Genomic DNA, 72,089 nt, shown 5'->3' with positions numbered 1-72,089 from the left:
ATAAGACAAGAGGGAGCCTTCACAATGGCTGCTTGGGAGAAGTCTCAGTAGTCGGCGGAATTTCAGCAGTCGGTGGAGCCACAGATGGAGGAGGTACCGGAGGTTGATCATTTGGAGCTTCACTACGCGGTACAGCCTCAGAAGACGATGGCAAATGCTGTTGGAACAAACCTACAAACCTCTGATGATCAAGTACAATCTGACCATCAGATTCATGCAGCTGGTCAATTTTCCTTTTCATATTTGTGGCATAATTGTGTGCAAGCTTGTGCAATTGTTTATTTTCATGCTTGAGTCCTCTAATCTCCTCTTTGAGACTCAGTATTTCAGCCGCCAACGATTCAACGTGACGGGTTCGAGCAAATAGGCGTTGGGCCATGTTGGACACAGAACCCACACACTGCACGCTAAGAGCCAGAGACTCCTTAACCGCCAATTCATCAGACCGTCTAGCGAGCAGTCTGTTATCTCTGGGGGTGACAAGGTTCCGGGCCACCACCGCAGCGGTCATGTCATTTTTCATCACCGAATCCCCAACGGTGAGAGGACCAGTAGGGGATATAAAGAACGGACGCCATATGTTGTTTGGAGAAGGAGGGGCTGCTCCTTCACCAAGGTTCAAGTCAAAACGACGATCGGAAGGGCCAGAAATTTTTCAGAAGTGTTAAAGAAAGAGGAGATCGGACAAGTCAAGATCGTAGAAGTGCAAAACGGGAGTTTTTACAGGCAGAAATTCAAGAGTGCTTTGAACGTCCTGCATACCTCTATAAAAATCAGCACGCGATGGGATTTCAGAGATCGAAGAGGTGAGCTCAGAAATCGAAGAAGCCATTCAGAGATCGAAGAGGCGCCAGCTTTCTCAAAAGTTAGGCTTGCTCACAGACCACTAATTCCAGATATCGAAGAGTGTCAGCTTTCTCAGCCTCGTCAGCACCCATCACACGCAACTCAGCTTTGCGAAAATCACGGGCAATCTGTCGAAGCGCCGATTCCAACCATCTGTCTCTCTCAGCCTCATCAGCACTTGTCACATGCAATCTCTGCCCTCAACGAAGCTCAGAACTCGAAGCGCAAATTCCGGATATTAAAGAGGCCTCTGCTTTATCGAGACGTATCAGCATCTGTCAAATTGCACATCTGCGTTGCATAAATCACGCACAATCTGTTGAAAATTTCTGGAGAAGCGGAATGCACGTGAAAACTACTGTTAAATTATCCCAGGCTGGACGACGCGAGTAATGGAACAATGCCTTCCTAGCCATTAAGAAAACTCTATAAATGTTGAACTTCAAAGTGAAGCAGCCTCACCCAACTTTCAGCCTCACTTAACCCTTCATCCTCTCTGAAATGGCTTTCCAACAAACCCTCTCGAGTCACTCTGTATTTCTCATCCTCTGGGATACCCCTGCAAACAACCCATCCAGAGCACAAGTATTTCATATCATAAAGGTTAAGAGCACGAGTATCTCATATCATGCTTTCTCCCTGTCCTTTCTCCAGCCAACACCTGCTCTCGAGTACTCATCATCTTGTGCTTTCTCTTCGTCTCTCACGTATAAGGGAAGTGAAGATGATACCTCAAAGCATGTGGAGACAACGTGCTGATTCATCCTCAACTAGGGACAAGGAGAAAGAAAGCAAGAGGTGGGCACTTGGAAAGATTGAAGAAAGAAATAGACCAACACCTTTACCTCATGCCTGCCCGTCGTGCAGAAGAAACAAGCAGAGAAGAATGCAGCTTGCACAATCAACCCAGCAGAAGGAATCTGAGATGAAGAACTAGAGAAGCTGCCACATCTGCTTGGAGAACAAATAAGGAATTGCAACATCACCAAAGAGAAAAGCTTCGCCGTACAATTCCAATCCAGTTCAAGATCAAAGCTGTGGAAAGTCAACAAGATCGACTATCTCCAAAACCAGATTTGCGTTCTTAAACTCTACTCTGTCTGGTTTTTACTTTGCCATATTTGTCATGTTTATTTGTCGTTTGTTGGTTGCTTGTTTTTGGTATGAGTATATGCTTGAAACATTGAGGACAATGTTCGATTTAAGTGTGGGGGAATTGGTAACTATTGTTTTGCATGAAAATTCGTAGAAAATTATCACCCATTACTTCTAGTGTTGTTCCTTGCTGTTTAAGTGTTTTTAAGCTGTTTTGGAGTGTTTCAGTATGTTTTGACATAAAAATCCGAAAATTTCATAAAAATTTGAAAAAATTGTTTTGAAAAACCCAAAAAGAGTTGTTTTTGTGTGCTTATTTGTGTCTTAGGGTACCTTCCAACACAATGATGAGGATTTGGTTTTTAATTACATGACTGTTAAAGAGAATTATAAACATGGATGAAAGTTTGATATGCTCTTTGGTTTATACTTGGTTGTAGTTATAATTTATGAATTCACATGCAATCATAAAGGAAAAATTAGTTTTTGTAACATGCTTGAAGAAAGGAACTCAAACAAATGCTACAACCTTGTGAGACTTGAGCCTAAACGTTATTTGGAGAGTTGATAATCTGTGCATTATTGTTTTCTAAAGTCGTTGCATGATCTCATTTTTCTTTGCTTGGTTACTACTTAGAAGGCGTTTCATCATTTAGTTCCAAATGCTAGAACTCATGCCCATTTCATTCAAAGCATGATATTGATTTGCATAACACATATTCAAGATGAAGTTGTGTAGTTACCACCACCAAAGCCAAATTGCCGTGTATCCTACTTCATTATTTGTTTAAGTTAACCCCATTGAGCTTTGTTAACCCACGTTATCCTCACCTAGCCTAGATTAGGACCATCCATACCCTTGTTCTTAAAGCATAGTAAAGCATGATTCAAATTGAATTCCTTGTAATTATGTATGGCAGAAAATAAGTGTGGAGGAAGTGTTTCTCATGTAAGTAGTGTGCCATAGGCACGGGTGGAAAGAAAAAAAAAAAAAAAAAAAAAAAAAAAGTTGAATTTGACCCTAAGAGTTGTTTAAATCCTTCCCTTACGTCTAAAAGTTGATTTCTGCAATCTAAGTGAATTCTAAGTTCAATTTCATTATTTTATCTGCTATTGCTTTAAGAACGTTTGTTTTCCCTTACCTTCATTTGTTAGCCAACACCCCAAGCCCCATTACAACCCTTGACTTCAATCTTGAGTGTTATGTGTTTCAATTTGTGGAGTTTGAATTTGGTATGAGCATATGGTATCACTAGTTCTCGCATCTAAGTAGTAGCATTCCATTCATGAGATCATATCTTAACATGCTTATTAACTCCAGAAATTGCGTTCTTTGTTATACATATATGTGAGCGTTCGTTTCCATATCTACATCAATCTTCTCACATATAACTAGTATAGGGTGTGTAGTTAGAAAATCTGAGTGAAAATTGAGTGCATATCTTGTAAGGAATTGAGTGATTTCTCTAAGGCATGTTACTACATCAAAAACATTGTTTTAATTGATTAACGTGAACAAGTAAGTAGTGACTATGATTAAGTATGTGCTAAGTGTAGAGATGACTCAAATCTGTGGGGATGATAATCTTTAATATGTCATGTGCATTGGAAATCCCTGAGGCAAATGTTGGAAGGTTTAGGTTGTGTTGTATTCGTTTCGTTTTGTTTTATTTCTTTGTTTGCTCGAGGACTAGCAAAAGCTAAGTGTGGGGGAATTTGATAGGAGCATATTTATGCGACTTAGTTGGCTTGTTCTTGTGCATTTATGTCGTGTTTCCTTAGTTATTTTAATGTTTAAAGTCATTTTCATGTGTTTTCAGATTTTAAGGACAAAGTAGGCAAGAAGATGCATTTTGGAGCATTTTGGAGCAAAATGGAGCTTGGAATGCATGTCACATATTTGGAACCAATGTTTGGACGAAATTGAAGACTTAAAGAGGCTAAGAATGTGAAGAATTAGTGTACAAAGGATCATGAATTCAGCCACAAAAGAACAAGAGCATCCTTGCCGTGCAATCCACATTGCATTCCCTTTGGATTCCCATGCATGCTTAATCATCCTTGTCCCCTAAAATATTTCTAATTTCATGCCCCAATACACTCAATTATCACACTCAATTGCTGCATACCTCTTGTTCCCTTCACCCATCTGATTTCACACAACTTTCACAACCATTCCATGCACCAATTGATGCTCCATCATCCACATTTGGGATCCAATGCCGTGTGCAACACATGTTGCTGCACCTTTGACTAATTTCTGAAACATTTCACCTCCCTTTTTCATTTCCATGCAATGAACACAATCATTCATGCTCCCTAGCTGAAATACCACTCCATTTTACCCTCCATACTTTGCATCATTGCACACCACAAATTCACCCTTCTTGCTGTGCATTTCCCCACTGCCTAATCTGATTCTCTAGGGTTTTTGGGGCCTATATATACATGTTTACAACTCTTGGCAAAGGGTTGAACCTCCCATATTCATCATTCATGCAGAAAATTCGTCCATACTCACCCTAGGCAGCAAAACACCCCAAAAACACCATTCTAGTGCCCAGAAAACATAACAGCCACTCCACCCTCTTCCACCCTTTTTGCCGAGTTCTCCACCACCCTCCAACCATCAAACACTCCTCCACACTCACCCAAAACCTTTCCATACCATTCCCCATCCATTCTACACCATAAAACTACCCAAAACCTGTCCATAACACAATCTGCCGCAAGCAAGGGAAAGGAGGAATCTTGGATGCACTTGCTGCCAAGTTGGAGCATTCTAGGTGTTTTCTTTCTTTGGATTTTAATGTCTAATTCATGTAATCTTTGTTTTGCTTTAAGTATGATTGGCTAATTTCGTTTTTGGCTAAGGATGTATTCAAAACCATGATTATATATGTGAAATGAGTTGATTACTTCCAGTTATTGTTACATAAGTCGTGAATACAATTTGCTTAACCATTTGATTTAGAACTTATTCTTGTATGTTGATTGAGAGTGCACGCTTAATTTGCATGCTTGAATTTGATGCTAGGATATAAATTTGTTTCACCTAATCGTTATGAATTTATATTCGTAAGTAGTGAACGTCGCTAGTCACGATCGTGTTAAGTAGATTCCTGGCAAGAGTATCATGTTTTTCATAGTTACAAATGCCTTGTCGATGCTTATGATTTCCAAAGAACGTAATGATTCTAACTTGTGTTTTTATCATGTTGTTCATATAAAGAATTTGTTAGGAATAATTTGTTTGCGATGCATATTCATCCAATTCAATGATCCTAGGGAAATCTGAAGGTTAATTTAAGCGGACCTAATTAACTTGGAGTGTTGAGGTTCATAACTTATTGAATTGATAACTGGAAATTGATTTACGTTGCATATATTTTATGTGTAGAGAAGAACCCCTTAGCCATTCCATCATCCATTGATTGTTTATAACTTTGTATTACAATCTGTTTCTCTTACAATCTGCCATTTAAGTTTATTTTTGTCCAAATCAAATCCCCAATTATTTTGAATTCCTAGATTAATTGGAAAGTGTGTTTGTTTATGTTTTTAGGTGTTTTAGGTCACTAGGAAACCAAAGTTCGTCCAAGTTGAGTTAGAGTCCCAAAACTGCCCAGAAAGTGGTTTTTAGGCAGTTTTGAGTGTTTGGTTGCTGTTTTGATTCTTTTGGTTCGTTTTAGTATTTTAACGTGAGTTTTGCATTCTTTGAGTCTAATCTAGTGCTTTAAACTTTGTTTTTACATTTCTAAATCAGTTTTCAAGTGTTTAGCAATCCCTCCTAATCCCCGGTCTAGAACGATCCCTATTTACATACTTTGCTACAATTGATAAAAAGAGGGTTTAATTTTGTGTGTTAACTTATTTCTCACATCAATATGTATGCAAATTGGAATAGTTGGGTCCAACGCCCAATAGGAAATAATGGTTTAATTAGATTAAACGCGTAACTAAAATCAACAACTATCTACCTTAAACCCAAGGTCCAACACAATGCTCGTGTTGGATCAAATCAAACGGTTCATAATCATCCTAAGACTTAATATGACTATATAGTCCATATGAGTATGCAATGCATTCGTTAGTAGTTCCATATAGTCTCGCTTGTTTCATCGAAATAGTGGGAGTATTATATACTACTAATTCATATTAACTTGGACCAATGGTTATGATAGGCCCAAGTTCTTTTAATAAGATTAAAATAAAATTGATGTAGCCCAACACAACTCCCTCAACAAAACGAATATTAAGTTGATAAGCGAGAGCTGCTTTGAACATCTCTTCGTAGGCCTTCCACCATGGTGGGCTCCAATCGTTTGTGACTCCTACACTGGCTTCACCCTATCATGGGGAAGTTCAATATATGTGCTTACATTCAGGAGGAGTCCATATGTACATACATGATGTGGTGAGGTAGGCAACGAGGATGGCCGACATCATATCATTGTGAGGCTATTCTTGAACCCCTACACGAACTAGCATGGTGGGAATAACTTAACTAAGTGCAATGGTGCCAACATCATATCATTATGAGGCATCATTCTCTAGAGGCCAAACTAGATGGGTAATTACAAGAGTTGTAAATGACTAAAGCGTTATTCTCTCATCATTATTTTTGCTAACCAACATCGTATCATCGTGAGGTGGGCTTGGTAATGGTGAGCCTCCCATACCCCGCTAAGAGTTCAACATAACTCTCAAATTCCATTAAGGGATATGGAATTTGCCAAAAATAGTGGGTGGTACTATTTGATTTAAGACCCAATCAAGTAGTTTTAAAATCAACAATCTAATACGATTTCTGTTATGTTATGTAGTTAACGACATGCCTAAAATTACACCCACCATTATACTTGGCAAAAGGGGCCTTAGGGGCCAACGTTTCCTTGCTTGGTATCGCCACATTGAGAATCTCTCAAAGGTGAAAGACATATTGTATGTGCTTAAGCAATCCCCTCCTCATATACCTCCTACAAAACTAGCTTCAAAGGAGGAGTGTCAAAATTATGCAAGACACTATGAAGATGACTTACAAGCCAAATGCTTAATCCTCACTTCACTTAGTGAGGAGCTTAAGAAGCTACATGAGCACATGGACACTTCTTGTGCCATGGTTGATAGTTTGCATAAGATGCATGACATTGAGACTAGTAACGTACAATTCTCAAATGTTTGTATTGAATGCCAAAATGACAAAGGGGGCATTGATGCGAGAATTACTTGACACACAAATTAAACCCTCTTTTTGACAATTGTAGCAAAGTATGTAAGTAGGGATCGTTCTAAACTGGGGATTAGGAGGGCTTGCTAAAGAGGATGGACATGTTTAATGCAAAAATCTGGTGGAATGAAGTAGGTAAGGCATGGCAAGGTGGAGAATTGTTGGTGAGGGTAGGTATTAAGTCATCCACTCACATGTCATGGTGAGTTAAGCATTGCATCATCCACTTAAATGTCATGGTGAGTTAAGCATTACATCATCCACTCAAATGTCATAGTGAGATAGGCATTGCATCATCACTAAAAAATCTGGTGGAAGTAAAACAAAGGGAAGGCCACGGCATTGATGAATTTTATGGGGTATGCATGGTTTTGAGTGAAGTTTTGGCCAATCTTTCTAGAAATTTATCCCTTCTTGCAACTTGTATTTGTTTCACCAGATTTTTAGCATGTTCCTAGCCTCTTTTGTCTTCAAATTCGTCCATCCATCTTGCTCATATCATATGTAATCCATTCCAAGCTCAAAACTGCTCCAAAATGCACCAAAATGCACTTTCTTGCTACCTTAGCCCTTTGGACCTACAAACACACGAAAATGGCTTAAAGTACTAAAATAACTAAGAACTAATAACGTAAATGCAAGAAAACTAGTTAACTAAGTCGCATAAATATGCGTCTATCAAATTCCCCCACACTTAGCTATTGCTAGTCCTCGAGCAAAATAAAACAAATAAAACATAAAAAAAAAAAAAAAAACAAAACGAAACCAAACAAACAAAAACAACCTAAACCTTCCAACGCTTGCCTTAGGGATTTCCAATGCACATGACATGTTAAAGATTATCATTCCCACAGAATTGAGTCAATTTAACACTTAAGCACATACTTAATCATAGTCACTACTTACAAATTCACAATTAACCAATTAAAACAATGTTTTGAATGTAGTAACATGCCTTAGAGAATTCCCTCAATCCTTACAAGATATGCACTCTATTTTCACTCAGATTTTCTAACTACACACCCTATACTAGTTATATGTGAGAGAATTGATGTAGATATAAAAACGAATGCTCACATATATGTATAACAAAGAACACAATTTCTAGAGTTAACAAGCATGCTGAGATATGATCTCATGAATGGAATGCTACTACTTAGATGCGAGAACCAGTGACCATATGCTCATACCAAGTTCAATCTCCACAAATTGAAACACATAACACTCAAGATAGAAGTCAAGGGTTGTAACGGGGCTTAGGGTATTGGCTAACAAAGAAAGGATAAGGAAAACAAACGTTCTTAAAGTGATAGTAAGCAAAGTAATGAAATTGAGACTTAGAATTTACTTAGATTGCAGAAATTAGCTTTAAAACACAAGGGGAAGATTTAAACAACTCCTTAGGGTCGAATTCATTGTTTTGGACCCCTTCTTCATCAAACAACACTTTAGAACTCTTTTTCACTTCTTTTCAACTCTTTTCGCATTCTTTTCACATTTTTCTTTTCTGTTTTCTTTCTTTTTACCCGTGCCTATGGCACATAATTCCTCATGAAAAACACTTCCCCCACACTTGTTTTCTGCCACAAAGGAATTCAATTTGAATCATGCTTTATTACGCTTTAAGAACAAGGTTAATGGATGGTCCTAATCTAAGCTAGGTGAGGGTAATGTGGGTTACAAAGAAAAGGCTCACAAAGCTCAACGGGGTTAAAACGTACAAAACATAATGACATAGGGGATTCAAGGCTTTTTGGTTATGGTGGTGGTCACTACACAACTTTATCTTGAATATGTGTTATGCAAATCAATGACATGCTTTGAATGAAATGGGTATGAGTTCTAGCATTTGGAACTAAATGATGAAATGCCTTCTAAGTAGTAACCAAGCAAAGAATAATGAGATCATGCAACGACTTAGAAAACAATAAATCACAGATTATTAACTCTCCAAATAAACGTTTAGGCTCAAGTCTCACAAGGTTGTAGCGTTAGTTTGAGTTCTTTCCTTCAAGCATGTTACAAAAACTGATTTTTCCTTTAAGATTGCATGTAAATTCATAAGTTATAACCACAACCAAGCATAAACAAAGAGTAAATCAAACTTTCATCCATGTTAATCACTCTCTTTAACAGCCATGAAATTACAAACCAAATCCTCATCATTGTGTTGGAAGGTACCCTAAGACACAAACAAACACACAAAAACAACTCTTTTTGGGTTTTGCAAAGCAATTTTTCAAATTTTTATGTGATTTTCGGAGTTATAAGTCAGCACACACTAAAACTCACCAAAACAACCTAAAAACAGCAAGAAACAACATTGGGAAGTATGAGTGAGAAAACCCTACGAATTTGCATCAAAACACTTTGGTTACCCCCCCACACTTAAACCAAACATTGTCCTCAATGTTTCAAAGCATAACTAACACAAAAACACATAAACAAACAAACAAACACTAACAAACTAAATATGGCAGAAACTAATTAAACAACAAAGAGAAGGGTTTAGGAACGCAAATCTGGAATTGGAGTGCTCTCTAGGCCTTCCTTTGTCGAATGCATGGGTTGCCTCCCACGAAGCGCTTTCTTTAACGTCTTCTAGCCGGACGGTACCTCCGTTTAAGCTTGACTAGGTGCCACGGCATGGAGGGGTACATCCTCCATGACATGCTCCTTGAAATACTCATGCATTGGGTCTATGTATGGCAGTGGATAATGATGGTCCCAGATTGTGGCATTGAGCAAGGTCAAAGTAAAAACTCCCATAATCATGGATTCGATTTGGTACCTGCACCACAGAAGGCAATAACCTATTAGTGGAAATGGGAATTGGAATTAGAGGAGGAGGCTTACCAATGCATGTAGATGAAGACTCAAAAGGGGCAGCAAAGGTGGTGCTCTCGGCCAGATTTGGTATTTTGGGTGTAATGACATGTTTTGTATGCTCCACTCCAATACCCTCTTCGATGATGCATCTAGGGACATCCTTCTTGATTGGTGCGCATGAATGTTCCTTCCCCACATGTTTAATCACATCTATTGCAAAACAAGAACGAACATCATGAGGATTCTTAACATATTCAGGAACTTTGAATTTAATCAATTCATCACCAAACTCCATTGTTAACTCTCCCTTAGCCACATCAATCTTGGTTTGGGCTGTCTTCATGAAGGGCCGCCCTAATAGTATCGGCAATGGGGTAGAATAGGGTGAATCCTCCATGTCAAGCACGTAAAAGTCCGCTGGAAAAATCAAATTGCCCACCTGCACCAACACATCTTCCAAAACACCCTTTGGATATGCATTAGAACGATCGGCTAATTGAATAATCACACCATCGTTTTTAAGCTCACCTAAGTTCATAGATGCATAAATAGAGTATGGCATAACATTAATCGAAGCCCCTAAGTCTAACATGCATTGTTCAAACTTAGTCTTGCCAATAACGCACGGAATTGTAAAACTACCCGGATCTTTGCATTTAGGGGGTAATTTCCTTTGTAACATGGCAGAAACATTCTCACTTACTTGGACCACCTCTTTGTTCGAAATCCTTCTCCTTGATGTACAAAGTTCTTTTAAAAACTGAGCATACCTCGGGACTTGCTTAATTGCATCAAGGAGCGGAATATTGACTTGAACTTTCCGAAAGGTCTCTAGAATGTCCTTCTCGGCTTCTTCCTTCTTTGATTGCCTAAACCTGCCAGGAAAGGGCACATTTAGTGGAATGGAACTAGAAAAAGTCGAATTTGGACTTACCTTGGTGGTTTGGGACGGCTTAGGAGGGCTAGATGGTGGTGGCAAGGATTGTTCATCCTTGGCAGTGAGTTTTGGTCCCTGTGCTTCCTCTTGTAGCAACTTTTCATCCTCATCGTGACTTGATTTGGATGATTTTGGTTTGGCTCCAACCTGTGTACCACTTCTCAACATGATTGCATTGACGGTTTCAAAGCCTCCTTTTGGATTTGCAATGGTTGAGCTAGGCAACTTGCCTTGCTCTCGAAACTGCCCCATGAACTCAGCAATTTGCCCTACTTGTTTCTCCAACTCGTCCACCTTTTTGTCCCTATTTTGCATTCCCTGCGCCATAGAAGTTAGTAAATTAAAAATTTGATCATTATCAATAGACGAACCTGATTTTTGGGCAGGTTGTGCTTGGGGTTGAGTTGGTGCAAACGGCTTTTGATAGAAACCCGGGGGTTGTTGCCTCAATCCGCTTTGTTGTTGGCCTTGTTGGGGTTCTCGCCATTTGAAATTTGGATGATCACGCCAACCGGGATTGTAAGTATTGGAAAAGGGGTCATTCCTTGGTTGGTATTGGTTGTCAAATCCCACGGCATTGAGGGTCTCCCACCCTCCATTTTCTATCAACTGTGGGCACTTGTCCGTAAGGTGGCCTTGCATGGAACACACGCCACAAGCTGCCACGTTTTGCACTTTTGGACCTTCCACTACCTGAGAAAGCAAAGTAGTAAGGTTAGCCATTTGATTTTGAAGTTCGGTTATGGCACTTACCTTATTGACTTGATGTGGTCGTGGGTTACTCCTTTGTCCAACGTCTTCGTATTGTTGAGCATTCAACGCACGGTTGGAAATTAAAGTCTTTGCTGCCGTGGGGGTCTTGTCCACCAAGGCTTGATCGGATCATATTTATATATATTTTTACTTCGAATTCACTCGTCTTTTCTTAGTTAGTTCCTTATATTTTTGAGCTATTTACGTTATTTTTGTGTTTATAGGATTTGTTATGCAAAGAAAATAAAAATAGCACAAATGAGTTTTAAATAATAAACAGAAAGAATATTGGTTTTGGATTTGTTACTTGAATCTGCTAATTATATTTGAATTGATATAATAATGGCTTTAGTTACTATGGTTGCATTTCTATTGGTCTATTGTTTCACATTTATATTTGAGTAGGTGTGTAAATGTGTGCATGTATTTGAAGTAGATGAAAATCATGGTATTGTTTGTGGCTTTTGTGTAGATAAAATCCCTTATATTGAATCTGGTGAGTATATGGCCTATAATAACGAAAAGGAGAAAACAAGTGGAGACTCACGGATTGGACATCAAGAGAACACGAGGAAAATATAGAATGGGGAGAGAAGTGGACTGACGGGTGGGATTGGAAGAAAGGAAAGAAAAGAATAGAATAAGTGAAAGGGATAGAAAGTGGGAAATAAAATAATAGAAGTAGGGAGAAGTGGAATGCAGCGTGAGAAACAGAGGTGGACAGAGGGGCTGCCCTTTGGGCAGCTCGCAGACACGGCAGGAGCGAGAAAGGCAGAGGCTGCCCTTTGGCAGCAGAAGAAACTTGAGAGACAGGAGAGTCCACAGAGACGGAAGAGGTGCTGCCATTTGGGCAGCTCGCAGAGAGCGCATGAGTCGCAGGAAAACGGGGGGAGCAAGTCAGGGGCTTGCGGAGTGTGAAAAGAGAAGGCAGCCTTGCTGCCAGAAAGAAAAAAAAAAGGAAATAAAAAATAGAAGAGAGAGGAGAGACAGCGTGAGGGATGGTGAGTACGGGACTGCAAGGAAATGTGAGGTCAGATGGGGGCGTGAAGGAAAAGAGGGAGCTGCCCTTTTGGGCAGCGTGAAAGTGAAGCTGAGGGGAGGACAGAAAGGGTGACGCGGGGATTGGTGGAAGGCAGAGAGCTGCCTTTGGCAGCCTGGCAGCGAGAGAAAGAACAAAGGCGTCAGCAGAAAGGAGGAGCTGCTTTGGCAGTTTGAAAGAGGAAGCGGCATCAAGCTGCCTTGCGGCAGGGAAAAACCAGAGTGCAGACAGAAAGACGCTGCCTCTTGGCAGCTAGAAGCCTCGGACAGAAAGCAAGTGGAGAAGGAATCCTGCGGTGCAAAAACGTGAAGAAACAAATCTGCCACTTGGCAGCACGTGGACAGAACAGAAAACTGCACTCTCCTCTCTCTCGGTTAAATCTTTCTAAATCTCTATTTTATTTTTGTTTTAATAATGTGTAATTAATTTTATTTTGGCTAGAGGTTAATTCAAAGCCATGAAATATATTTGTAATATGAATTGATTACCTTCGGTTGTGATTTCATAAGTTGTGATTTCAATTTACTTATCCGTTCGTATAAAAACTGATTTGTGTATGTTGGTTGAGAGTGCACGCTTAATTTACATGCATGAATTTGATGCTAGAATATAAGTGAATTTCACCTAATCGTTATGAACTTATTTTCACAAGTAGTAAAGGTTGCTAGTCACAATCACGTTAAGTAAATTCTTGGCAAGAGTATCATGCTTTTCATAGTTACGAATGCCTCGTCAATGCTTATAGTTTTCACAAAGTTTAATGATCTTTGATTGTATCGCTATTGTGCTTTTCACGTAGGGGACTTTTGAAGAATGTTTTGAATTGTTGTATGCGTTTTTCCGTCCAATTCAATAACTTAAGGAAAACTTGAAGATTAAAAAAGTGCTGTTCACGGTTAATCTGGAGTATTGAGATTCACAATTTATTGAAAGAACAACTGAAAATCAATTTAGGTTGCATATGTGTCATGTGTGGAGAAGAACCCTCTAGCTAGTCCGTCATTTATCCTTTCATTTTAATTTCATGTTTTTGTCAATTCTGTAATTTAATTAAGTTTAATTTACTTTTCATCAAAACCAAACACCCATCCATTATTAAATTATATTATTTATTTAGTTTTCTTTATTGTTAGTCTTTTAATTTAATTTCCATCCATTTCAGTTCCTAGTGTTTAATTTAATTGTTTTCATTATTTTGAGTCATTTTAAGTGTGTTTCGAGTTATTAGAGTTTTTAGCCTAGTTTTGTGTCCTTGAGTCTTGTTTAATATTTTTAAATTAATTTAGAATAGATTAGCAATCCCTCCTAATCCCCGGCCTAGAACGATACCCTACTTACATCTTTACTACAATTGTCAAAAAGAGGGTTTAATTTGTGTGTCAAGTAATTTACGCATCAAATTTTGGCGCCGTTGCCGGGGATTAGCAACTTTGCTAATCCTTTTATTTTTGTTTTTGTTTATGTTTATATTGGTGTTTGTGTATTTTACTTTTGATATTTGATTTATTTTTCTTTCTTTGATTTTAGGTTCAAATGGAGCCGAGGGAAATTTAAAGGAAAGATGCGTCCGGCTAAAGACGTTAAATCAAGCGCTTCTTGGGAGGCAACCCAAGCATTCAACGAAGGGAGACTTTGGAATCACTAACCCAATCAGCTTTGCATTCTTCCACCCTTATCTTTACTGCTTTCATTTTGTTTTGTTTAGTTAGTTGTGTTATTTGGTTGATTTCTGTGAGTTTGTGTTATTTAGTTTAAGTGTGGGGGAAGATTAACCAAAGTCTCTTTACATTAATTTACATTTAAAAAAAAAAAAAAAAAAAAAAAAAAAAAAAAAGATAAAATTTAAAATTAATGATAAAAAAAAATACATAAAAAAAAAAAAAAAAAAAAAAATTTAAAAAAAAAAAAAAAAAAAAAAAAGTACAAATATTTTACAATAATGTAAACTAATAGTATTCATTGGTCGGGTGGTGCTTCAGTAGTAGGCGGGGCTTCAGCAGTCGGCGGGGCCACAGAAGGAGGAGGCGGCAGAGGTTGATCAGTTGGAGCTTCACTACGCGGTGCCGCTCCAGAAGACGAAGGCAGATGCGGTTGGAACAAACCCACAAACCTCCGATGATCAAGTAAAATTTGACCATCGGTGTCCTGCATCTGGTCAATCTTTCTCTTCATGGTTGTGGCATAGTTGTGTGCAAGCTTGTGCAATTGTTTATTTTCATGCTTGAGTCCTCTAATCTCCTCTTTGAGACTCTGTATTTCAGCCACCAACGATTCAACGTGACGGGTTCGAGCAAATAGGCGTTGGGCCATGTTGGATACAGAACCGGCGCACTGCACGCTAAGTGCCAGAGACTCCTTAACCGCCAATTCATCAGACCGTCTAGCGAGCAGTCTGTTATCTCTGGGAGTGACAAGGTTCCGGGCCACCACCGCAGCAGTCATGTCATTTTTCATCACCGAATCCCCCACGGTAAGAGGACCGGTAGGGGATATGAAGGATGGGCGCCATATATTGTCTGGTGAAGGCGGAGCTGCCTCTTCACCAATGTTCAAGTCAAAACGACGATCGGAAGGGCCAGACATTTTTCAGAGGTGGTGAAGAAAGAAGAGAGTCGGAATGATCAAGATTAAACAAGTGCAAGAAGGGAGTGTTTACAGGAGGGTGCTCAAGTGTGTTGTGGAACAAAATTAACGCCTCTATAAAAAGAAGAAATCAAAGAGGCGCTCCTCAGAGAAGCGTCCTCTCGCAAATCGAAGAGTCGGGGCTCATTTCTCAAAAGCCGGATTCTTTTCTCAAAAGAGGCGTTTCATTTCTTAAAGGCTGGGCTTGCTCAGAAACCACGAGCCGAACCCCGGATTTCAAAAGATCAATTTGTCCAGACGTGTTGTCACTTGTCACACGCAAATTGCTTTGCGAAATTCTCGGGCAGTTTGTCGAAGCACCAATTCAGAAATCGAAGAGGGAAATTCAACAGTCAAAGACACGCTAGCTTTCTCAAAAGCTGGGCTTCAACCCACGGGCAAATCTTCTTTTCCAGATTTATCCGCACGTGTCACATGCTACCTCTACAATCGACGATGCTCAGAGCTCGAAGCGCCGATTCCAGATATCAATGAGGAATCTGCTTTGCGGAAATTACGGGCAGCTTTGTCAGAAAGCGCGTAATTTGTACTATTCATCCATCTACCGGCTGCCGACAATGAGTGAGAGAACAGTTCCGGTTGTGAAGACAAGTCCTATAAGTTTCTACCTTCGCCTTCCACAGCAAAAGCACACTCTCTCAGCACACCCTCTCAACACTTCTTCATCTCCGAAAATGCATTCCCAAAGAACCCTCTCGAGTCACTCTGTATTCCTCATTCCTTGGGATACTCCTGCGAACAACCCATTCAAAGCAAAAGTATTTCATATCATGAAGGTTGAAAGCAAGAGTATCTCATATCATGCTTTCTCCCTGTCCTTTCTCCAGCCAGCACCTGCTCTCGAGTACTCATCATCTTGTGCTTTCGCTTTGTTTCTCACTTATAAGGGAAGTGAAGATGATACCTCGAAGCATGTGGAGACAACGTGCTGATTCATCCTCAACTAAGGACAAGGAGAAAGAGAGCAAGAGGTGGGCACTTGGAAAGATTGAAGAAAGAAACAGACCAACACCTCTCCCTCGTGCCTGCCCGTTGTGCAGAAGAAACAAGCAGAGAAGAATGCAGCTTGCGCAATCATCCCAGCGGAAGGAGTCTGAGATGAAGAACAAGAGAAGCTGCCACATCTGCTTGGAGAACAAATAAGGAACTGCAACATTCCCAAAGAGCAAAGCCTTGCAGTACAATAGCATAAAATCATCACTTGCAAGTGAAAAGCTAAGTGTCACCCTGTTCAAGAGGAAAGCTGTGGAAAGTCAACAAGCACGACCAATGATTACTTATTAGTTTTATTCATTATCTTTTATCGTAATTTTCAATTTTTCGTTTGCAATTTTTTTTTAATTAATTTTCTTGCGTACTTAACTGAATTTTTCCTTTTCTTTGCAGGAACTTTTGGTTATTTCCACCCTTGAAGTTGATTGCAGAATTTTAGCTTGGGGGTCATCGCTTGATTTTACTGCAAATTAGGGAAGTTTTCAGTCCAATTGCGTTATTTTGTTTCTTATTATTTATTTATTTATCTTATTTTATTTGCGTTATAGTGTTTTCTGACATTGGGGACAATGTCAAGTTTAAGTGTGGGGGTAGAAATCTCTAGAATTTCATTTGTTTTTGTGTTGTTGCTTTTTGTTTTCTTTAAAAAAATAAAAAATAAAAAAAAAAAAATTCGGAAAATTTAAAAATCCAAAAATATTTTCTTGTTTCCCTTATTGTTTTGAATTAGATTTTTGTTAGTTTCCCGACCCAATGATATAATTGGATCAAATTTGAACCATGATCATCAAGAACTTAGTTAACATGTGTTTTGTGAAATTCCTAATTCTCTTGTTAGTTTTGTACATGTTTGATCATCTTTGAAAAACCAAATGCACATAGCCTTGTTAATGTGAAACTAAAGTATGACTTAAAGCTTCATATGTGAATTTAGTGACCATATACATCCTATGTGAGTTTTTGAGCCTATTGAAAGTGTGTGCATTTTTCATACACTCCTATTCTTTCATGTGTGATGAACTTATGTGAGATACATCTCTAGAACTTGCGTAACGATCTTTCGAAATGTTTGTCATTGATTGCATGAACTTGGAAATGATAGAGGCATTAGGTTTACCACCATGGCCCAAATAACCATGTTTCCCAAAGAAAAATGATATCATTAGATTGCCAATTTGAGCCGTATATGTTGAGCCTTTTATTTCTTATCACCAGATATGTCTACCCTTATACCTGAAGCATTTTTTCCTTACCCTTTCCAAGCAAGCTAGTGAGCAATGTGAGATTGTCTTATGAGAAATGTTTGTGAAGTACTTTGAAGGTGTTTGGCAAAAGAATAAGTGTGGGGGTATTTCATGTTTGTATTAAAAAAAAAATATATATATATAAAAAAAAAAAAAAAAAACAAAAGAAAAGAAAAAGAAGGATTGTATACAAAGAAAATAAAAAGTTTTTTTTTAGTTTCAGTTTAAGGGTGTGGTTGGAGGTTCTAGAAGAATTGTTGGAGAGCTTGAGTTCTTATAAATCTAAAGAAAAGAATTGCTTGCAATATAGCTTGGAATTTGTGTTTTCCTATTCTTTCATTTCAATAACCATATCCCTAAACCTCATTACATCCAATAAAAGTCCTCTTGATTTAAGTTTTGCAATTATGACTGTGGAGAAGTGATCTTTATGCAAGCTTATAGTAGAAATTTCACATTTGATTCTTTGAGCAAAACACATTAAAACTAAACACATATGTGATTGAGTGTATATCCCGTGAGAAGGTCGCTAGTTTGCATATGATGATTTTAAAAATAAAAACTTGAAATTGCATTAGCTTGGCTATCTCACACACTACACTTCAAGGATGATTTAAAGATTACTGCTAATATTTGAATAAGGAATATGAACTTGGATTAGTTCCTTGATGCTAGCTATGGTTCTTGATGATTTGTTTTCTTAAATAAAATTCTATGAGGGTCGCATAGGGTGAAACTAATGTTTTTCATGTTAGTACTTTTTCATGTTTTCTTTTTTTTGCTCGAGGACTAGCAAAAGTTAAGTGTGGGGGTATTTGATCGGATCATATTTATATATATTTTTACTTCGAATTCACTCGTCTTTTCTTAGTTAGTTCCTTATATTTTTGAGCTATTTACGTTATTTTTGTGTTTATAGGATTTGTTATGCAAAGAAAATAAAAATAGCACAAATGAGTTTTAAATAATAAACAGAAAGAATATTGGTTTTGGATTTGTTACTTGAATCTGCTAATTATATTTGAATTGATATAATAATGGCTTTAGTTACTATGGTTGCATTTCTATTGGTCTATTGTTTCACATTTATATTTGAGTAGGTGTGTAAATGTGTGCATGTATTTGAAGTAGATGAAAATCATGGTATTGTTTGTGGCTTTTGTGTAGATAAAATCCCTTATATTGAATCTGGTGAGTATATGGCCTATAATAACGAAAAGGAGAAAACAAGTGGAGACTCACGGATTGGACATCAAGAGAACACGAGGAAAATATAGAATGGGGAGAGAAGTGGACTGACGGGTGGGATTGGAAGAAAGGAAAGAAAAGAATAGAATAAGTGAAAGGGATAGAAAGTGGGAAATAAAATAATAGAAGTAGGGAGAAGTGGAATGCAGCGTGAGAAACAGAGGTGGACAGAGGGGCTGCCCTTTGGGCAGCTCGCAGACACGGCAGGAGCGAGAAAGGCAGAGGCTGCCCTTTGGCAGCAGAAGAAACTTGAGAGACAGGAGAGTCCACAGAGACGGAAGAGGTGCTGCCATTTGGGCAGCTCGCAGAGAGCGCATGAGTCGCAGGAAAACGGGGGGAGCAAGTCAGGGGCTTGCGGAGTGTGAAAAGAGAAGGCAGCCTTGCTGCCAGAAAGAAAAAAAAAAGGAAATAAAAAATAGAAGAGAGAGGAGAGACAGCGTGAGGGATGGTGAGTACGGGACTGCAAGGAAATGTGAGGTCAGATGGGGGCGTGAAGGAAAAGAGGGAGCTGCCCTTTTGGGCAGCGTGAAAGTGAAGCTGAGGGGAGGACAGAAAGGGTGACGCGGGGATTGGTGGAAGGCAGAGAGCTGCCTTTGGCAGCCTGGCAGCGAGAGAAAGAACAAAGGCGTCAGCAGAAAGGAGGAGCTGCTTTGGCAGTTTGAAAGAGGAAGCGGCATCAAGCTGCCTTGCGGCAGGGAAAAACCAGAGTGCAGACAGAAAGACGCTGCCTCTTGGCAGCTAGAAGCCTCGGACAGAAAGCAAGTGGAGAAGGAATCCTGCGGTGCAAAAACGTGAAGAAACAAATCTGCCACTTGGCAGCACGTGGACAGAACAGAAAACTGCACTCTCCTCTCTCTCGGTTAAATCTTTCTAAATCTCTATTTTATTTTTGTTTTAATAATGTGTAATTAATTTTATTTTGGCTAGAGGTTAATTCAAAGCCATGAAATATATTTGTAATATGAATTGATTACCTTCGGTTGTGATTTCATAAGTTGTGATTTCAATTTACTTATCCGTTCGTATAAAAACTGATTTGTGTATGTTGGTTGAGAGTGCACGCTTAATTTACATGCATGAATTTGATGCTAGAATATAAGTGAATTTCACCTAATCGTTATGAACTTATTTTCACAAGTAGTAAAGGTTGCTAGTCACAATCACGTTAAGTAAATTCTTGGCAAGAGTATCATGCTTTTCATAGTTACGAATGCCTCGTCAATGCTTATAGTTTTCACAAAGTTTAATGATCTTTGATTGTATCGCTATTGTGCTTTTCACGTAGGGGACTTTTGAAGAATGTTTTGAATTGTTGTATGCGTTTTTCCGTCCAATTCAATAACTTAAGGAAAACTTGAAGATTAAAAAAGTGATGTTCACGGTTAATCTGGAGTATTGAGATTCACAATTTATTGAAAGAACAACTGAAAATCAATTTAGGTTGCATATGTGTCATGTGTGGAGAAGAACCCTCTAGCTAGTCCGTCATTTATCCTTTCATTTTAATTTCATGTTTTTGTCAATTCTGTAATTTAATTAAGTTTAATTTACTTTTCATCAAAACCAAACACCCATCCATTATTAAATTATATTATTTATTTAGTTTTCTTTATTGTTAGTCTTTTAATTTAATTTCCATCCATTTCAGTTCCTAGTGTTTAATTTAATTGTTTTCATTATTTTGAGTCATTTTAAGTGTGTTTCGAGTTATTAGAGTTTTTAGCCTAGTTTTGTGTCCTTGAGTCTTGTTTAATATTTTTAAATTAATTTAGAATAGATTAGCAATCCCTCCTAATCCCCGGCCTAGAACGATACCCTACTTACATCTTTACTACAATTGTCAAAAAGAGGGTTTAATTTGTGTGTCAAGTAATTTACGCATCAAGGCTCCTCCCGCCGAGGCATCTAGCATTTGACGTTCGATAGGTAGTAGCCCTTCGTAGAAGTATTGCAAAAGAAGTTCCTCCTTCATCTGATGCTGTGGACAAGAAGCAACAAGAGATTTAAAACGTTCATAATAAGTAGGAAAAGCTCACCTTCCTCTTGTTGAATTCCACTTATCCTTTTCCGTAGGAGGATGACTCGAGAAGTTGGGAAAAACTTCTCCAAGAAGGCCCGTTTCATGCTTTCCCATGATGTGACGGTTCCGGGCGCCAATTCGTACAACCAATCCTTCGCCTTTTCCAAGAGAGAAAAAGGGAAGGCTTTCATCTTCAAAATACTCCCATCGACATTGACGGGGGTCATGCTCGAACACACTACCTCGAATTCTTTCAAGTGTTTGTTAGGATCTTCCATGGACAACCCATGGTACTTCGGAATGTGGTGTAACAAGCTTGACTTCAATTCAAATTCTTCTGTCTTTCCTCGGGTTGTTGCGGGGTATTGGATACATAGAGGCGTGGCATTTTCCAATCCCGAGGCTGAAAGTTCTTTGATTGTTCGATTGTCCACCTCCATGTCTTTTTCTGCCTCCTCCTTTTCTTCAAATTCGGATTCAGAACTAGAACTAGGTGGATTAGGTTCTGGTACTTTCCTTTTCCTTCTCAAAGTTCGTTCAAAATTGTCGTCAAACTCCGATATATGTGCACGAACTGGTTGAGAACTACGAGTCATAAACTAGTACCTGAAATAAACAAAATCAAATAAAATTAAAACTAAAATTAAAACACACAAAAAAAAGAAATAAAAAGAAACAATGGGGATTTAGCAAAGTTGCTAATTCCCGGCAACGGCGCCAAAATTTGATGCGAGAATTACTTGACACACAAATTAAACCCTCTTTTTGACAATTGTAGCAAAGTATGTAAGTAGGGATCGTTCTAAACCGGGGATTAGGAGGGCTTGCTAAAACCTCTAAACTGACTCAAAAACAAAAAGAAACAAAGTTAAAAATGTAAACAAAAGATTTTAAAACAAGAAAGTAAAAGGGGGATTTGAGTTTGGTGAAGTTGAAAGTAAAAACGAATAAACTAAAAACTTAAATAGATTTTAAACAAATTTGGGTTGAATGGATAATGGAAGGCTAGCTAAGGGGTTCTTCTCCACACATGTCTTGCTTGCATACAAAATGATTTCCAATTGCTCTTCGATAAGTTATGAATACTCAACGCCCCAAATTACCGTGAATTGCACTAATTAACTCTCAGTTTTTCAACAAGTTATTAGATTGGATGATTGCATACGACAACCCAAAACATTCCCTACAAGTTCCCTACATGAATTGCATAATAGAGATACAAGCAAGAATCATTAAGTTCTATGAAAAACATAAGCATTGACGAGGCACTCGTTACTATGATTTGCATGAAACTTATGCCAAGAATTTACTTAACGTGATTGTGACTAGCAACCTTCACTACTTGTGAATATAAGTTCATAACGATTAGGTGAAACTCCCTTATATTCTAGCGTCAAATTCATGCATGAAAATTAAGCGTGCACTCTCAACCAACATACACAAATTAGTTTTTATACGAACGGATAAGTAAATTGAATTCACAATTCAAGAAACGCAATTGGAAGTAATCAAATCATATAGCAAGCATAAACATGGTTTTGAATCCCCCCCTAGCCAAGGGGGGTTTAGTTCCTCATTATTACAAAACAAAGATAAACAAATTTAACCATTGAAAAACAAAGGGAAGAAAGCACCTAAACGTTCCAACGATCCATGTTGGATAGCAAGCGCGTCCAAGGACTTTTCTCCTTCTCCTTGCCGTCACAACAAGGTTGGAATGATGTTGAAGGGCTGGTTATTTGGAGGAATGGATGGGAAGGGGTTTAGATATGTAGGAGAGGCAAGGAAAGGCTTGGAGAATGGTTAATTTCTGGATGATTTGAATGAGGTTGCTACCATGGTATTTATAGGAAGAGGATGGACATGTTTAATGCAAAAATCTGGTGGAATGAAGTAGGTAAGGCATGGCAAGGTGGAGAATTGTTGGTGAGGGTAGGTATTGAGTCATCCACTCACATGTCATGGTGAGTTAAGCATTGCATCATCCACTCAAATGTCATGGTGAGTTAAGCATTACATCATCCACTCAAATGTCATAGTGAGATAGGCATTGCATCATCACTAAAAAATCTGGTGGAAGTAAAACAAAGGGAAGGCCACGGCATTGATGAATTTTATGGGGTATGCATGGTTTTGAGTGAAGTTTTGGCCAATCCTTCTAGAAAATTATCCCTTCTTGCAACTTGTATTTGTTTCACCAGATTTTTAGCATGTTCCTAGCCTCTTTTGTCTTCAAATTCGTCCATCCATCTTGCTCATATCATATGTAATCCATTCCAAGCTCAAAACTGCTCCAAAATGCACCAAAATGCACTTTCTTGCTACCTTAGCCCTTTGGACCTACAAACACACGAAAATGGCTTAAAGTACTAAAATAACTAAGAACTAATAACGTAAATGCAAGAAAACTAGTTAACTAAGTCGCATAAATATGCGTCTATCAGGCATCGGTCCAAAAACATGGACAAAAGATGGAAAGGATCTTTCAAGATCTTGAAAGTTTAGGAACTTCCATCGATGGGAGAATGGCCCAAGACTTTTTCCTTGCATCTCTCTCGGATGATTTCACTAAGTTTATTGTAAACTATAAAGTGAATATATTCAATCATACTTTTACTAAGATGATTGACATGTGTTGTAAGTTTGAATAAGGTTTCAAAAAGGACAATGGGAGTGAGACTGCAATCACAAGGAAAAGGTTACATAAGAAGAAGGCAATAAAATCCAAAAGAACATGCTTTCATTGTGGAAAGGATGAACGTTGGAAGAAGAAATACAGGGTGCGCATTGCAAGCCTTATGACACGAACCTTTGAAGGGACTATTTCTGTCATAGAAAGTGCTTTTACAATGAGCTCCAATTCCTGGATATTTGATTTAGGCACTAGTTAACATATCTGCAATTCGTTGCAGGGACTAACAGGGAGCAGAACATTGCGCAATGGGGAGATGATTGTGCGAGTTGGGAACGGCACTAAGATCTCTGCTAAAGCAATAGGCACCTACATGCTTAAACTGCCCTCTGGGGAAGTCTTGGAACTTAAAAATTGTTTATATTTTCCTTCATGTATAAAGAATTTGATTTCTATCTCTAAGCTTTTACGAGATGGGCACTCAATATTGTTTAACAAAATGAGTTGCACTTTATCTTGAACGGTCGTATTATCTCTCATGGTAATATGATAGATAGACTTTTTCACCTAGAGACAAGTAGTGGGATGCACTGTATTGAAAGCGGGAATACCTCAAAACCCAAAAGGGCTAGAGAAGAAGTTAATCGAGAAAACATGTAGCATCTTAAACTTGGACATGTGAACCTTGATAAGATTCGCAAGATGTCGAAAGACGGATATTTCCGCCCATTAGGTAATGACCTAATGGGTACTTGTGAATGTTGCTTAAAAGGGAAGATGACCAAATCTCCATTCACTGGGAAAAGAGAGTGTGCCACTGATATTCTAGGGTTAATCCACACTGACGTATGTGGACCTATGTCTACTACGTCGAGAGTAGACTTCTCTTACTATATCACATTCACCGACGATCATTCTCGGTTTAGCTATGTGTATCTTATGAAGTACAAGTCAGAATCCTTTGAAAGGTTCAAAGAATTCAATAATGAAGTTGAGAAGCAAACTGGGAAACAGATAAAGATCCTAAGATCAGATCGAGGGGGAGAGTATCTAAGTACTGAGTTCCTAGATTATCTCGAAGAGTGTGGAATAATATCACAGTGGACTCCACCGGGAACTCCACAACTTAATAGAGTTTCTGAAAGGAGAAATCGAACCTTGATGAACATGGTTCGTTCTATGATGAGTTTCGCAGATCTACCAGTAACATTCTAGGGATACGCTCTATATACAGTAGCTTACTTGCTTAATAGAGTACCTTCCAAGTCAGTTTCACAGACGCCCTATGAGATATGGCATGGAAGAAAGCCAAGTCTTAATCACATTAAGATTTGGGGTTGTGAAGCATATGTCAAGAAGCTTGAAGCTACTAAGCTTGAAGCGAGATCAGTTAGGTGCTATTTTGTGGGATATCCTAGAGAAACTATGGGATATGAGTTCTACCATCCTGACAACCAAAAGGTTTTTGTCGCCAGAACTGCTAAGTTTCTAGAGGACGAATTTGTTCTCAAAGGAACTATAAGTAAAACGATGGAAATTAATGAGATTAATGATGAGCCACAAACAAGCACTCGACAAGTTGACAACCCTGTTCCTGAACCCCTAGCTCCACGTAGATTTGAAAGGGTTAGCAAGCCACTTAAGAGGTATGGCTTAGATAATGACTTTGGGGAATTGCACCTTCTAGGTGACAATGACACAAAGGAAGACCCTAGAGACTACACTGAAGCAATGTCCGACATTGATTCAAAGAGATGGCAAGAGGTGATGTGAAAAATAAGTTAACACACAAAATTAAACCCTCTTTTTATCAAATGTAGTAAAGTATGTAAGTAGGGATCGTTCTAGGCCGGGGATTAGGAGGGATTGCTAAACACTTGAAAACTGACTTAAAAACATAAAAACAAAATTTAAAACACTAAACTAGACTTAAAGAATGCAAAACTATACTTTAAAATACTTAAACAAACATAAAACTCAAAACAGCAACCTAATGACTCAAAACTGCCTAAAAACCACTTTCTGGGCAGTTTTGAGAACCTAACAAGAACTTGGACGAAGTTGGATGAAAACTTGAATCAAAACACTTAGAAACACAAATCAAAACACTTTCTAACTAATCTAAGACTTCAAAATAAAGGGGGATTTGTTTTGGACGAAAATTGAAAACAAAACAGAAACTTTAAAACAAAACAGATTGTAAAACGTTTTTGGATGAAAAGGATGGATAAAAGGCTAGTTAGGAGGTTCTTCTCCACACATGACACACTTGCAAACAAAATGATTTTCAGTTGTTCTTTCAATAAATTATGAAACTCAACACCCCAAGTTAATTAGATACGCTTAAATTAACCTTCAAGTTCTCCTTAAGTTAATGAATTGGATGGAAAAGCGCATACAACAATTCAAAGCATTCCTCAAAGGTTCCTTACGTGATGAGCACAATAAAGATACAATCAAGAATCATGAAGCACAATGAGAACTATAAGTGTTGACGAGGCATTCGTTACTATGATGAGCATGAAACTAGTGCCAAGAATTCATTCAACGCGATCGTTTTCAAGCGACCTTCACTACTTGTGATTATAAGATTGTAACTATTAGGTGAAACTCCCTCATAATCTAGCATCATATTCATGCATGAAAACTAAGCGTGCACTCTCAATCAACATACACAAATAAGTTATCAATCAAGTAGATGAACGAATTGAATCCGCAACTTATGAAATAACAACTGAATGTAATCAAATCATATTGCAAGCATGTACATGGTTTCGAATCACCCCCCAACTAAGGGGGTTTAGTTCCTCATTCTTGCAATACAAAGATACATAAAATTAGACATTAAAATCAAAGGAAAGAAAACACCTAAAATGCTCCAACTTGGAAAGCAAGTGCATCAATGGATCTCCCTTCCTCCTTGTTGCGGCATGAAGCTTGTGGACAGATTTTTGGGTGGATTTATGGTGTAGAATGGATGGGGAATGATATGGAGGGGTTTAGGGTGAGTGTGGAAGAGTGTTTGATGGTTGGAAGGTGGTGGAGTGGCTATTATGTTTTCTAGGCACTAGAATGGTGTTTTTGAGGTGTTTTGCTTCCTAGGGTGTGTATGGACGAATTTTTGTGATAAAATGATGAATATGGGGGATTGTTTTTTTGGCCAAGGGGTGTAAACAGGTATTTATAGGCCCCAAAAACCTTAGAAAATCAGGTTAGGTTAAGGATGAAATGCATGGCAATTTGTGTGTGTGGTGTGCAATGGTCCAAGGGTGAAAATGAAGTAATGATGCAAAGTGTGAAGGGTAAAATGGAGTGGTGTTGTAGCTAGGGAGCATGAATGATTGTGTACATTGCATAGAGATGGAAAGGGAGGTGAAATGTGTCAACAAATGGGTCAAAGGTGCAACAACATGTGTTGCACATGGCATTGGATTCCAAATGTGAATGATGGAGCATCAATTGGTGCATGCAATGGATGTAAATGTTGTCTAAAATCTAATGAGTGAAGGGAACAAGAGGTATCAAGCAATTGAGTGTAATAATTAAATGAATTGAAGCATGAAATTTGAAATTATGTAGGGGACAAGAGTGATCAAGCATGGCATGGAATCCAAAGGGAATTCTATGTGTTTTGCATGGCAAGGAGTGTGCAACTTGGAGTGACATTTTTGGGCTGAATTCTTTATCTTTTGGACACTAATTCTTCACATTCTTGGCCTCTTTAGTTCTCAAATTCGTCCATCCACTTTGGCCCATGCATTTGCTATCCATTCCAAGCCCGAAACATGCTCCAAAGGCCTCCAAAATGCATCTTCTTGCATACTTTGTACTTAGAGTCTTTCACTTTGCATGTGGGCTTCTTTGCATGTGTATGAGTTGTCATTGTTTATCCTTGCAATTACACACACACACTTGCACACACATATGCCCAAAACGTCCATCCTCAAGCATGCAATCCATTTGAGCCCAATATTGATCCAACATGCACCAAAATGCACTTTTCTTGCCAAGGTTGTTATTAAGACCTATAAACAAATGAAAATGGCTTTAAACACTAAAATAACTAAAGAAACACAACGTAAACGCACAAGAACAAGCCAATTAAGTCGCATAAATATGCTCCTATCAAGAGGCCATGAAATCCGAGATGGATTCCATGTATCAAAATCAGGTCTGGACTCTTGTTGACCCTCCAGAAGGTATAGTACCTGTTGGAAACAAATGGGTCTTCAAGAGGAAGATAGGCGCTGAAGGGAACGTGGAGACTTATAAGGCTAGACTCGTAGCCAAGGGTTACAAGCAAAGAGAAAAGATTGACTATGAAGAAACCTTCTCTCATGTAGCCATGATTAAGTCCATTCGGATTTTACTTGCTATAGCTGGTACCATGATTATGAGATATGGCAAATGGACGTGAAGACGGCCTTTCTGAACGGCTACCTAGAGGAAGAGCTCTATATGACTCAACCCGAAGGTTTCATGTCCAAGTCTGAAAAGACTAAGGTATGCAAGCTTCAAAGGTCCATTTATGGACTTAAGCAAGCCTCCAGGAGCTGGAACATTCGTTTTGATACTGAAATCAAAATGTTTAGTTTTACTCAAAACAAAGACGACAATTGTGTTTATCAAAAGGTCGTTGGGGATGTAGTTGTATTCCTAGTGTTATATGTAGATGACATATTACTATTCGGGAATGACACTGCAGTACTTTCTTTTGTAAAAATGTGGTTGTCCAAAACCTTCCACATGAAAGATTTGGGAGATGCATCTTATGTACTTGCGATAAAGTACATAGATAAGGTGCTAAGTAGGTTCCAGATGGAACAATCTAAGAAAGGTCTTCTTCCTGTGAGACATGGAATTCACCTTTCTAAGTCCATGGGACCTAAGACTCCTGAAGAGATACGGCAGATGAGTGCTATTCCTTATGCTTCCGCCATAGGAAGTCTCATGTATGCCATGATATGCACAAGGCCTGATATCGCAAATATTGTGAGCATTACTAGTCAATATCAATCTAACCCAGGATCAGAACACTGGGCAGCTGTCAAGACGGTCCTTAAGTACTTAAGAAGAACTAAGCACATGTTCCTCGTTTATGGAGGAGCAACAGAGTTACAAGTGGAAGCAAATACAGACGCAAATTTCCAATCTGACATCGATGATAGAAGTTCCAACTCCGGATATGTATTCACTCTGAATGGTGGGGCTGTTAGCTGGAAAAGCAAGAAACAAGATGTAATTACTGATTCCACGACAGAGGCAGAATATATCGCTGCATCTAAAGCCAGCAAAGAAGCATTCTGGATGAAGAAGTTCATTACTGAACTTGGAGTGGTTCCAACAATTACATCACTAGTAACTTTGTACTGTGATAATAATGGGGCGATAGCTCAAGCCAAGGAACCCAGGGCTCATCAAAAGAATACATTTTGACAGACGCTTTAATATCATTAGAAGATATGTTGCCGATGGGAAAATCAACATCCTCAAGGTTGCCTCAGCCGATAACGTAGCAGATCCACTGACAAAGCCAATGTCTCAAATCCAACTTGACCGCCATATGGAAAAGATAGGTATTAGATACATGGGAAGGTGGCTTTGTGTGCAAGTGGGAGATTGTTGGAAGTATGCCCACAAAGCCACTCATTTGATGTAATAGCTTTTGGAATACTTATTGTATTAAACTATTATATGTTTAATGAAGGGCAAAGCTTATTGTTAATCATTATTTATTGTATCATGTGTTTAAGCAATAAGGGAATCCAAGGAATGTATTTGATCTAAGAGAGAAGTGATTTAAATAAGTTAGATTAACGAGACCTTTCTCTTATGTTCATTCCTAAAACGTTCCTAGCCAATTGGGCATTGACAATCCGCTAAGGTTAGTATGTGTTATGTCAACTCAAGCATGAGTATGACTAGTTTCTAGTCATTTAGTGTTGGACACTAAGACAAACACATAGGTGCTTGAAAGAGTAATTGAGTACACTGAACAACGATCAAAAGAAAGTTCGAACATACATGTCATGTAAGAACTCGTAAGTTGCAATATGCAAAGTAGTCCTTTGACCTGAGGCATCATAGATGTCTAATGGTTAGGTCCTTGATCTTTGATCATGTCAAAGGCATTCCATCGAGAGTGTCCACGGCATTGTTGGGGTCAAGCTATCTAGTCATGTAGGCATATGAATGCATAACAAGGAATCTCTAACCTTCCATGGTGGAATGAGAATACTCTAAGATATGATTCAGGAGTCTTTGCCCAAAGCATACGAATATGACTTAGGAAGTATGTTCCAAATCATATTCAATTGAATCATATAGAGAAGTATCACATTGGATAGTAGACATGATACAAACTATCACTCAAACAATGTGATTAAGAGTATTGTATTAGAGAATGACCGTATTGCATTGTAATTGTAACTGGATAGGTTCTCCAACCAATTCTATTTAGCTTGGGTAGCCATGACATGCTGCTAGGTGTCACTCATGGTTTGTGGAAGCCCTGAAGATTAGCAAACACTAATCTTAATCAAAGGGAGAATTGAAATGTAGTTTCAATTCACAATCGATCGTTAAGAATAACAATCGCCCACTGCCTCGCTAATTGGAACCTAATGGATCGTACACCGAGTAAGGATGAAAGTGAAGAAATATAAATGAAATGGATAAGCAATTAAATGGTTTAATTGAAATATGGTCAAGATTAATTAATTAGTTAATTAATTATACGAAAGGTTCCTATTGGGCTTTTAAGTTAGTTTTGGGCTTCGGGGTCCAAAAGGGTTTGGTCCACTAGGCCCATTATGTTTAAGTTGTATGACAACTAAAACAAATATGGGCAAATAGCCCAATCACTTAAAAAAGGCCGGGCATAGTGAGGGAGTGGTGAGTTTTGCTTAATTGCAAGTTTGCCACTCACCTAAGAAAAGAGATATAAAAGCATCTTTATAGCTTTTACCTCATTAGGGTTTTCTTGAGGCAAAGATGAGAAACATTTTCTCTCTTTTTCTCTAAAGGAGGCCGGCCACTTAGAGAAGATATGGCTAGAAATCTTTTCTTCTCTAAGTCATCCATTTCATCTTCACACCTCATCCTTGGTGTGGAGACTTAGAGACACCAAATCTTTGGTGTTTTTAGAGATCCTTTCCTCACATCCTCAAGGAGCAAAGGAGCATCAAAAGGAAGAAAATCACAAGGAAGATCCAAGGAGCTAGGAGGTGACTTGAAGGCCCTCCACTTAGGTGAATCCCTTGTGTAAACAAGGATGAGCTTCAAGGGTAATGAATCTCTAAAACTTCTTTCTCTTTAATGTTGTTAAAGAGTCTTGTGGTTCACCATTCACTAGGCTTTGAAAGTCATGGGTTTTAGAATTGTTTTTGAATGCATGCCTACTTTAATGTGTTAATAGTTTGCATATATGTTCAAATATTCTCACATGTTCTTAGCTAGGACAAAATTTTTCCTTCAAAGAGGTGACCCTCCGTGTTGGGGGGCACCCAGATGATGGTTGATGTCCACAGGGGCAACGAGCTCGCATGTTTTAGTACGCCTAGTTTCATGGAGCGTCTCAAAGAGCTTCTCATACTGCTCCTGGAGGACCTCATTCTTCATTGCTATCTTGTTGTTCTGAGCTTCTAGCTCATCGACTTTAGCTTGAAGAGCAACCCTCTTTCCTTCCTTCTTTCGTTGCTTCGCACTAGGTACAAGAGGGGTGTCATTCTGTGTGATGTGGCTTCCTTCGCTCCCCATGTTGGAGAGATATGCTTGGTCAAAAGAGAGTGTACGAATGGTGGAAACCAACTTGCCAAAGCTGAAAAGAATGGGAATAAGTGTCGTTCCCACAGATGGCGCCAAATGTTGATGCACAAAATCTGTGGGGACTTTGGTACAACAGAAAGTGTTAAGTTTGTGACCTTCACTAGATTGCTACGGTCACTAATGTGGATAAGTATGTAAATGGATAGAGACAAGGAAGTAAACACAAGATGTACATGGTTCACCCAAATTGGCTATGTCCACGGAGTAGAGGAGTTCTCATTAATTGTGAAGGGTTTACTCCAGTACATAGGTTCAAGCTCTCCTTTAGTGAGTACTAGTGAATGATTTAGTACCAATGACATTCGGAAATATTGTGAGAGAATGGTCTCTATTTATAAAAGAGAGTTTCTAGTTTCATTCTGACATTGACACGTGTGATTGGCTTCTGATGTTGACACGTGTCGCGCTATGATTGGCTTCTGATGTCGACACATGTGGTGCTGTGATTGGCTTCCTAGTTAGAGGGAAACTCTTTTGGGTCCTTGACGGTATAATGTTGACCGGTGCTCAGTAGTTTCGGGATTGGTCAAGTATGGTACAAACATATGCATTGGTAGTAAAACTCATAAAACCTCGTTATAGTAAAACCCAAGGTAGGAGAAAACCCATAGACTAACGAAAAAAGTGAGAAGTATATATAATGGCTAAAACAAACGTTAAACATGATGAAAGTAGTGAACTCAACGGAGTATGATCATCCCAGGATAGGTGCCTCGTTAAAACCTCGTCAAAAACCCAATGGGAAAAATGCTCCTAATCATAGGAAAAAAAGTACATTAAGATCAAGAGAGTATGCTTCTGGATACTCCCCTGAGTTAGACATAACTTCCAAATACAAGCGATTTAACTCTGATAATTTACGCATGCTGATTCCTTGGATGAGCTTCTAAAAAGTAGACTTAGGCAATGACTTGGTGAAAAGATCAGCCAGGTTATCCTGGGAACAGATTTGCTTGACCTTAATGTTATGATGTTGTTGTTGCTGATGAGAATAAAAGAACTTCGGCGCTATGTGCTTTTTGTTGTCTCCCTTGATGTATCCCTTCTTAATTGCTCGATACATGCTGCATTGTCTTCAAAGATCGTCGTAGAAAGGTCAATGATGGAAGTAAGAACACTAGTGCTTCGAATATGTTCCATAACTAATCTCAACCAAAAGTACTCACACGATGCTTCATGCAGGGCGAGAATCTCAGCATGGTTCGAAGAAGTCGTAGCTAGCATTTGCTTGGTAGACCTCTAAGATATAACAATGTCTCTAATGGTAAAGACATAACCCATTTGAGAACGTGCTCTATGTGGGTCAGACAGATATCCATCATATGCGTAACCAACAAGGCAGGAATCAACCCGATAACCGAGGGGGTCAGCAACTCTCGAAGATTCGTGGGTATAGAACAAGCCCAAATCTGTTGCACCCTTGAGATAGCGAAAAATGTCTTTAACACCATTCCAATGTCTACGTGTGGGAACATTACTATGTCCAACCAAAAGATGAATAGCAAAAGAGATGTTGGGTCTCGTGCATTGAGCCAAGTACAATAAAGCCCCAATTGCACTTAGGTATGGAACTTCAGGTTGCAAAATCTCTTCCTCATCCTCCTTTGGATGAAAGGGATCTCATTTAGCATCTAACGTCCAAACAATCATAGAAGTATTAGAAGGCTTCACTTTATCCTCATTAAAACGTCGCAACACCTTCTGGATGTAGTTTGATTGATGTACTATGATTCCATCTGCACAATGCTCGATCTCCAAGCCAAGACAAAATCAAGTTTTCCCAAGATCTTTCATCTCAAATTCCGATTTTAAGTGAACGGTAATTTCCTCAAGCTCTGCGAGAGTTCCAATGAAGTTCATGTCGTTGACATAAATTGCAACGATCATAAATTCGGAATATGACTTCTTTATGAACACGCATGGGCATAATTCATTGTTCACATAACCCTGACTTGTCAAATATTCACTTATACGATTATACCACATCCGCTTAGATTGTTTCAATTCGTAGAATGGTCTTTTTAATCTAATAAAGAGAGTCTTCCGTGGTCTAGAACTATTTGAAACAGTCAATGAAAGTCCTTCTGGAACTTTCATGTAGATTTTCGTATCTATATCCCCATAAAGATACGTGATTACCACATCCATAAGCTGCATATTTAGTTTCCAGAAACTACTAAACTAATTAGGCAGCGGAACGTTATGACATCTATTACGAAGGAATACGTCTCCTCGTAATCAATCCCACAGCGCTGAGAGAAACCTTGTGTTACGAGGCATGCTTTCTATCGCATTATTTCATTCTTCTCATTACGTTTCCTCACGAAAACACACTTGTAGCCCACGAGCTTCACATGTGGTAGAGTATGAGTTATAGGTCCAAACACCTTACGTTTCGTAAGTGAATCGAGATCCACTTAGATTTCTTGTTTCAAGTTTGACCAATCCATTCTGCATTGGCAGTCATCAATGAAATGTGGTTCAATGTCATCGATAAGCATGATGTCAGTAGCTACTATGTACATAAATGCATCATCAATGATCATCTCATTCTGATTCCAAACCTCATCTAATACTGCGTAGTGCATCGAAATTTCTCAATCCTTGGGAGGTCAATTTATCTCATTTAAGATAGCTACTATGTACACAAATGCATCATCAATGATCATCTCATTCTAATTCCAAACCTCATCTAATACTGCGTAGTGGACCGAAATCTCTCGATTCTTGGGAGGTTAATTTATCTCATTTAAGACATCATCGTAATCATCTAGAATAACCTCATGTGTTGGAACAGATGAGTGAGCGATTGTCAAATTCGAACTAAGGTCACTAGTTGGTGCCATTTTCCTCTTCCGGGGTTGTGAATCCTTTGAACCAAGTGGCCTGCAACGCTTCAGGGTTGGAGCAAATGATTGGTTAGCCGCCAACGTACCGAGCCACATGGAAGGTGCAGCCTTCCCTCCTTCGAGGACAGTTCGGCCTTCCCAGGCAAGACTACGCGGCATACATTTATCCTTGCAGGTGCGTTTGTAGTGGGTATATGTGATCTTATCACCTTAGCTAGATTAGTAAAGCATCTGGCATGCTTTGAGCAATGCTCTGAAGATCTATAATTCGTCGCACCTCAGTTTAAGACTGGACAGTGCAGGGATCTAGATGAGACATAGTGGGAGCATACCACAATAATTCACAGCATTCTCCAAGAACGTTAGTATACTTATCTCCCCCTAACAACGGGAAGACTGTCTTATCAAAGTGACAATCCGCAAAATGTGACGTAAAGAGATCTCCTTTCAATGGCTCTAAATAGCGAATAATTGATGGTGGATCATAACCGACATAGATTCCCATTTTTCTCCGAGGACCCATTTTGGTATGTAGTGGCGGTATTATTGGCACATAAACTGTGCACCCAAACACAAGTAAATGCGAGACATCAGGCTCGTATCCTATAACCAATTGTATTGGTGAATGAGGTTGGGTAGCGGTAGGCCTTAGGTGGACCAGCATAGCTGCATGCAATATTGCATTGCCTCAGGCAGATACCGGCAGTTTGGTTTGCATAACCAAAGTTGATAGGAGCATATTTATGCGACTTTGTTATCTTATTTCTTTGCATTTAGTTAGTTAATTTCCATTTATTATAGTAATTTAAGTTATTTTCATATTATTGTAGGTCCAATTGGCAAAGGTGACAATAAAGGGAAAAATGAAGCAATTTGGAGCAATTTTGGACTTAGATTGGATAGCATGCGTATGGAGCATAATGGATGGACATTTTTGGTGACAAATGATGCTAAAAATGTGCTACAAATCTGGAAGAAGTAAATTAATACTTGGAAGACAAGGAATTAGCTGAAGAAAAAAAAAGAAGACTTTATCCAATCTTATCTTATGCAACCTTATCCAAACTAACCTTATATTATCCTATCCTAATCCTATCTTACCTTATCTCCAGCTGCAAGGGAGATTCCTTATCACATTAAACCACTTCCTATCTGATTTAAGGAGTCCTAAAACAATGCAATCAACCTAATCCCTTTCCTCCACAAATGGTGTCGTGCCCCTGCCTATAAATACTACTTATTGCCACAACTTTCAGGGGGGAGAGAGGAGAAAAATACAAAGAGTGCCACATCCTACATCCAGAGAAAAAGAGTGCCGCAACCTGCCATTCATCCATTGGAATTTCGAGAGTTCTTTCTATCCTTGTTTAGTTTCGATGTTTATGTTAGATTGCTTTTCAACTATGATGAACATGTGTAAATAAATTTCTCTTTAGCTAGAGGTGAATTTGAAGCCATGATCATATGTTTTATATAAATTGATTACATCCAGTTATTGTTTCATAAAACATGAATGCGATTTACTTATCTGCTTTATAGAAAACTTATTCTTGTATGTTTATTAAGGGTGCACACTTAGTTTGCATGCAGAGATTTGATGCTAGAATATAAGGGAATTTCACATAATCGTTATGAACTTATATTTATAAGTAGTAGAAGTCACTAGTCATGATTGTGTTAAGTAAATTCCTGGCAGGAGTATCATGTAGTTCATAGTTACAAATGCCTTGTCAATGCTTATGATTTTCACATAACTTAATGACCTTTGATATGTGTCTCTATCATGCTTTTCATAGTTAGGGAACTTGAGAAGGATAATTTGGTTGCGTCGCTGAGTCCAATTCAATGAACTTAGGAAAATCGGAGAATTAATTAGTGTTGTTCACAATTAATTTGGGGCATTGTCATTCATGGTTTATAGAAAAAATAACTGGAAATCAATTTGTATGCATATGTTTTATGTGTGGAAACCCTACTTGTGAAAATCATAAGCACTAATAAAGCATTCGTAACTATGAACTACATGATACTCCTGCCAGGAATTTACTTAACACAATCATGACTAGTGACTTTTACTACTTATAAATATAAGTTCATAACGATTATGTGAAATTCCCTTATATTCTAGCATCAAATCCCTGCATGCAAACTAAGTGTGCACCCTTAATAAACATACAATAATAAGTTTTCTATAAATCAGATAAGTAAATCGCATTCATGTTTTATGAAATAATAACTGGATGTAATTAATTTATATAAAACATATGATCATGGCTTCAAATTCACCTCTAGCTAAAAAGAAATTTAGTTACACATGTTCATCATAGTTGAAAAGCAATCTAACATAAACATCGAAACTAAACAAGGATATAAAGAACTCTGGAAATTCCAATGGATGAATGGTAGGTTGCGGCACTCTTTTTCTCTGGATGTAGGATGCGGCACTCTTTGTTTTTTTCTCCTCTCTCCCCCCTGAAAGTTGCGGCAATAAGTAGTATTTATAGGCAGGGGGCCTGACACAATTTGTGGAGGAAGAGGATTAGGTTGTTTGCATTGTTTTTTAGGACTCCTTAAATCAGATAAGAAGTGCTTTAATGTCATAAAGAATCCCCCTTGCAGCTGGAGATAAGGTAAGATAGGATTAGGATAGGATAGGATAAGATAAGGTTGGATAAGATAAGATTGGATAAGGTCTCCTTGTTTTCAACTGATTCCTTGTCTTCCAAGGATTAATTTACTTCTTCTAGATTTGTAGCACATTTTTAGCATCATTTGTCATAAAAAAACGTCCATCCATTATGCTCCATACGCATGTTATCCAATCCATGTCCAAAACTGCTCCAACTTACTCCATTTTGCCCTTTATTGTCACCTTTACCAATTGGATCTACAATAATACGAAAATAACTTAAATTGCTATAATAAATGGAAATTAACTAACTAAATGCAAAGAAATAAGATAACAAAGTCGCATAAATATGCTCTTATCAAAAGTCCGAGCTATCAATTGAAGGTGCTTTATGAAAGCTTCTGCCAAGCCGTTTTTGGTGTGAAAATGGGGTACAGGATGTTCCACTTCAATCCTTACTGACATGAAATAATCATCAAAAGGATGTGACGTAAACTCTCTAGCATTATCCAGTCGAATCGACTTGATCTGATAATCAGGGTGGTGAGCCCTTAGCTTAATAATTTATACTAGGAGTTTCACAAATGTAGTGTTACATGTGGACAACAGGCAAACATGTGATCATCGTGTCGATGCATCAACTAACACCATAAAGTATCGAAATGGTCTACATGTTGGTTGGATAGCTTCACAAATATCCCCTTGAATCTGTTGAAGAAACTTAGGAGGATTGTGAATAATTTTTGTAATCGAGGGTTGAGTATTCAACTTCCCCAAAGAACATGTTTTACATGGCGGGAATCCAACGTAGGGAGGTAAATGATGCCCATGTGATGATTTGAGGATACGGTGCATCGTGTCACGTCCAGGATGTCTCATATGGTGCATCGTGTTCTGGAACTCAGGCATAAGGCCAGCCACATGGTGGACTTCTATGCCACGAATGGTTGTTATGTACAACCCACTCAGGAGACGTTCCAACTTATCGTGAATACGCTTCTGGCCATATTCATACGAAGTGATACAAAGAAATTCATATCCATTGTCTTCAGTGGTTTCAATATGATATTGATTATCTCGAATATCTCTAAAACTCATCAAGTTCTTCCGAAACGTGGAGAATAGAGGGCCTCTTTAATGGTTAAGACGGTTCCATTGGACAACATGATATGGGCCTTTTTGTATCCTTCAATCAGGTTGGATGAACCTGAGATAGTTGTCATAGGTGCTTTCTTAGGTACAAAATTAGTAAAATGGTGTCACTTACGCAATATGGTATGTGTGGTAACACTATCAACCAGATAACTAACTTCCCCACTAGACATATACCTAGAAATAAATTGATTGAATTGGTCACATCCATAAATATAATTCCATTCATTCAATTAATCAATTCAAGAAATAATATCCATAAAACAATTATCCATAATTCAAAATAAACCAAAACCAAATTGGGGGTCCGGCCACTCTTAGTGGGTTTGGCCACTAGGGGTAAAACATCGTAAAAACATGTCTAAATTTTATTTGTCCATATGAGCTAATGCCTCCTGAAAATATGATATCTCCATGGATGTAATAGCATCTTCGGGATGATCCACATGCGCAAAGTTAGACTCACGGTGGGAATGATACTTAGCAATGGTATTAGGGGTAGCTCGACATACATATGACCAATGGTCATTTGATCCACAGCAGTAGCACATGTCCATTTTAGTGGAAGTCGATTAAACCGTAGCTTTTCCCTTGTTCTTGAAGTTTGTGGCATTAGAGGTAAGGGGTTGGCGCTTCTTGGTCAAATTTCCTCCCTTGGGTGGGCTTTGACTATGTGGACCTTGGGCTCGTGGTGGGGCTTACCGTCCATTGCCACAGCCATGATGATTTTTATGTCGTTTGTGGCTGCTAGAATTGGTCGCATGCACTTCAGGCGAGGCATTCGAGCCAATGGGTTGAGCTTAATGATTCTTCATCAAAAGCTGGTTCTTCTTTTCAACAAGAAGTAAAATAGAGATCAAATCTGAAAATTTGGTGAACTTTTATGCCCTATATTGTTGTTGCAGGACAATATTGGTGGCATGGAAGGTCGAATAGGTCTTATCCAAGAGATCTGATTCGATTAATTCCACTTTACAGAACTTTAGCAGTGATCGGATTCTACAAACTTCAGAGTTGTATTCATTCACAAACTTAAAGTATTGGAAGCGTAGATGCTGCCAGTCATGTCTTGCTTCAGGCAAGTAAATGTCTTTCTGGTGATTGAAACGGTCGGCCAAAAAAAGCCAGAGGGTGCGTGGGTCCTCCTCAACGAGGTACTCAGTCTGCAGTGCATCATGAATGTGTCTTCAAATGAAGATCATTACATTAGCTTTCTGAGCTTGGTCGACGGGTTTTTCGTCAATAGGTGCCTCGATAGTGGCTCTAATACCCTTTGCAATAAGATGGAGCTTCACATCTTGAACCCACTTCAGGCAGTTGCTTCTAAATACTTCCAAAGTGGTGAAATCAAGCTTGTTCAAGTTCGAAATGTCCCTAAAATGGAGGGTATAACAAAAACATGGTTAGTCATATGGTAATCCATAAACATACATTGTAGAACATTCGGGTTCTATAGACATGTATTGGTTTAATTTATGTATGAAAGCTACAAGTATCATGTGGTATGTTTTGAATGAAAACTTCGGGTTTCAAAGGCACTAAATATGAAATTACAGGTTCAATTTAGTTTTATGAATGATTAATTCATAAAGGTGAGGTTCCTGCAGGAACATAGAATGCAATATGCTGATTTAATTGTAGTGGATTTGAGTTGCTTCGAGAACTTAAGTTTGAAAGCTTCAGGACTACGAAAGTATGTCAATGGTTCAAAGTATAAAAACAAATTATTGAATCGTTAATGTCCAAAAGTGATCTTCAGGTCAATAATTTTGGATTAATTATCAAATTAATGGACTGCAGGTCACTTTTAATTAATTGAATAGATCAGGACCAAACGAGGTCGATCGTGGAAGCAAAATAATGACAAACATGTCATATTAGCTTCGGTTGGAGATAAACCAAGTGATAATTAATTAGTGTAAACCAAAGTACCCTAAATAAATATTTGGGCATGATTTATAATGCAAGGATGCCAAAAATTGGCATCGGGTAGAAAAAAAGACACATGAGTGAGCCTTGCAGATTCGGCTGTAGGCTTATTGGGTCACGAGAGGGCTTCAAGCCTCTGGGTTATGTGGTCTGGGAAGCCTAACAAGGCTGCTAGCATTGGGCCAAGAAATTGGACACAGGTGTAGGCCCATCAAAAAGTTGGTCGTGGGTTGGTTTGGGAATCCTAGCCGAAGCTGGGTTCAGGTTGGGACAACCCAAGCCCAGTAGCAAAGGTTACAGGAAAGTGGGGCGAAGACTGGGGCGAAGCCAAGTGAGCTATAGGCTGCTTCAAGCGAGCCAAATCATGGGGCAAAAGTAAGCCCAGCGGTACTGGGTTGCTAGAGTTGGACCAGGGACTCACGGAACAGCAGGCCAAGAAGGCTGCAGGCTTTCTTGGTTGGGCTAAGGGACTTCAAGCCTGTTAAGCTCATTAAGCCGAAAGCCTAGGGTGTCTAGCTTAGCATAGCAAAGCCCAAAGGTTGCTGCCATGTGGTCCAAAGGTGTCAAAATGACACTGTGCCATGATGTGCTCCACGCGGCTGACCTTCAAGCTAGCGGTGGTTCGGCGGTGGTGCCAAGGTGGTGTGGCAACTGTACCGCACCAGTTCCCAATATATATATATATATATATATATATATATATATATATATATATATATATATATATTCAACTTTTCTAGGGTTTGAAAAACCCTAAATTGCTTGTAATTTATTTATATGCTTTGACTCATAAATTCCATATAACAATATAATTGTGTAATGCATGAAACATATATACATATATATATATATATATATATTGACAAATATATATAACACATAATATATATATATATATATATATATATCGGAAGGAAAATATAAACATAAGGGGTTCATGCATCAAGGGGAGTGTTTTCATGCTTCATGGTCGTTTCAAATATCTTCCTTTATTTTAAGCGTACCTGATTGGCAGAAAACAAATAAAAGCCTTTGAATTTTGTAGAAGAGAGCCTCCTCCTACAATCCTTCAGTTCCTTAGCTTCTGGCAAGAGCGTGCTAATAACGTGTTGTAGACCTATTTAACTGAGCTATTCTAAGGGAATAGGGAGGGGGAGGCCGGCGGCAACAAGAGGGAAAAGATAGAGAGATTTAATTGTGAGGTGTGTATTGTATCATTCCATTGTGCCTTTATTTATAGTATTAGGAGAGGTTAAATCATTAACCTTTTAGGATTACAACTCTAATAGGATATTAACTACTAAAGGGAATATTCAAAGATATCCCTAGATACACTAGGATTTACACAATCATATTCCTATTCTAAATATGACTGCAACAGGACGCCTTTTCCATACACAGAAAACCCTAAACACTCACTTTTTTCAGAGAGACTAACTTAGGCATCGGAAATCCATTGGCCAAGACCCCCCCCTCCACACCCACACTCATCATGGGCGCGTGAGGCTTTTGGTCTTTGATTGAAGGTTTTGATTGTTTTGTAGGTGTATTTTTGTCAAGACTGAAGACGGTGGAAATTTGCATCGACAAGAACGATCACCAAAGGTTTGTGGCAAGATTCCGAAAGCAACCGGTGCTACCTCTTCTAGAGCCACAAATGGAGCCAGTGTGAGGCATAATCGCTGCAATTTGTTGTTTGAGGATGCCCCCATTCATTCAAATCTCTAGCTCTGTCCCTGGTGGTAGAATGATTTCTACAAATTACAAAATCAAATTATCAATGATAAATCAATTTAAGCCAATTCTAGTTTTTCCTAATAAATCATTTTTATTGTCGCTCACCACCCATCTCACACAAATTCTGTACTACTATTTTATATTAGAGGAATTTATATTTGTTGTTATGTTTGATTTAATTGTTTCTTGTTTGAAGGTGTTGCAGCAACTTAGTGGCCAAACACCCGTTTTCTCCAAAGGTAATAATTTTTTACCCATTTGGATTTTTATTGGTAATTCATTTTTTACATCATTTTATATGTCTGCTGCTAGAAATTAGCGTTCGATTTCACAATATTATGTGATGACAAATTAGGTGATTACCAAAATATAATCCCTTTAAGAATATGAACTGTAAGAAGCTCTAGAGCTCTTAAGAATATCAACCCAAAAGCACGAAAATATTGCATTATATTTTGGAAAAGCCCCACTGTGATTTTTTTTATTTTTTTTATTTTTGAAAAACAGTGATTATATATAGGATTATTTGGCTACGATAAAGAATGTAATAATTACACAACATTAGATAATCCTATAAGCGTCATTATTATCTGGTGCTTTTAGGATTATATTTTGAAGAAGAAGAAGTGGATTATATTTTAAGTATGACCTAACATTTAATTACACAACATCAGATAAACATGAATCAAATCTAAGAATATGAACCTAACGGATAATCATGCTCTATAATCCTAAAAGCACCTGATAACTCTATCTTTGAATGAACATGATTAAAAACAAAACATGATTTGGGTTATTAAAAACTCTACACAAATGGTTTATGAACCGCAATTTTGTTTCCGGTTTGGTATACAGCAAACCCTACAGTTTATGTGAATCGGGGTGACTAGCATAAAAACTCTAAGTCCTGGTTCAATCAGGAGTCCTCAAAGATAAGGATGGCGTGAGAATATTCTTAATGTTCTAAGGGCCTGGTTCAGACTCCCAAGTCCAGTAGGAGTGATTGAGTTCAATTCAAATAAGATGATATTTCATTCAAGATATGCCAAGGAAATTTAGTCCGAGTAGGACTCTACCTCAGCATCAGGTAAAAGTTGCTACTATAGAAGAGGGAATGCAATGTTCAAAGCCTCTTCAAATCAACACACAAATAGGTCATGCGAAAACTCTCACTCCACGCGAAACCCTCTCATCCCTGAGAAAACATTGACTTTTCTAACTTCGTCAAACACATCTTTAGTTAGTCTTAACAAAACTGTGGTTGGCAACCGGCAACACCTTCAATTAGTCTTAACAACACTGGAGCCATAGATCAGGCAATTGAGGAGTACCTTCAGTTAGTCTTAACAGCACTGCTTCGAGATCAACTAGTTATTTATCCAAGTCTCGGTTAACAAGGAATCTCTAAGTCCTTGTTCGAAAAGGTCATTTCATCAGCCTTCTCGACGAAGTGAAGTGTTACTAGGTTACATCGTTCGACACATTGAAAGCTGAACTTAGTTTATGATTGGATATTCACAAGTACATTTTAGAATTTGGCACTTCGACGGCCAAACCACATTTACAATCAAGACACTTATCTCTTTTGAGTATTTGTGTCTGTACAGCCTGGAACCGATTCAACGCACTTATATTTGTACAAATATAATTACAGCGGTTGAGCTCAGTGTCAACGATTCGTGAACTTCGAAGGAATTAGAAGCCTTTTCTTCAAGCTCTAGAACCCAAAGGCTGAGACGAGTTCTTCCCTCAGCTGCAATCGCAAGACAAAAGTCAGTAGCACATTCGACACCACCACCACCACCACCACCACATTCATTCACTCACCAACCGAGCTCTATCGTCGAGTTGGCACGCCCCGCATTCAATCAAAGGACGTAGTTAGCTCATTAGCTATTCGGCCTGCACGTCACGTAGGCTTGGTAGTTTTTTGGGTAAACAGATGTTATTTGGATTCAAATTATCATTTGAAGTTATTTTGTTTGTATGTATCAGGCTAGATATACTGTCTGTTATTTTGTTTGTACGTATCAGGCTAGTTATACTGTCTGGTATTTTGTTTGTATGTATCAGTCTAGTTATATACTGTCCTAGAGTTATGCCGTCAGGTAGAGGAAAAGAGATTTAGTACAGGAATTTAATAACAATATCAACAAAGTTGCCCACGCATACTTCCAGTTTGCTCAAACCTGTCATGAGTTAGGATCATAGTGAATAGATAGGTGCATGTTTCGATTCATAAGATATAATGTGACCATAGTAGGACACTTGACAAAAGAATTAACTGCTAGACCATGAATTTCAGAAGCTTGAAAGGGTAGTGGGAGCTAAAAATAGATATGCTAGTCCACTCATGAGCTACCTGATTAGCGTTCTGAAAGCCTCCCAAGGGCATATAAAATTAGAAAATTCTTCAGCCTATGACATAACACCATAAACTCCTTTTGGTGGCAGTAACATATGTTGTTATTTCTTCAAATCCTGAATCTACAACTTAGATTTCTGCACGGTGTAAAGAACAACTACCATTATAAACTAGGCTAGTCAACTTCAGGTGCAGAAATTTTTTAAACCAAATTATTTAAATTGGATATGGACTTCACATTTAGTACAAACGTACCTGGAGATTAAGAGCTTGTAGCCGAGGATCAGCTGGTAATAACAGTCTCTGAGGATATTTGTCCCCTAAATACTAATCGAGCACCACAAGAACACATCGTACCCAAATAACAGAACAATTAGAGGCACAAGTAAACCTTTAAAAACTGGAAACAGATGATCCATTTCCCAACAAACTACACTAACCAGCAATATTGCAAAGGAGTCTGAAACCACTGTATCCCCATCGACCAACACCGGAACAAAATGAAGAGGATTCAAACACTTGAACTCTGCAACTCAATCATTAAAAAAAGGCTTAATTTATTGAACCTTGGAAACATAGGCAGCATTTTTAAAGGGGTTATATCTAGCATGTTATATTGCCTGGCTGTGAATTTGTACCGCACATTCGATAAGTATCCAGTACCCACCAAAGTAAGGATTTATACTAAAAATTTGACAACATTAACGTGCCGGATTGTTTGGCAAGAGAATGTGGCTTGTAATGAGCATAATATCGCTTCAAACTCACCTGGACTGAACTGCTCTCCAGCTGGTAGGCTCACCGGTTTGTACTCGTACGGGAGTCCTACACATTCAATTGAACTAACAAGAAGTCAAAACCAAGTAAAATCCAACTCAACCAAACATTTGGTCATTAATTCATGAATGTTGTTTTACTGCAATAGCGAAAAGCAATCATACCTATGCAACTTGGTACGGGTTCAATACCCACGGATTCCTCTCCTGCCTACAGCTAACTATCTATAGCGCTACCCAAAAAAAAAATTGAAATATTAATTCAACCAAAATTTTACACAAAATTGAAATCGAGTGACATTTTTTTTAAACAAACGATAGTATCAATACCAAGGAGTTGAGATTGGGCTAAGCCTTACAATATGTTTGCCACAATAATATGGTAACTTCGCCTTTGATGATAATTGAACGCTTTCATTTACAAGTGAAAAATAATAGTATTAAATCGTAATACTAAGTGGCGAAATCGAGTAACATTTAAATTTGAATGAATCATAAAACATTCAGGAGCAAAAAAAATGCAAAAATTACACTAAAAGTAATATTTTCTAAAAACCTTTAAGATTGAGAGCGAAGCGGACGCGCCAAGAGCAAGAGCTTTGCCAGTAGGAATAGATAAGGAGCTTTGAAGCAGCCGGTACCTGATTGCTGCTGCTGCTGGTGGTTTCCATGGCTCTCCGTTGTTGTCAAAAGCTCTCGACTCTGAAACGTCTGATCCTGTTCAAGACACTAGTCAACTTCGAATGGAGTTCAATTTAATGGGGGCTGTTTTTGTATTCTTCTCAGCTTCACCGTCGCCAAAGAGAAAATCCACTTTTTTTATTATTATTATTATTATTATTATTATTATTATTATTATTATTATTATTATTATTATTATTATTATTATTATTACTAGTACATGCGCACCCACAAAGTACAAGTTTGAAATGTTTTATTTTTATTTTTAAAATTAGAAGGAAGTGGAAGAGAGTGAGAAAGACGCGGGACAGGAGAGAGAATAGAGGTTTTATTTTTATTTTTTTAATTGGAGATGTTAAATAAAAACAACAAAATTTTGTTTAATAAAATATTTTACTGACCTTAATGTAGTACAAAGATATGATGTCCTCAATATTTTCTTAATATTGATAAAGTGTGTGACACAGTACTTATTAACTTATTAGGAAGCCTTTAAGGATGTGTTTGTTTGGTCTCATTAAATGGGACTAGACTGGACTGTACTACAGTCTCATATTTGATAGGTGATGGGACTAAGTTAAGTGGGACTAAGGGGATTCGTGTGGACTAGAGGCCTTCTTAAAGGTTCTTAGCGAGGCCCTCCCCAAACCATGGGACTTGCTAAAACCGGCTTCTTCTTCCTCCTTGCGAGCCCCTATGTGAGTTCTGGGCTTCTTAATTTTGAATTTCAATGGGATTTAATTAAGATCCGCAGACTATCCCTAGCAAGCTGCTTCTCTTCGCCATGGTCATCATCCTCTAAAATCTTGAATCTCATATTTCCCACCACCAACATCAACCACAAAAAATCCCCCATCTCATATTTCCCACCACCAACCATCACCCGCAAAAAATCCCCAATCTCATATTTCCTGTCGCCACCACCGCCATGGACGAGCCATCCGATAAGCTCCAGAACCTCAAGTCGCTGAATTCTCTGCTGCTCAAGGAAACCAAGGACCGCTAGCAGCAGGTGGAGTCGCTGGTGTAGGGCAAGGCAGATTTGGAGTCCGAGCTGAGTTGATTCCGCCGTGGAGATTGAGCTGCTTGTGAGCAAGTTGAGTGAGTAGAGCAAGGAAAATGTTGGGTTAGAGTTGGAGAAGAGTGTTTGTGGTGTTTTTGTTTTGACCCAGATGGAGCAAATGATGTGAGATAAAGTTTGAGATTGAGATGGCGATGAGTAGAGAGATGGTGAAATTATGAAGTTGATGAGGGAAGTGGAGCAGCTTGCTGGTGGACTCGAGATCAAGAAGGGAAACTGAGAGAGAGATTATGTGAAGAAATTAATAATAAATTAATTTCGACAATAAACTACAGTATTATTTTCATTATCCTACTTGTTAATCCGACACTGCACCAAACGCTTCACTAAGTTAGTCCAGCTTAATCTAGTCTAAGCTATTCCAGCTTAGTCCCTGAAGTTAATCCAGTCCGGTACAACAAACGCCCCCCCTAAGAGAAGAATGGATCCCCATTTTTTATATAAATGGGAATTAGTTGTGAGGTTCACATCACATCGAATTTTAACTATCCGAAACGTCTATTTCTTAAATTGTACCTCATAGATCATCATTGCAAAATATTAGCCAAATAGGCAAATGGTTTCGAATTAAATTGAATTTTTGTAAGAATAATATATGAATTAAGACTTACAAAATAAACGGTTCAAATCGTTGAAATTCCATGTAGAGTGTTTCTCACACCTAATTCCCATTTTTTTTTTAAAGAAAAACAAGAATCCCTTTGCATAAAGAGCCTGAACTAGAAAAAAAATATATCAAAATGAGGCGTTGGAAAGTATAAGAATACTCAACTAACTCCAATTGTTTAGGTAAATCCAACACATTAAACACAATTAATACTGTGAATAACCTCTATGACTAGTGAAACCATACAGGACAACATATAAAATGCCAACAATATATAATGGTGAAAAAATATGTGAAAAATGATGTAGGAAAAAATTATAAATTTAAATAAAATAAAATAAAAAGTGGGCTGTTAAGAAAAAACAAAAAAATGGGCTGACACCAAAAATTGAAGACTCTAAAGTGGGTTGAAATAACAAAAACACAAAAAGGGAACCAGGCATAGCAAGTGAAAAGAAAAAAATAAAAAAAAGTGGGCTGGCTAGCGGACTGGCTAGCTGGTTGAAGATGGCCAGCCCTCTAGCCTGTTCAGACTCTGTGAGGCCCACGAGCCCTCTAGCCTAGCCCTCGGTTGGAGATGGTTTTCGATCTATTTTTGGCCCTTTGACTCTCTGGACCCTTTGGTTAGAGATGGCCTTACATTCCTTTAGGCACTAAATCTAATCTTAACCATACATAGTAGGTCATTAATACATCTCTAATACAAGGACATATGAGACCTACAAAAGTAAATGGATCCAGACCTTACACTTGTCATATAAGAAAATACAATGACAGTTAAGGAAATTTGAAAACAACTTCACTATCAACAGAGCCACCACAAATAGCAACTCGGTAATCCTGCAGATCGATCCTGAGAAGCTCCTCCGGTCAAACTCGGATTTGGTGACGTTCTGCTAACCTTGATCTCGTTCGAGTAACCGGAGATTCGATCATCAGCAGCAATGCCTGGCGGCTCTGAATCTTGGACTGCTTGCTCTATGTGAACGTTTTTACGATTGCATGCATGTTCTGCGTGTTAATATAATTATTAATAAATATATAAATCAATTAATAAAATCTGATTAATTAGTCAGAAAGATTCAATGTTCATCAACTTACGATTTTACGAAGGATTTTTTTATACAAGATATAGTTTACACTAAATTACGGTAAGAGAGATTCGAACTTTTGTACGTTAATAGAAATTACTAGTATCAGTGCAGCCTTTAGAAAGAGTCAATGCCATCAAGAAGAAGAAGAATATGGCGGCAACTTTTACGAAAGCCATGGATTCGATGATCAAAAACTTAAAAAATTTGGACTGAGCGAAAGAAAGGGTAGATGAAGGATAGTTAAACAATGTTGTGTGTGTATATAGGTGAAGGACGTGAGTGCCTAGCCTCTGGAGTTTTCTCCATGACTATGAGAGAAACAAAACTCAAACTTTCCTACAAATTACTTTAGTCTAAAGAAAGCATGGGAAATGGCACTGTAGAAATGAATAGTGCCAGTTTATTTACAACAATGCCATTGCTCTAAGGATTTCGCTTGAGCATTTTTTTTTTTCTTCAGGTTTAGTTGTATGGGCTTTGCGGGTTTGGGCTGTGACTGGGTTGGTGGGTTTTGTTTGTAGTTGGGTTTTTCGGACGGATGACCAACACGGGTAGGCCTACGTGCAACCATGCCAGAGAGAGGAGAGACGGGTTGTACGATGCCAGAGAGAAAACAGAGAGGAGGAGGAGTCGGATGGCAGAGAGAAGAGACAGGGGCCGTGCGATGCCAGACAGAAGAGAGAGGAGGACTCCTGGAAGGAAAAATTAGAGGAGAGAGGGAGGAGACACAGGCCCTGACAGATTGGAGAGAGATGGGAGCTACGGGTTTGGATTGAGTAAGAGAGAGATTTAGGTGGGTGCTCTGCCAGGATCTATGGGATTTTCTCCGCTTTTTGACAGAGAGATGGGCAGGGAGAGAGATACAGAGCGGCAAGCATGGGTGTGTGTGGTCTTTAGGGTTAACGCGTTATGCAAAGAGGCGGTGAGGAAGGGATGGCTGAGGGACCAATGCCAGGGTGTGGGTTTTCAGCTTTATCCCTGGATTCAAAAGGTAATGCACTGTATTTCTTTAATTGTTTAGTGTCTGATTTGCCATTTCCTTTGTTAGAATTGCCATTCGTATTTGGTTCTTTCTTCCAAATTGCAATGCATGTTAATCATTTCCTCGGTTGGGTGCTACGATTAAGTCTCATTCTTTGTGAATTAGGGCCTTCCACTGCTTTAATTTATTTCTTTCTTGATAAATTTTTTGTATGGTTCATCATTTTTCTGTTTGGCAGTTGTTACAAATTTTGTATTCTTTCATTAATTATCATGCTTCTTTGTATATTGTTTAGGTTACCATAGGGTTAACTCTATTTCAACTTATTGTTTTAAATTGTTGTTCACTGTTTGCTTTGCCATTGAATTTATTAAAATTGTCATAGATATTTTCTTCTATCATTAATGCTCTCATAGATATTTTTTCTATCATTAATGCTCTCATACATATTTTATATTGTTTAGTTGAACATTAGGGTTTCCTCTTAGTCATTTGTAGGTTGTTTAGTTCACCTCTAGGTTAGCTGGATGTCCAAACTTATCCTACAATTTAATCCATTGTCCTAATAACCATAATGTACATTAGTTTCTGCTGCTCCATTGCATATAGGTAATTGTTACCTGTTAAATATATCAATTTTTGCATAACAAAAACCAACATTTGACAAGTATAAGCAGCTCGACCAACACAGAGAAAACACTTGAATTTACAGCAAAATGAAGAGTAGACGCAAAAAAAAAAAAAAAAAAAAAAAAGTAAAAAAACACCTTAATTTACGGAGTTTATTGTTTGGATTTTGCTGTTCACTGTTTCATTTACCATTCCCTTTATTAAATTTTGCATGGCTAATTTTTCCTTCATTAAAGCTGTCTTAGATATTTTAAAATTGTTTACTTGCCTATTAGACTTTCCTCTTAGTCTGCAAATAAGAGGAGTACACAGTGTTGAAAATTGTGATATTTCTGTTTTTCAGAATTTTATTTTCCTTTGCTTATGAGTAAAGAAAATTAAGACTCCTTTTTAAGTTTATTGCTTTAAAATTAGGGTGTGTAGGCTGTTTGGCTCACTGTTTAATTCACTGTTCAGCTGATATTTCTGTCTTTATAAGCAAAGGGGTTGCACTATTTTCATTTTTTGTGTTTCTTCATGCTTTCCTGCTGTTTGCTTCTCAACAAATCATCTTTAGGTTCATTTTCCACTTCACATCTTTCCAATATCCATATGTTGCTAGGTTGTTTTTTCATTTCTTGCTTTGTTATATATTTCTGAAATTAACTTTTGATTTCATTCTTGATATGCATATAGATCCAACACAACCATACAGGTCAAACCATCCAATTCACACAGCAGCCACAAAACAGACCATTAGTGAGGTATCTATCTATCCATTTTAAATTTTGTTTATACAAAGTTTTCCTTCTAATTTTTTGTTGATACAACAATGATTGATTATGAATACTTGACTACATTTTTTGAATGAGTTTAACAACCAAACTTATCTTTTTTTGCTTAAAGCCTTTATTTTTTGCTTTTGGTTTTTTTGTGTTGTTGCTTTGATTGTCGTCATCTAAATTTGTTGTATGTTTCTGTACAGATGCATGTGCAACTATATGTATCAATATATACCTAAATATATATCTAAATATATGTATGGGTATCTGTATAGCTATATGTAAATGTGTATGTATATGCTGTGTTTGTACATATGTATGTATGCATCTTTGTTTGTATGTACATGTATATATAATGGAATAAAAGGTATTGTTGTTTTTTTATTATCTTTCATTGTTTGAGTGACGAATGTAAAGTTTATACAAATTGCTTCATGATGATGTTTATTACTGGTTTTTGTCAATTGGGTGTATCTTTCCCAACTTTGGTTTAACTTAATAGTAACAATTTTGTCGAACTTGAAACCCTTTCCACGAATAAAACTCCCAGGTCCTCGGCTACACCATAAGATAAAGTGAAAGCCTTCCATTATTGTCCTTTGCAAAAAGAAAAGTTGTGGAAACTAGAAAGGTATTTAAATTCCCCTCGAGACTAAGTAATCGAATCAGCATCCAAGCTGATGCAATTGCCAATTAGCCAGTCTTCTTTTCTTACAAATTCCACCACTAAATATTTACCACTACATGTTTCCTTTAACTTTCTTATTTTACAAAAGTTTGAAAAGAATTAACAAACATGATCAAAGAATGGACTAATATTTTTTATATGATAGCAATGAAATGAATGAGATTGCCATAATTGACCACATTTTATTGTGTGTGCATTAACCAATTAGTTGGCCTATTAGTTCCTTTACTTTGTGGTGTCCCTGGTGTGAGTGGAAAAAAATTTCAGGTACTTTATAGTTAGGAAGATTTAACGATGCTTTTTCTATGTACTTTGTTATGTTTTGATGAATAGAGGTTCAGCAACAGCTTACTGAAATTATCACTTATATATATAGCCTCCACCAAAAAGTAATTTCGTAAGAAATCTGTGGTACTTTGTCTTCTGGCTTAGTGTTCTCAAATTTAGATTAGTCATTAGGGCTTTCAGCTTGGTAAGGTTTCTTTTCTTGATGCACCTCATTTTTTTATTTATTGTTTTTCTTTTTGGAGTTTTTGATTTACAGATACTTTCTACATTTAAATTCTCTTTTTCATATCATGCATATTTTGTCTCTCTGATCAGACGGTTTATATCATTGTCTGATTTCGCTCTTCTTCGCTTTCAAAAAACACCGGTGTTTATTGAAGTTATATAATCAGTTTAGACATTTAGTTTTCAATGTATCAACTATTTTGCGTTGTTGGTTATCTGTTACTTTTGTTGCTACCTGCCTTTTTTTTTTTTCTATTTTTTTTAGTTTTTATGATATTGACAAAGTTCGATTTAGTTTTGGCTAAAAAAGAATTAGAGTGTTGCTTATTAGCTTGAGATAACAAATTTGCAGGATGCAACAGAGCAGCTAGGACAAGTTTTCAAACAAGTTCAGAAAATCCACCTGAAAAGAGCATACAAGATAGAGAACTGGTATGCTGCTTTGTCTTTCTGTTGGATTTTGATGTTTAGGTTGTGCTGCTCAGTAGAGTTTATAGTGTTCTAAACCTGTTTTATAAATGTGCTAAAAGATTGGACATCTAATTGAATATTAGCCATGTAGTTTGAATTGGATATGTGATTGACTATTAGCCATTTAGTTTGAATTGATTTGGATATGTGGGTTATTGAATTGGAATTTGGATATGTGGTTTATTGAATTGGATATATTGAATTAGAGATGTGCTACTTTGAATTGCATAGGTTCAATTGGAGTGTGCTATATTGGTACATGATAAACTGATGGTTACAGAACACACATGCACGCACACACCCCTCATCACATACTCTGGGGCTGCATAACCATAGGTACCCATGACTCACGTCAAAACATGAGCTTTATCACCCTCAGGACCATTTTTCGCAAGTTCAAAATCCGAAAAGCTTGCCATTGAAATCCTAAAATGACTCATTCATTTAACACACATGAAAATTGTGCATTTTCATAATTAAAGTTTCAAATTGTCATCATTCTGTTCAAATGCACCATTTCCTTTTTGTTTCCCTTCTTTCATCTTGCAAGCACTCATGGTGTCAGTTTCCTTTTAATTTCGGTTATTTCTCCCAGCTGGCAGCTTCAATTCCTTTCAAAGCTAAATGTCCCTTTTGAACCGAATTTTCCCTTATTTCACTGTTTCTGGTTTGAACCTGCTTAGAAACCTGTTTTTTATTCCTGCTTTGTTTTCTGTTTGGTTCTGGTTCGGTTCTTCAACTTTTAGTTGGGGGTGCAAGATTTGTTTTTAAATTATTAAATTAGGACAGAAAAACAGATATTTTGTGCTGCTTTCTTCACCATCTGATAATACCACTTCCTCTTCATGTCTCTTTTTCTTCCTGTTGTGTTGGTCTTTCAGTGTTATAGCTTCTCTGCCGAAATCAAACTGTATGCATTTTGCGCCTTTTTGTTCATTACCCTATTATTTGTTTCCCCTTTTTTGTTCATGCCTTATTGTTTTTTGTTGTGGTGGTGGCCGTGTGAATTAAATACTCAGTTATCTATTCCTCTAAAATACATGATGCTTCTGATTTTTTTTCGTTCACAGATGATGGTGCATGGTTGAGATTTTTATGCTATCAGTCTGTTGGTTGTTTTATGATTGTAATTTTTTGTTTTAAAACGTCTATGTTGTGTGTGATGTACAAATTAGAGCAGAGGTTTGTACATGCGGTTTTAAATTGAGGGGGAGCCATAATTTTGTTATCAGAAAAAAATTGATTATGGTTTCATCTGGTTGTGTTACGGTTGCGTAATCTGTGGTTTGCAGCGATTGTGATCATTTCCTGACAAATGTATGGACCTGTGTTCTTTTTGGTGGGGAATTATGGTTGGTGATGTTAACAATGGATTGAGTCTTTCTGTTTTGTATGATTATATCGTTGAAAAAACATGGTTTTAAAGTGGATGCAGATGACAATTTTGTTTGCACGAGAAAATGGTTGAGTTAGTGGCTATGATCCCTCTTCCAGCAGTGTTTGATTGGCACAAATAGATTTTCATTGTTGTTTCTCAGCTGTTATTTTCACTGCTGTTCTGTGAGTTAGTGTTAATGGCTTTGCTGTGTTTGCGATTTTCAGGAACTTGGATCGTTGGACAGAGCACTTGCCGTTTGGTTTTTGAGGTATATTTATATGTGGTCGTTATGGTGGAATGTGCAATCGTCATGTCTTAAGTTGAGCCTGGTTCTTTAATAAAAACAACCAAATGTATTGACTTTTGCATGTGTTTTGCGTGACAACACCAAGTTGTGATGTCTTTGTCGTTGTAAACATTATCAGCAACTTTGCCTTTTCATGTGTTCGCATGATGAAAACGGCTAATATTTTGAGTTTGAAAATAAGGGTTTGGGGTTCACTGTCTTTCCATGTGTATAATTTTACCCCATTTTTCGTTGCTTTATAATTTCAATTATCTTTCAGCAACCTAATCACTAAGCTTATTAAATTCATTGACCAGGTGATTTTGGATTCAATCCAGAAGTTCCTATTTCTCAAATTGGTGTTGCCTGTTCCTTTGTCGTGGTGAGATTGGTAAATCATTGCATTTTACTAAAGGTATTTGACCTGCGTGTTCTGAACTTTTGAGCTCATTTCGTCTCTAAAATGTCCTCTTGGAGCTCTTACTGTGATCGTTCTTCTATTTCTTTTATTCAAAATGTTTTACATTTCTCATTTAATGGTGTGCCTTTGCTCATTTAACTCGCAATTTAATGGTATTTGGTCCTCCGGTTTGTCTGAATTGCTAAATGATTTAGTTTCTTTGGAATTTTCAGAAACTTGGGTAAATAGGTGATTTTGGTTTTGGTTCTCTGATCAGATCTCTGAACCTTCTCAGCCCTTTTGGTACCACGAGTTACACAGCTGTACACACGGTTACATCGTGGAACTTAGGTGTTGTAGCTTACAGCCACCAGGGTGATAGGTATATTTCGTTGCTTTAACCATTTTTTAACTTATAGATTTATTCTAATCGTCTGGTTTGTTTTCTCATTGCGAGTTACCATGATTTATTTTCTCATCGTATCTACAAGTTATTTCAGTAGAAGTGATACCCTTAAAATTTGTACTCTACACCTGCATGACTGGCCTTAATATGTTTTTTGGATTGGCAAATTTTTGATGGTAACAGCCATGTGCATCTAGACGTTTCACCTGCCTATTCTAAATATTTGAACTCCTTTTTACTTTTGGTCTTTCTTATTTTTGTTTTTGAGAGTATCTAATAGGCCAAGATTGCCGGTTTCTTGGTTGTAGTTTTTTCCAAGACATGGCGTATTCGAGCTTTTAAATTCTTGAACTTATACAAATTTAAATTCTGTTTAATTAATGCCTACTATTTTGGCTTTTGTTTTTAGAATTGAATAATATTATTCCAATTTTTTGCTGTTATTTTTAATGGGATTTTGGATTTGGTCTACGCTTTCTTATGTTGAAGATGTGTTTTGTTCGAATCGCTAAACTAAACAGTGCATCCATAACCTCTAGGTCTGTATCATGCCTGGTAGGTTATCTGAAAACATCATTCTGATATATATATGGACTTATATAAGGAGAAGTTAGGTGACTAAGCTTCACACAATAATTGGTGATGTTAACAATGAAAAAAACCTGATCAATCTCCTTCCTCTCAAACAAGTTTCTCTGTAGAAATCCTCCTCTCTCACAGTCAAATACAAATGGAAGCAGCATCAAACTGTAGTTGTTGTGTCGGTAACCACAATGAGTTTCATATTCAAACAAATGTCTGTTGGTTCAGTTTTTCAATCTTTAAAAACTGTCGAATCAAGTTGAATATGTAATTTTATGTTTATTGTTAGCTAACACTAAAAAATTTGGTTTGAAACTCAGGTTTGAATATGTGCTTAATGGTTTGCATTGGTTGATTTTTTTGCATAATGGTTTGAATCTGTGCTTAGGTTGGTTTGAAAGTCAGGTTGTGTGAATTAAGGTGTAAAAAATGAATATGGATGAACCTTTGGTTTGAAACATTTTTGGTTGCTCCAGTGCTGTTCTTTTCACTGTGGCTCTGTTTCAACCATTACATTTCATTTGTTTGAAATCTGTTAGCTATCTCATTAATTGGTGTACGTTAGCTCATTTAACTCAAATTTAATGAGATTTGGTCCTCCAATTTGTTGGATTTCCTAACGGATTTACTTTCTTTCGAAATTTCAGCAACCTTGATTCTGGGAGGAACAATACGCTTCATTGCCATCTTTAGGTATACGATTCTGCACATTGATTACATATTCAAAGCCTAATTAATTGTACACCAATTTTTTATTACCTTTGTAAAGCTTTTGTACTTGAGATTTTAAATATGTGATTAGTTTGTCAAGAATAAACGAGAAAACTAATCATGGGGACATACTTCTTTTTCAATTCTCTCCTCTGCATTGTTTCTTCAATGAAATTGGATTCATAGATGTAGGGATACAGCAACGACTGAGGTGTGAAAAAAAGGTCTAGGCGCAACGATTTCAGGGTTTAGAATTGATTCAAAAATACGAGAAAATGCTGCTTTCTCTGTTCTTTTTTCCTGTTTGCTGTAGTGATTCCAACTTAGTATATACCCAATTTTATAAAACCATGAATGGTGGTTGTTAAATGTTGTGCCATTCGACAATCCTTAGTTATGCATTCCTTGATTTTTTTGCTGTTTCCAGTTTGAACAACCTGTCATGTTCTTTTCTGATGGTGTATAATTGTATATTTGCAAAGATCCATGGCTATTAGACCTTCAATTAGAGATCAACATGATTGCATTGTCATAAGACTGAAGCTATACAATTACTATTTGCTAAATATTGCTTCTGTCATTTAATTGAGGTTCGTCTAGAAGACAACTCAGGCATGTTGTTAGTCTAGATTTACATTTCTTACTACTTTCGTGCAGTATTTGATTATAAGTCGTGAACAAGCCAATGTTTTTCAAACTTTACAGATGCCTATGTTCACATATGAATAATTTGGCTTATGGATAGTAATGTTGTAAGCAGATATGGTAATTGTTCTATCTATGGAATATCTATTTAAGGTCTCATTGGTTTAACATTATCAAAACTTTTGCATATCTCTCAAGTTTAACAAATGCTTATATATACATATAAGATCTGAAAATGATGGAATTGTTTTCTTATGTAGTAACCACCGTATATATATATATATATATATATATATGTATGTATGTATATTCCAATAAACTTGCTTATATCTTTGGAAATATGTACGTACCAACTGTCAAAGCATGTATATACTGGTGTCCAAGTTGAGCACAACAATGACACCCCATTCTATTCAATCTCAATTATTGATGCAGCGTTTGATGATTACAGAACACACACGCACGCACACACCACTCATCACATACTCTGGGGCTGCATAACCATGCATTCCCATGACTCACGTCAAAACATGAGTTTTATCACTCTCAGTACCATTTTTCACAAGTTCGAAATCCGAAAAGCTTGCCATTGTAATCCTAAAATAACTCATTCATTTAACACATGAAAATGATGCATTTTCATAATTAAAGTTTCAAATTGTCATCAGTTTGTTCAAATACACCATTTCCTTTTTGTTTCCCTTCTTTCATCTTGCAAGCACTCATGGTGTCAATTTCCTTTTAATTTCGGTTAATGACGGTTTTGAAATTTGTGATGACCATTCTCATATTTCTATAAATTTTTTGAGAAAAAAACATGTGAAAAAGCACATTAGTCTCTAGGTCATAAATCACATTAGTCTAATTATGACTAGGACAAAAAACCATGTCATGCATCACTCTGTTTGTGCATAATTGTCTTCAATTTATTCAACTTAAATGTGTTTTATTCAATTTACGTATGAAACAGCTGGTTCCCGTGGCAACGCACGGGCCTAATTTCTAGTTTAGGCGAAAGAAACGATTCTCTAAGGATGAAATTTTCTTTAAGTACCAATTTTCCCCTTTAAAGAAAAGAGGAAAGTTATGATTAATGAGTTGTGATTCCATCGGGTTTATAAATTAAAGAAGGAAAACGATTTTCACTCTTTTTATTTATAGTCTTCAAATTCAATAAATTAAAAGAGAATCAAGGAACAAAAACAAATGAGATATGCAGAACAAGAAAAGGGTATGAAACTTAATAGGCAGCCAAACTTTGTATTGCAAGTTATTTTACAGATCAATCCCTTTGTGTCATGATTTTCTCTCTACCTTCTTGCACTACTGTCTCTGTAGCTGGTGTTTGTGCTTGTTTGCCTCGTTGTTAGCCTTCTTGTAATCTTTTGGTATCTTTGCCCGGATATTGCATTTCCAGTTTACCAAAAAAAAAAAAAAAATTAGGGATATAGGGTTTATGTTCATTTATGTATTTCTTATCAAATATCTCAAATACAGCACAAGACACCAATTACATCACTCAATCATTGCTTCCAATTTTGGCTCTGATTTGACCAGAAAACTTTTAGCTTCGTCATCCGTAACTTCACTGTTTTGTGAAACGTGTAGAAACAAAGATCAAATTAGTGGCTAAAAAAGTAACGGAAACGATACAAAAACTGTTAACTAACTTGAAACCATGCACTGCGAAGAACTGGAAAGAGCATAGGAATTTGTAACCTGTCTATAGCTTCTCTCTTGGGAATCAACGTGAGCTCCTTGGATGCAAGAAATCCACAGAAACTGCCAAGGGCTTTCTCCTCGCAGAATTTACATAGATTGCACAGGAAATCGTTGAACTCTTTTGGTTCCTGCATAGGACAAACTTTCGGAAGTTAAATATGCAATTGTCAGGTATAACCACAATTGTTAAACCAGTAAAACAAAACTAACTAGACAATTGGCGTAAATTTGAAACAACATTAGTTTCAATTGGCCTTATAAAGTGAAAGAACTCTGGAAGGTTTGCCTCTATGTATTGACATCCATTGTGAAATATGTGTCTGACTAGTGACTCCTTGAGCATTAGGAGCCATTCCTCCTTACAAGCTGAGGTGGGGTAAATCACAATTTAACATGTCTTCCTTTACTCAGAAGTACATGCATCAATCTGTGACTCGTTATTGTCAATAAGATAGGTATGAAGAGATGTAACCACGTACTATTTTCTTTTAGGGGAAGAGAAAAGTCCTTTTCCACAAGAAAAAGGTTAAGAGGGAAATCATGGCAGCACAAATAAGACGAGCTCCACTTTGTATGAGGGAGAAAGGGGCATACCTGCTCTAGGATACAACCCTTGCGGAGGGCAATTAAACATTCCAATGCCTTTGAATAATTATCCCCTTCATAAGAGTCCTCTACTAAGTCGTGTATTTTATTTTTCATATCCTTAATTGCTTTACCAACCCATTTTGGGCTATCTCTACGACTGATCATAGCTTCAAAATCCTGGACAGGAGTAGTGTCCCCAATTTTCTCAACCTTATTAGGTCCATCGGTAATGCTAAGATGATCCTCCCCCTCCTTTGACCCAGATGGTTTATCTCGCAAAAATCGCCTACTTGATTTCTTCAGCTGCAAACCAGTTACACATAAAACTTGATTTATGTGGTAGGATATCCAAAAAAATATATAAAGTGACTGGATGATAATGAGTAATGACCTTTGGGTTCTCTTTGAGTTCAAACCGGCTATGAAAGACATCAATAATAGACTTGTTTTGAGAAATAAGCTCTTTATCAGGTTCAGTAATCGTCCTAAGAGTTTCATCAAGTGGAGGTACAACTGCATCTGGTTGCCTTGACTTCAACTCAAGGTGACGATAAAAGCGCTGAAAAAAAGGACAAAATCTGCAATGGTTTCATCTGAAAAAACATAAGGTATAACAAGGGAAATAACACCAGGAAGCCCGAAATCAGTGTGAAGCAGAGTCATGCGAGGACTAATCAAGCAAAATAGTAGTCATGACTCTATTGGTCATAGTTTCCAGCCATTGTGGCCGGTGCTCGTTTGCGTGCGCGAGACACATTATCATCTTTAAACAATTTCCCTTTTAGAAATCATACTGTATAGCCCCTAAAGCTCTGCAAAAATTTCCACAAAGGGAAAGGAGCACCTGAAATGGACAAAATTGCATTACTAAGTACCTCAAGGACAGGATTTGGGGTTAAGCTAGGCAGCAGAGCCTCCTCTTTGCCAGGTGGTGCAAGGTCAAGCATCTTGACAAGGCCATCTGCAGCCTCTTGCTGTTGTTCACTTGGTTGCCACGATTCCGGGAAGTTACTGAAAGATGGGAATTGAAACTCCCTAACATCCTCAGCAAAAGGGAGTACATTGAAGTAAAATGAATCAGGCTGCCCATAAATACAATTAACCATTCAGAATTAATAGGAAACCATGAAACGAAAAGGTATTTTAAGCAGTCTGTGAAAATGGATACTGAGACTTGAGACTCACGATATTGTCATTGTCCGAGACATTAGGTGTTAAGACCCCCACAACAACATTTCCTTGTCCTTGTCTCCAAACACAGCGCATAATTGCCACCTTATTCATATCTTTCATAGCTCTTGCTAGGGCAGAAACAGCAAGAATGGCCCTCGTATTACCCGGTTCAGGGATGAAAATATTGACATCTTTCATGTAATAATGTCTTTGATTTATGTTTATGCATAGGGCCAACCCCAAAAAAATGGAAAAGAAAATATCAAAACTATTGTCATTTCAATTGATATTCAAGGACAAATTAAAACAGATAAAAGTTTACCGCATTATATTTTTAGCATCAGAAAATCCCAGAAGTTTCACACTCTTTTCTGGCTTGAACTTGACAGCATCCCATTCAGCAGATGATATGGGAATAACTTGAGGGCCATAACGATAACCCTTAATCCTCTGGTCAGGAGGCACAACTTTACTAGGATCTTCAACACTTTTATACTCAAAGTCCACCTTGACTTCATGTGTAGCAAATCTATCTGTTGGAGGCGCTTTCTCAGAATATTTCTTCAGAGTGGGAAACTTCTCTTCCGATGTTTTCTTGTAAACCCATACCTGTTTACCATTAAATGTGTAAACAATACACATAAAAAAATTCTCAAACATATTATAATTTCTTGGAAAATAAATTCTAAACTTATAATACACCATCCTCCGATCCATATGATATTAATTGAAAACCAACATACAAGAAATATATAATCAGATAACTTAAGACACGCAAGAATCAACATCAAGCTTTAAGATGAGAAAAGTTACAGTTATATGTTCATTCAATTCTGTCATCCAGAACATATACTCAAAAAGTCCCCATAGTCCCAATGTAACATGTGAAATGAGTCGTTGAAGCTCAACATTCAAATTTTGGTGCTGTCATTTTTATGTGCAATACAGGATACCCAAGCACAGGCTTACGAGTACCAGCTAGTAGATTGACTCTCATGCCAATGGAATATAACATGCTCCACCACCAGATACTAGGCCCTTGTGTAGACCAACACATAGGCCTACTTAGGTCTGAGTGTTCTGCCATAGACAGTGGTTCAACAATCCACTTCTAACTCAAGCAATTACATAGGTGTGAAGGTCACAAAACTTTATTGGCATGCACAATAGCAGTGTGACAATAATTATGCACAACGGATAAAAAGGCTTGATTGAATTACTTTGATAAAACATAAAAGGTCTCACCTTAATCTTCATTTTGGGGCTAAGCTCAAGATCACCCCTGAATATTGTAACTGGAGATATTTTTCGAGTTCTAAGAGCACCTAGCAATGAAGTTGGACTCTCAACATGTACCAACTTTGCACACGTTTTCCTTGAAAATATACCCAATAGATGATCATTCTCATCCATTATGTTTTTATCAGCTTCCCCAGTAAGTTTTCCTCTCACAACAATACTTTCCATTCGCATACCATGTTTATTCATGTGACCGGCAATGGTGGTGACTTGTTCTTCTTTAGTACCCTCTTGCGGAAATTTAGTAGGAAATTGTGCATTTGTAATCAGACAAAGGCGTTTCTTTCCTTTGTATGTTTCTCCATATTTCTTGATCAGCATATCCAACCCAACAATTATGGCATCAAGAACTATCCAGAAAGTCAAGGCACCAGGGATGTGAAAATGATCACATAATTAAGCACTTCCAAACTTTCCATCTCTCAGTAGGCCATTATACAGACTATACAGTTATACTAAAAGGCATCTCCCTTTAGATTCGAATGAAAATGACAAGAAATTCATCAAACTAAAGAGAGAATGTATCCTGAAAATGTATGCTTTCTGACAGAATATAATTAGTGTGCAAGTATGTAAAAGGTTCTTCAGCAAAACTCTTATCGAAAAAATTCAACTAGAGAAAAGAAAGTGCAAATGGAAGGAATGTGAAAAAAAAGATTATGAGAAAATTATAAATCTTTTGAATCACAGCAGGACAAAAGTAAGAATGGCAAAATTTTCAGCAGAAGGTTCAGGCCAAGAAGAAATCGCAGCTATTAAAGTTTCACACACTAAGGCCATTTCCAACAACCAAAAAAAACTAGAAGTTAAAAGGATACAATCACCCTCATGAGTTCCTCGTGGGAGTTGTTGTAGAGTTTCAACAAGATGCCCATCAACAACTTTGATATTTTGTAAAACCACTACATGCTTGTATCCACCCACTTCCGTTGTCAGTTCGTTTTCAGTGTCTGAGAGATGAAACAGCACCACTAATAAGTAATACTACTCGAATAGTTACTGTAAAAGATAAATTTAGAGCCAAATAACAACCAGAGATCACAGAAAAATTAAGCACAATGATGTAATTGCTGCAACTAATTATTAGAAAGCCAAAAGGGTACCTTCGGTTCCGAACAATACAACTCCTACTTCATCATATTTATTGTAAATCAACTGCCAAATACAGAAAATTCGATCAACTTTGTAAAAGCAGCAATACTCTAAGAGGGGTGTATTCAATTAGGATTCTGAGAGAGTTTCAGGAAATTAATAATTCCAGGGGTATTCAATTAGGATTTTAAGTGATTATCTGAAATTCTAGGTGTATTCAATTAGAATTTCAAAATAGTTTATTAAAATCCTTAGAAATCCAGGTGTATTCAATTAAGATTTTAAAGAAGTTTATAACATTCCAGGTGTATTCAATTAGAAATTGATTTTAAAGAATTTGAGAAAGTTAAAGAATTAGAGGGAATTGGAGAGATTTCGTAGTGTATTTTAAGTATCCACAAATCTCACCTCTTCCCATGAGATTTCGAGGGAATTGAATCAAAATTTTATATGAAATCTCTACAAATCAATTAAACTCCATAAAAATCCATGGATTTATAAATCCATTAAAATCTCTCACATTCTCAATTGAATACACCCTCCTAAATTTCTAAAACCAATTAAAATTAACCATTTACCTTCTTCTCTACTAGCATAGAGCAAACTTTTTCGATCTCTGGAAGAGCTTTGTGCATCGACGGGCTAACATCAATCAACAAAACCATACCATCCTATCCCCAAATACATAAAAATAAAAACTGTTAGATTAAAATCTGACAAAAATTACCCAAATTTAAGCATCCTCAAAACCCTAATCCATATGCAGAAATTAACAACTTGGGTATCCTATGAAACTGGAAAATTGAGGGTTTTTTTCCGAGTTTTGGAGTGTAAAAAAGGGACCAAATCAAATGGAACCCCAAGAAGAAGAAAACGAAACGAAAAATGGAATGAGAATTTGGAGAGTGGAAACAAAGCCAGTAGCTTTTTAGTCGGAGAATTTTTTCAGAACGAAGAAGAATTGAGGAGGTTTTGTTACCTTGTTTCGAGCCATTGGAGGGGGATTTTGGTAAAGCTTGTCGCAGAAGGGTTTTTGTTTCAAATGGTTGAGGTGGTGTCTTTCTTCTTCCCGCTTTGGGTTTATAAAATAGCCAATTTACTTGATCGTCCCACAATAATATGTTTATTATAATCAAACCCTTTCTCTTTCGCGATCAACTTGGGCTAACAGCTAACTACATTTTTAACTCTTTAGATTTGCGATGATTTTCAAAATCGGTCATATGATATGACTTGTATTAGTGATTAACTTAATCACTATTAGTGGGTTAATTAAGTAATTAGTTACTATTTTCAGTAATTAGTTAAGAAGGCCACCTAGCAGTTAATGGTTGTTTGAGTTGTATAAGCGGTTGCTCACGCTGAGTGGGTGGCCAACGGTCATTTTGAATTAAAAATATTATTACAAAAAAATATCCTTGAAGCTCAGCTTCTCTTCCACCATAGCCATTCCTCCGTTGTTTCTACTTGCAGGTTTTGAGATAAGGATTTGGTAGTTGAATCCTAACAAAAGCCTATAGCAATGCACACGGTCCAAACTAGAAGTCGGGCTGAAGAACTATCTAATTGAGAGAGAGAGAGAGAGATAGAGAGTTGACAGTGATAGGAGGAACCATCTTCAACTTGAGCTACATAGCTCAATCTTATCTATTTCCCCAGTTGAATTTTTGGATCATACAGTTTAAATTAATTTGTGTGTAATTTATTTGGGTTTGATGAGTGGGTGCAGTGGTAAAAAGCCTGAATACCTTGAAGGAGACCTTTAACTTACGCATGGAGAAAAATATTACTAAATCATAGTATCAAATGTCTGACCAATTACAGGAACTACAATGGGGGTAGGAAGAAGCCGGTCAACAGAGAAGCTGCTTTGGAGGTACTTCTCCAAGTGGTAAAAGCACTTCAAACATGTTTGCCAAGGATGCCAGCTTAAATCAGCAAAACTCAATTCTAAGAACACATTTTGCAGATTAAGTCAACCAAGCCGGACAAGTTCACGCCTGTGGATAATGGACAAGAGAGATGACTATGTTCGAGTGGAATATAAAAGTGCCATTTTAGGGGTAGGTGTAACCCGTAACCCGGAATTTAGAACAAAAACCCTCGATGCCATGATTGAAAAAATGAGTGTCGTAACATTATTAGTGTGTGCACGTGAATGATTAATATGGGATTTAGTATGGAACTCACATTGAGACAAATGTGAGCATGAATGCAAGTGATTGATATCAATGTGGGATGGTGAAGACTGCTGAATTAGACGAGTGAGATTGCAAAATGGTAGCACATTGATAACCGAGTGTTCGTGCAACTTGTGGATGGTGCTGAGTAGGGATGGGCAACAGTTATGGCGGGCGGGTAACCGCGGTTATTTACCCATAACCGTTTATAAACGGTTAACCATACCTATAACCGCATACCCATTTAACCGTAACCGTTTAATACCCCGTTTACCCATTTACCCTTTATCTTTCTTTTATTTTTACCATTACCCATTTTTCACATTCACCTCTCCCAGACCCTGCGTAAAGCGGGAGCCTTGTGCACTGGGTACGACCTTTTTTTTTACCCATTTTTCACATGTCTACATGTTTTTTAACAACTTGAAAATTAAAAAACAAAATTGTCATAATTTTCTTTTTTTATAACAATTAAACACCGTTATAGGTACATTCATCATACATTTCCGTATTTTAATTTTTTATGTCCTTATACCATTCCAATAATTGAAATAATAATTTACGAATGATATTTTTAATTGATATAGAATGAAAAAGCAAGAAAATTAGTTTTAAAAAATAAAATTGGAATATAGGATATATAAATTACAATAACAATGCTAACAAAAGTGAGGGATTAGTTGAAATGGCAAGTCGCAACATGTTTGAGGAATAGGTCTTGGGTTGAATTAAGTGAGTGGGGCTGAGGGGAATTGTTATTTATTTTCCTAATCTTTTGGGAAAACTTTTACTACTAATCCATGTTACCAATGAAGGTAATATAATATTTGTTAAGTATTTTTTGTTACGAAAACTGTTTAGAAGACAATATTCTTGAGTTATTTAACCTATAATGTAAAGTATTAACATAATATATATATATATATATATATATATATATATATATATAATTAGCTATATAAACCATGCCCATAGCATTGATCTAAGTTTTGTTCGATAGAAAACATGGTTTATGTTAATTTTACATATATAAAATAAATGGATAACGGTTACCTGTTTATAACCGCAGTTAATACCCATAACCACCCATTTAAATTTCACGGGTAAATGGTTATACCCATAACCGTTTATTTATCTAAACGGTTACCCATAACCGTAACCGTGAAATTTAAATGGGCAGGTAACCGCGGTTATCCATATCTTCGGGTATTTTGCCCATCCCTAGTGTCACGTTTGGGCTAGTGATGGAGAGCTACAATGATGTTGTAAGGGGACGCCTAGCCAACTATTTTTGCCGGTTTCTTTTTTGGAGTGTATTAGATAAGCGGGTATGGAGCACATAAGTGGCTTTGATCCGTTTAATTAATCTTGCACTTATTTATTTAGTACATTAGCTAACTGACATACGCAATACGAGTGCGAAAATCTTTCGTGGTCACTGTTTGGGTTAATATTTGAACTTTGGGCCGAAGGAAGAAAAGCCCATAAGGCATGACTCTGCCCGAAGGCCCAGCATCAAACCCATTCGCCCAGCCCAAGGCAAAATGACGATTCCACATTTAATGCAAGGGCTAGTGGCTTGAAAGAAGTGACACTTGATTGAAATCAGCCGACTCTCACCCCAAAAGCACTTTCTGAATGGCAGAGTAGGTAAATTGCTGATGAGTCACTACCCCTCAGTTGCTTTCGGGCAGGAACCAAGCTGCAAGCAGATAGGCTAATTCGCCTATAAAAGGAGGAAGAAGGCCCAGAGGCAAGGACATTCAACCAATCAAACAAACAAACACATAAACTCTGCTCAAGCCAGATTTGCATACGAAGCTGTAGTCAGCCCCTAACCTCAATCCTTTTCAGGATCAGCCCTCACAAAAGCCATCTTTTGTCTAGTTTAATAGCTTTACTGCTTACCATTAGTATCGATTTCTCTTGTGTAAATTTATTCGTCATCCATTCTCCCTTGAAACCCTCATACCCCTGTAGCGACAAAGAAAAGAAACTGCGAAAGGTCCAGCCTTGCCCGACAAGGTTCAATCTTGCCCGATTCCCTTTATTTTGTCTTTTAGTTAATAGATCCGGTGTTGTAATAAATTCCCTACTATGTATTCAAATCATTTTAGGTCTTTTAATGATCCAAAGTTCAGCTTACTCCCGGATTTGGTTTTAATTAAATGGTTTTACTATCTTAAGAGTGAATCCACTTAATGCAGTGATTAGACCTGGACCTCTGCCCTTTTACCATACAAGATACACAAAAGTCCTTGATCTCAAGGCATAAAAAAGAATCTAATGTGGACTTAACCTATCCACGACAATCTTTTGATAATGAGAAGTTAGAGTAACTTGGGGCACAAGTAATTGACTTAAATCTACTCATTTTACATCTGCCATACTGAGATGGCAGTGGCAGGCCTCAGCACTTAAGTTAGTTTTGACTGCGAGCTTCACAGCCTATACTTAAGGCCCGACAAAGGCACCTTTTAGAATTAACTCTGTCATCTTCTTGCAGCCCGACGAACAAAGCAAGAACCCGACAAGCAACCAAAGTGCTAACTCCGCGGGGAGCTGTGTACTCGAGCCAGGAACGCCCACAGGCGATATTCCTGCCCAAACATAGTTTTGGCACACCCGATGGGACATCATCTTGTATGCCAAGAAGGCGAAGGAAGAAACAAACCTTCAAGAGGGGAGCAAAATAGAAATCACTCCACTACACACCGAGATCCAGCATTACAAATCTCCCCGAAGATTTACAATGACCTATCTTGACAGAAAGCCCGACTTCTTCTGAGAAGTCAGAAAGAAAAGTTACGAAGGAAGATCTACAGGCCACCATGATGGCTGTTATAAAAAACATGGAGAGAAACTCCCAAAGCATGGAAAGAAGCTCTCGAAGCATGGAGAGAAACTCCTGAGAAACAAGGGGAGACATAAGCAGACTTTATTCCTTAACAGGGAATTTGCAAAGGAGGCTAGATCTGGAATACCCTACTCCAGAAAATATTAAGACAATAACAAACGAAGCCAGTCCCGTGAAGGAACTAGTTATTCCTCTGTTTCCTATACTAGAGGAAAAGAAGGATAAATGGAAGAACAAGGAAGAATCCGGAGCGAGTCATCCGGTTTTGGAAGAAATTCTGGAAATAGAATTACCCGACCCCTTGTTTTCACTAAACAATAGGGGCAGATCGGGCAAGAAAAAGCAAAATATGGGATGCCCCAGTTGATCAGGGAGTCCAGTGGGAAGGGAGAACCTACCAAGGCAGATAAACCACCTCCTTATAGACCGCCGCCAATGACTGATAAGGGAGGAAAGCCTAAATAGAGGAAGCCCGAGGCAAGGAATGAGAATAACTTGGGCAATGACCGTAGCCCGAAATGGGAACCACGTCCTCATACTCCACCTAATAATACAGCCAATCAACAACTTAGAGATGAGTTGGCTGAATTAAGAATGATGGTAGTAAGGAATGCCTAACCACAAGCTCGCCCACTATTTAGAGTTGCTTATCAAAAGCCCTACCCAGAGTTCATTGATGAACAAAATCCATTTCCTCTTAACTTCAAAATGTCGCATTCCCAACGTTCAGTGGAGATGACAACAGTGTGTCCTTCAGGGATCACATCTTCAAATTCTCCAACCACTGTGTGGCATTTGAAGACAATCCCAATTATAAGATGAGGTTATTTGGGAATTCACTGGTAGGCTTAGCATCCCAATGGTACTCTTTGTTACCCCTAAATTCCATTGCCAACTGGGGACAAATGGATATGGCTTTCCACGAGCAGTTTTACAGGATAGAGACAGAAATGACCATTAACGATCTAGTCGAAGTGAAACAATATGAGCATGAATCTACAGAAGATTTCATTATGAGGTTTAGAAGAACGAGGATGAGATGCCAGTTTCCCATTAACCATATCCAACTTATAGCTATTGCTCAGAAAGCCTTAAGGCTACCCTTGAGAAAGAAGTTTTATGATGTACAGTTTAATGAACTGCAAGAGTTGGTGATCGCTGCTACCAAATATGAGAAGTTGTTGCTTGAAGAACAACAATTGAAACACTCCTTTAAGGCACCACATTTCTACCGAAATAAAGTTGCCATTCACCAAGTAAAGTTTGAGGAGCGACCAGAAGAAAATGATGGTCATAGGAGAAACCTTAGAGAAGCAATAGCGGAAGTAGGAGAAGTTGCTGCACTAGTCTTGGCTCGCTGCTTAGGACTGGGGATAGAGGCCCCTGTAACCTCGAAGACTGAAGAAGGATGTGGAAGATCTCCCTTACACACCAAGCGCGGAGGGAACTTGCCCGAACCCTCTTCGGGATCCTGTTGCAACCAAGACAAATATGATAAGAGAGAAGTGTTCAAGCCAGGAAAAGGTAAAATACGAAAGATCAATATACCTGAGATAAGCCCGGAGTTTAGAAAGAGGAGGAGGGGGAGTAATCTCTTGTGATTGTTGGGAGAGATTCTCTCTACCTACTGGTGGAGGAGAGATGGTACCCGTGGCCTCAACAAAAGCCTGCAAGAGTAGAAGAGGAAGTGGAACTCAGTAACTAACCTGTAAGAAAAAAAGCAAGAAGATTCAAAGAAAAAATATACTTGTGGAGGAACTTGAGGCTGAGAATGATTGGTCACCTCGGACGCTACAGGAATCTTAGGAACTATCGACTCTCCTAAAGTAGGAGTTAGTGCGTGCTATAATTCTTGTACCAAGGCAGGCTAAAAATATGGAAGGGTAGTAAGTTCAGAAAAAGAGTTTTGAGCATAGGATGTTAGGAACGGATACTTACCAAATCATTGTCATCTTCCACATAATGCATCATCTGCCCGGTTGAATGATCAAACTGAGAAATCGGAGTCACCTCTAAAGGGATGGGTTGTGCTTGGAAAAAAGGGGTTTGCCTTGATCGAGCTGAAGGAGAATAAGCTTCAGGCGGAGAGATCTTCTTTGCCCGAATTTCCTGATACATATAATCGGGTAAAAGAGTTATCAGAAAAAGAAAGAGGGGAAAGAATTCTAAGAAAAGAGGGGGGCAGTCTATACTTTCTTCAAGGATCGCATCCTGGTGATCTTTATCCTTTCGTTGCCTTTCTACATCCAATGGCTCATCCTTTAAAACCAAAGAGGGCCTTTTTGATATCGAAGGTCCTGATTACAAAAAGGACCAAACCGATTGGTTCCCAAGGGTGAGGTATGAATTGAAGATTGAGGCAGAATATACTTACTGGGGGCTTTCTGTTTTTTCTTATCCACGACAACAGTAGAGGTCTTTGAAGTAGAAGTAGCTTTGAAAGACTTGGAGGTTTGAGCTCTTGTACTTCTCCTGGTTAGGGTTACTCGCTTAGATTTTATTCGTTGTTCAAGATTAGAATCAGAAGTATCTGTCACAATTGTTCGTGACTGTTTAGGAGCCCGAGTACTTATTTTGAGCTCTCCCTCAGCCTCTGAGTCTTCAAGAAGGTCAGAGGTATCCCCACCTCCTCTAATTTCTCACCTTCTAGCTTCGTTTGCAGCTTCTTGAAGAATCAATGCGTCGGCGGATTCTTCTTCTGACCTGACGTTTGTCATTTTTGTAGTCCTTTGGGCTGCAGGGAATGAAAAGATGAAGACTTAAAGAATCATTGATGTATAAAGTTTTTTTTTTTTTTTTTTATAAAGAAGGGATTGAGATAACATAAAGTACCTATCAAAAGAAGATGATTCTTTCGAGAAATCATTTCTTTCCAACTTTGAAGTTCACCTGAGCTAGGAAAAGATCTGAAAGAAAGTTGGATGAAGAGACGGTCATGAGCTTCCCGCATATCTCTTCCATATTTCTTGATCCATTTTGCCTCCCACCAAGAAGAAAAAGCTGAAGTACACTCAAAATTAAGGATCAAAGGTTTTCGGTCAACCTTGCTCATAACCTCAAGGCTACGACGGGCAGCTCGAAAAATATCTTCTTGAGGAGATGGGAGGCGGTATGAGGTACCACAATGAATAGAATCGAAAAATGGGATTGGAGTACCTTGCCTAAAGCCCAGTTGTCTACTACAGAAGTTGGGATGATAAACCTCCAGCCCGCGTTCGTAACGATCGCTGCGAACTCCTCGCGCTAAATCTCGCGATTGAATACAGTTGATAAATTTCTATCTGCATAAATGGTCAGCGTCCTCTACAAGAGCATCTTGGAAAGCTTGATCAAGAAACCACAAATATCTGCAAAAACAGATGCTCCCCATTCTAAGTCTACCGAGTCTTGCAGACTCTAAAAAAATAAAAGTAGGTAAATGTTGAATGATCTATGGGGGGAGCTTCGGCTAAAATTCGGGCAGGGACTACACCCTCTGGGAACTCCAAGTTAACTGCCCAAAACTCGGGGAAGTACCATTGCAACCATAATTGGATCATCCAGATGGGCCCATTAAGGTTAGTCTTAAATGGTTCACCCCGAGTCATTTCAAAAAGGATATGATAGAAGTGAGAAAGGAAGAAGGGACCAGTGGCTACATCATCAAAATTGTGAAGGGCTTCTACTAAGGGAATCCATTCGACCTTCACTCCCTTGGATTTATTGGGAAATGTATCCTTGTTGCGCTAGTACATGAGAAAATACATATGCTCCTGATCTATGTTAGCATTAGAAGAACCCGCACCGAAGTTGCTCTTCACTAAAGGGATAAAACCCTTGAAAGACATCCCATAACTCTGGAAAGTTGCTAAGTTGTATTCTAACTGAAGAAAGGAAGCCGATGTGCCCGAGCTTGTACCCAAACTTTCAGCAATCAGGCGAGGAGGGAGAGCCTAATCATGAGTTACATCCACAATTATGCCCGATGGTCTTAGCCCAAAGACTTATGCCATATCCAAGATAGTAGGAGACATGGGACCTATCTTGAAGTCAAATGTGTTAGTGCCCTGATAGGAGCATATTTATGCGCCTTAGTTAGCTAGTTCTTATGCATCTTTGTTATGTTTTCTTCGTTAAAGTAGTCTTTTAAGCTACTTTCTTGTGTTTTCAGGTTTAGCGGACGTATTACATGAAATGATGCAATTTGGAGCTTTTGGAGCAAAAAGTGAGCTTGAATTGAAAAGGACATGCTTGGAACGCAAGGTTGGGATGGAATTGAAGAGTTGATGATTTGAGGTTTCCTACTTGAAGTAGGAAAGCTAAGCCTAAAAGTTTCCATTTTGGGTCGATCTTTCCTAAATCGGAATTGGCAACCAAAGTTTCTAAAAGTTGGAAGTTTCTATTCTTGGAGGTTTCCATTTTCGAGAGTTTCTATTCTTGGCGTTGGGCTTTTAGATGACCTAAACCCAGATTTCCTTGTGGACCTTCAACCCATGCCGAACCCTAGGGC

At 37.9% G+C, this 72,089-nt stretch overlaps 2 protein-coding genes across 3 annotated transcripts; both read right to left on the bottom strand.

The window, feature by feature from the left end:
- Positions 1-32,575: 32,575 nt before the first annotated feature.
- On the bottom strand, positions 32,576-34,344 carry LOC139197724 (secreted RxLR effector protein 161-like). The gene is made up of 2 exons (XM_070825676.1): positions 34,117-34,344; positions 32,576-32,938 (listed from the first exon to the last, which is right to left on the bottom strand). Exons 1-2 carry the CDS (start codon positions 34,342-34,344, stop codon positions 32,576-32,578), a joined length of 591 nt encoding a protein of 196 aa, XP_070681777.1.
- A 23,559-nt stretch (positions 34,345-57,903) lies between these two features.
- On the bottom strand, positions 57,904-63,764 carry LOC103411591 (ATP-dependent DNA helicase 2 subunit KU80). Of its 2 annotated transcripts, XM_070824697.1 has the most exons (13): positions 63,543-63,764; positions 63,142-63,234; positions 62,575-62,626; positions 62,290-62,421; positions 61,418-61,821; positions 60,495-60,781; positions 60,185-60,380; positions 59,875-60,081; positions 59,391-59,558; positions 59,006-59,302; positions 58,409-58,539; positions 58,167-58,277; positions 57,904-58,036 (listed from the first exon to the last, which is right to left on the bottom strand). In XM_070824697.1, exons 1-12 carry the CDS (start codon positions 63,555-63,557, stop codon positions 58,205-58,207), a joined length of 2,055 nt encoding a protein of 684 aa, XP_070680798.1. In that variant the 5' UTR covers positions 63,558-63,764; the 3' UTR covers positions 57,904-58,036; positions 58,167-58,204. The 2 variants fall into 2 exon arrangements, with proteins under 2 accessions (XP_070680798.1, XP_028961478.2); XM_029105645.2 differs by having other exon boundaries at positions 57,904-58,277.
- Between the last annotated feature and the right edge of the window lie 8,325 nt (positions 63,765-72,089).

Source organism: Malus domestica, chromosome 07 (assembly GCF_042453785.1).
Source record: "Malus domestica chromosome 07, GDT2T_hap1".
NCBI classification, from domain to species: Eukaryota; Viridiplantae; Streptophyta; class Magnoliopsida; order Rosales; family Rosaceae; genus Malus; species Malus domestica.
Note: the sequence above shows the minus strand (reverse complement) of the source record. Positions and strands in the feature narration are given on the sequence as shown.

Excerpts from the sequence above, each read along its gene's own strand:
- LOC139197724 (XM_070825676.1), bottom strand. The coding sequence starts at position 34,344 with ATGCCGCGTAGTCTTGCCTGGGAAGGCCGAACTGTCCTCGAAGGAGGG. Across the intron at positions 32,939-34,116 it reads CATCTGTTCCAACACATGAG|GAGGATGAGGAAGAGATTTT; the intron begins GTTATTCTAGAT and ends TTTCATCCAAAG.
- LOC103411591 (XM_029105645.2), bottom strand. Across the intron at positions 60,782-61,417 it reads GCCCCAAAATGAAGATTAAG|GTATGGGTTTACAAGAAAAC; the intron begins GTGAGACCTTTT and ends AATGGTAAACAG. Across the intron at positions 60,381-60,494 it reads GATGCTAAAAATATAATGCG|ACATTATTACATGAAAGATG; the intron begins GTAAACTTTTAT and ends CATAAATCAAAG.